Source organism: Pan paniscus, chromosome 2, assembly GCF_029289425.2.
Source record: "Pan paniscus chromosome 2, NHGRI_mPanPan1-v2.0_pri, whole genome shotgun sequence".
NCBI lineage: Eukaryota > Metazoa > Chordata > Mammalia > Primates > Hominidae > Pan > Pan paniscus.
In genome coordinates this window covers 164,782,158-164,854,246 of record NC_085926.1, presented here as the reverse complement: position 1 = coordinate 164,854,246, position 72,089 = coordinate 164,782,158, and the positions used below count along the sequence as shown (strand labels likewise).

Below are 72,089 nucleotides of genomic sequence, written 5' to 3'. Positions count from 1 at the left end.
AGTGTTTTTTTTTTTGGTTGATAGATACAGCAAAAAATACTAGGTTAAGGAGTATTTTAATAACTTATAGAAAAATGTTTCAATTTTAAGACAAAGCTAAATCAAGTTTTGTCATCTGGTCAGGTCCAGGACCAGGGAGGTGGCTTGTTCAGGAAAGAGTTAACTCAACAGGTCTGGGATATTCAAATCCCACACATTTCGAAAAAAAGTTCTCTCCTCATTGGCTCCTGGGAGAAAATCTCTACGTCTTTGGACTATTCTTCCAGGTAAGACTGTATTCATATGTCTAAGTTCCTTTGGCCATAGCAGATAACTTATGCTAACAATGAAACTTGAGAGAGTATTTGGGTCATAATGCATCAGTTTGACTTCTGGAGGGGTTGGAGACAGAATAAAGCCAACCATGTGATTGCTCCATGCCTATGTGGGCAGTTTGCAAAAAAAAAAAAAAAAAAAAACCAAAAAAACCCTGGAGAATGAAGCTCAAGTGAGCTTCTCTGTTAGGAAATATTCCATATGTATTGACACACATCATTGGTAAAAGAATTAAATGCTGTTCACACAACTTTACTAGAAGAAGACAACTGAAGCTTGGGCCTAGTATCTCCTGGACTCTGCCCTATACATCTTTTAACTTTGCTGATTTCAATGTGTATTCTTTTGTTCTAATAAACCATAATTGAGAATCTAAAAACTTTTCTGAGTTCTGAGTCCTTCTAACACAACTTAATGACTCCTGACACAGTAATAAGAGTCACACAGGGTGGTCTTGGGAACACCTGACAGAGTACTGAGAAATTTTCTATTTTACTTGTATTTGAAAAAATGCAAATGAAAACAGATGAAATGCCATGTTATTGTGGTAAAACAATAGAAATATTAATTGTAGTCAGTGTTAGGAAGTATATTGAGGATGGGATTGAGATGGCAGACAGGAGGCAGGACTAGCTTGCAGCTCCCACTTGGACAGAGCAGTGTGTGGAGACTCGTATCATAAACTTTTGCTCCAAGAACCACGACAGGAAGATAAGAGGAAAGCCGAGGGAATTCACAGACCCTTTGAAGGAACTGGATCACCACTACAAGCTCCCTGAGAGGCCATAATACTATGAGTCTGCTTGCTTTCTCAATGGGGAGACTCACGGTCTGGGGCAAGTTCTCAGCCCTGGTCACCGGCTGCCTGGAAATAGACTCATTGCTGTTTGTGGGGCATGGTGAGAGTGAGACTGGCCTTTAGGACTGTGAGTTGAGTGGGAGCAGGGTGAAGCCTGTGACTGCCAGCTCTCCCTCAGTTCCCTGGTGACTTGTATGACTCAGCAGAGGCAGCTATAATCCCCCTGGCAATATAATTCCACTGGACTGGGAACCACACCCCATCCGCCAAAGCAACCATAGCAAGCCCTGACCAAGGAGAGGCTGAGCTCCAACACACCTATCCCTGCCCCCACCTGGTGGTCTTTCTCTACCAGCCATGGTAGCGGAAGAGAAAGGTCATAATCTCTTTGGAGCTCTGTGGCCCTGCCCACTGCCTGAGAAAATTGAACAGTTAACCAGGTGTCCTTAGGGCAAGTTTGCATCCTCCCTATAGGACCACAGCTGATGTGCTCTTGAAAGTGCCACCCCCTGGCTGGAGGCCAATGAACACAAAACCAAGACGCTAAACAAAAACACAACTCCACAGACTCCGCTTCACTCCCTGCTACCTCACAGACTTCACTTCACTCCCTGCTACTACCACCAGAGCAATGCTGGTACCCGTGGCTGCAAGACCTGAAGATGGATTATATCACAGGACTCCTTGCAGACACTCCCCAGTACCAAACCAGGGCCCAGTAGCTCTTCTAGGTGGCTAGACACAGAAGAGCAAAAACAATCAATACAGTTTGGCACTCAGAAAGCCCCATTCCTAGGGGAGGGGGAAGAACACCACATCAAGGGATCACCCCACGAGACAAAAGAATCTGAATAGCAGCCATTGAATTCCAGATCTTCCCTCTGACATATTCTATCCAAATGAGAAGAAACCAGAAAGACAATTCTTGTAATATGACAAAACAAGGTTCTTTAACACCCCCAAAAGATCATACTAGCTCACCAGAAGTGGATCCAAACTGAGATGAAATCTCCAAATTCCCAGAAAAAGAATTGAGAAGTTGATTATTAAGCTAACCAGGAGGCACCAGAGAAAGGTGAAGTTTAACTTAAATAAATCAAAAACATGATACAGGATATGAAAGGAAAATTTTTCAGTGAAATAGCATAAATAAAAAACAACCACACCTTCTTGAAATGAAGGACACACTCAAAGAAATGTAAAATGCATTGGAAAGTCTCAGCAAACAAGCAGAAGAAAGAACTTCAGAGCTGAAAGGCAAGGCCTTCAAATTAATCCAATCCATAAAAGACAAAGAAAATATAATTTTAAAAAATGAACAAAGACTCCAAGAGGTTTTGGACTATGTTAAATGTCCAAGCCTAAGAAGAATTGGTATTCCCAAGGAAAAAGAGAAATCTAAAAGTTTGAAAAACATATCTGCGGGAATAGTTGGGGAAAACTTTCCCAGCCTTGCCAGAGATCTACACATCCAAACACAAGAAGCTCAAAGAACACCGGGAGAATTCATTGCAAAAAGACCATCACCTAATCAAATAGTCATCAGGTTATCTAAAGTCATGACAAAGGAAAGAATCTTAAGAATTGTGAGGTAAAAGCATCAGGTAACCTATGTAGGAAAACCTATAAGACAACTGAAGCTTGGGACTCTGCCCTATACACCTTTTAAATTTGCTGATTTCAATCTGTATTCTTTTGTTGTAATAAACCATAATCGAGAGTCTAAAAACTTTTCTGAGTTCCACGAGTCCTTCTAACACATCTTAATGCCTCCTGACACAGTAATAAGAACCACACAGGGTGGTCTTGGGAACACCTGACATAGTAGTGAGAAATTTTCTATTTCACTTGTATTTGAAAAAAATGCAAATGAAAACAGATAAAATGCCATGTTAATGTGGTAAAACAATAGAAATATTAATTGCAGCTAGTGTTAGGAAGTATATTGAGGATGGTATTAAGAGGGCAGACAGGAGGCAGGACTAGCTTGCAGCTCCCATTTGGACAGAGCAGTGTGTGGAGACTCGTATCATAAACTTTTGCTCCAAGAACTACCACAGGAATTCTGTAGATTTCTTAGCAGAAATCCTACAACCTAGAAGGGATTAGCATCCTATTTTTGGCCCCCTTAAACAAAACAATTATCAACCAAGAATTTTGTATCCAGTGAAACTGAGCTTCACAAATGAAGAAAATATAGTCTTTTCCAGACAAACAAATGCTGAGATAATTTGCCACTACCAATCCAGCACTATAAGAACTGCTAAAGGAGCTCTAAATCTTGAAACAAATCCTAGAATTACACCAAAATAGAACCTCCTTAAAGCATAAATCTCACAGGACCTATATAACAATAACAAAATTAAAAACAACAATAACAACAATAACAACAACAACGAGGTATTCAGGCAATAAAAAAGCATGATGAATGTAATAGTATCTCACATCTCAATACTAACATTGAGTGTAAATTGCCTAAATGCTCCACTTAAAAGATACAGAATGTCAGATGAATAAAAATTCACCAAGCAAGTTTCTCTTGTCTTCAGGAGACTCACCTAACACATAAAGACTCACATAAGGTAAAGGGGTGAAAAAAGATTTTCCACGCAAATGGACTTCAAAAGTGAGCAGGGGTAGCTATTCTTATATCAGACAAAACCAACTTTAAAGCAACAGCAGTTAAAAAAGACAAAGAGGGACATTATATAATGATAAAAGGAACAGTCCCAATAGGAAAATATCACAATTCTAGATATATATGCACTGAACATTGGAACTCCCAAAGTTATAAAACAATTACTACTAGACCTAAGAATTGAGATAGACAATAGTAGTGGGAGATTTTAATACTCCACTGACAGCACTAGAGAGGTTATCAAGACAGAAAGTCAACAAGGAAACAATGGAGTTAAACCTAACTCTACAACAAATGGGCTTAACAGATATTTACAGAACACTCTACCCAACAACTGCAAAATATACATTCTATTATCAGCACATGGAACATTTTCCAAGACAGACCATATCATAGGCAAAAAAAAAGACTCAGTAAATTTAAGAAAATCAAAATTATATCAAGTACTCTCTCAGACGACAGTGGAATAAAATTGGAAATCAACTCCAACAGGAACTCTCAAAACCAGGCAAATAAATAAAACATAAATAACGTGCTCCTGAATGATTACTGGGTCAACAATGAAATTAAGTTGGAATACAAAAAATTCTTTAATCCGAATGATAATAGTGACACAACCTATCAAAACCTCTGGAATATAGCAAAAGTGGTACTAAGAGGAAAGTTCATATCTTTAACTGCCTACATCAAAAAGTTTGAAAGATCACAAATAGATAATCTAACATCACACCTCACAGAAATGGAGAAACAAGAACAATCCAAACCCAAACCCAACAGACAAAAAGAAAGGATGAAGATCAGAGCAGAACTAAATAAAATTGAAAGAAAAAAATACAAAAGGTAAATAAAACAAAAAGCTGATTATTTAAAAGGATAAATAAAATTGATAGACCATTAGCAAGAATAGCCAATAAAAGAAGAGAGAAGATTCAAATAAGATCAATTAGAAACAAAACAGGAGATATTACAACTGATACCACAGAAATACCCTAGAGAAGATGGATAAATTCCTAGAAATATGCAACTCTCCTAGATTAAACCAGGATGATATAGAATCTCTGAACAGACCAATAACAAGAAGAAAGATTGACATGGTAATAAAAAAATTGCCAACAAAAAAGTCCAGGAACAGATGGACTCACAGCTAAATTATATCAGACATTCAAAGAATTATTGGTACTAATACTATTGACACTATTCCAAAAGACAGAGAAAGAGGGAATTGTCTCTAAATCATTCTATGAAGCCAGTATCATCCTAGTACCAAAACCAGGGAAGGGTATAACGAAATAGAAAGCTACAGACCAATATCCTTCATGAATATAGATGCAAAAATCCTCAACAAAATACTAGCAAACCAAATCCAATAGCATATCAAAAAGATAATATGCCATGATCAAGTTTGTTTCATACCAGGGATGCAGAGATGGCTTAACATATGTAAGTCAATAAATGTTATACATCACATAAACAGAATTAAAAGCAAAAATCACATCATCATCTCAATAGATGTGGAAAGAGTATGTGACAAAATTCAGCATCCTTTTATGTTAAAACCCTCAGCAAAATTGGCATAGAAGGGACCTAACTTAAAGTAATAAAAGTCATCTATGACAAACCCACAGCCAACATACTGAACAGGGAAAAGTTGAAAGCATTTGCTCTGAGAACTGGAAAAAGACAAGGATGCCCACTTTCACCACTTCTATTCAACATAATACTGGAAGACATTGCCAGAGCAATTTGACAAGACAAATAAATGAAGGGCAGGCATCCAAACTGGTAAAGAGGAAGTCAAATGATTGCTGTTTGCTGATGATATAATCGTATATCTAGAAAACCTTAACAACTCATCCTCAAAGCTCCTAAAACTAGTAAATAAATTCAGCAAGGTTTCAGGATACAAAGTTAATTTACACAAATCAGTAGCTCTGTTATACACCAACAATGATCAAGCTCAGAATCATATCAACGAATCAACTGCTTTCACAATAGCCACACATAAAAATAAAATACTTAGAAATATACCTAACCAAGGATGTGAAATAACTCTATAAGAAAAACTACAAAACAATGCTGAAAGAAATCATAGATGACACAAACAAATGGAAACATGTTCCCATACTCATGGATGGATAGAATCAATATTGTGAAAATGATCATACTGCCAAAAGCAATCTACAAATCCAATGCAATCCCCATCAAAATACCACCATCATTCTTCACAGAACTAGAAAAAGCAATCCTAAAATTAATATGGAATCAAAAAAGAGCCTGCATAGTCAAAGCAAGACTAAGCAAAAAGAACAAATCTGGAGGCATCACATTATCTAACTTCAAACTATACTATAAGGCCATAGTCACCAAAACAGCATGGTACTGGTATAAAAATATGCATATAGACCAATAGTAAATAATAGAAATAAAGCCAAATACTTACAGCCAACTGATCTTTGACGAAACAAACCAAAACATAAAGTGGGGAAAGGACACCCTATTCAACAAATGATCCTGGGATAATTGGTAAGCCACATGTAGAACAATGAAACTGGATCCTCATCTCTCACCTTATACAAAAATCAACTCAAGCTGAATCAAGGACTTAAACCTAAAATGTGAAATCATAAAGATTTTAGAAGATAACATCAGAAAAACCCTTCTAGACATTGGCTTAGGCAAAGACTTCATGACCAAGAGCCCAAAAGCAAGTGAAACAAATACAAAGATAAATAGATGTGACTAAAAAGCTCCTGCACAGCAAAAGAAATAATCAGCAGGGGTAACAGACAACCCACAAAGTGTGAGAAAAATCTTCACAATCTACACATTCAACAAAGGGCTAATATCCAGAATCTACAATGAACTTAAACAAATCAGCAAGAAAAAATAAATGATCCCATCAAAAAGTGGGCTAAAGACATGAATGAACAATTTCAAAAAGAAGATATACAAACGGCCAACAAGCATACGGAAAAATGCTCAACATCACTCGTTATCAGGGCAATGCAAATCAAAACCACAATGTGATGCTACCTCACTCCTGGAAGAATTGCCATAATAAAATAAATAACAAAAAAATAGATGTTGTCGTGGATGTGGTGAAAAGGGAACACTTTTACACTGTTTGTGGGAATGTAAACTAGTAAAACCACTATGGAAATCAGTGTGGAGATTCCTTAAAGAACTAAAAGAACTAAAAGTAGATCTACCGTTTGATCCAGCACTCTCATTACTAGGTATCTACCCAGAAAAATGGAACTCATTATGCAAAAGAGACACTTGCACATGCATGTTTACAGCAGCACAATTTGCAATTGCAAAATATGGAACCAACCCAAATGCCCATCAATTGATGAGTGGATAAAGAAAACGTGGCATGTATATATATGTGTGTGTGTGTGTGTGTGTGTGTGTGTATAGTATAGATTATATATCAAAAAGATAATACACCATGATCAAGTTTGTTTCATACCAGGGATGCAGGGATGGCATATATATAATCTATATATATAATGGAATACTAGTTAGTCATAAAAAGAACTTGGATTAAATTGGAGACTGTTATTCTAAGTGAAATAACTCAGAAATGGAAAACCAAACAACTTTTGTTCTTACTCATATGTGTGAGCTAAGCTATGAGGATACAAAGGCTTAAGAATAATACATTGGACTTTCAGAACTTGGAGGAAAAGGTGGAGGGTGGTGAGGGATCAAAGACTACACATAGGGTACAATGCACAATGCTCGAGTGATGGATGCACCAAAATCTGAGAAATTACCACTAAAGAACTTGTTCATGTAACCAAACACCATCTGTTCCCCAAAAACCTATTGAAGTACAAAAATAAAAAATTGAAATAAAAAAATGAAATACTTGATGGATGGTAAACAAAAAGGAAGTAGATTGATAAATATACATTCTGATAAGTCTTGGTGGAAATCTAAATTTATATAGTTTTCCTTTAAAATGTTTTTTTAACTTGAAATTTTCATATTATTTATCTGATGACTACTGTATACAGATAAATATTTGTTTCAATATTATTTTTATCATTTATTATTATTTTTAGGGTTTATTTTCGGTTCAAGGAAACATGTCCAGGTTTGTTACATAGGTAAATTATGTATCACAGAGGCATGGTGTACAGATTATTACATCACCCTGGTAATAAGCATAGCAACTGGTAGGTAGTATTTTGATGCTCTCCCTCCCACTACCCTACACCCTCAATGTTTAGATCCCACTTACAAGGATCGAAATATTTGACCATGTGTAATCAATGTTTAGATCCCACTCATAAGAGAGAACATGAGGTATTTGGTTTTTTGTTTCTACATCAGTTTGCTTAGAAAAATGACCTACAGCTGGCCGGGCACGGTGGCTCATGTTTGTAACCCCAGCACTTCGGGAGGCCGAGGCGGGTGGATCACGAGGTCAGGAGATTGAGATCATCCTGGCTAACACGGTGAAACCCTGTCTCTACTAAAAATACAAAAAAAAATTAGCTGGGCGTGGTGGTGGGCGCCTGTAGTCCCAGCTACTCGGGAGGCTGAGGCAGGAGAATGGCATGAACCCAGGAGGTGGAGCTTGCAGTGAGCTGATATCACGCCACTGCACTCCAGTCTGGGTGACAGAGAGAGACTCTGTCTCAAAAGAAAAAAAAAAGAAAAAAAGAAAACTGACCTTCAGCTTCATCCATGTTGCTGCAAAGAACACAGTTACTATTTTTTATGGCTGTGTACTGTGTACTATTCCATGGTGTATATATACTATCCCTTGTTTGCCAGTCTAATATTTATGGGCATTTAGGTCGAGTCCATATTTTTGCTATTGTGAATAGTGATATGATGAACACAGGCATGCATGTGTACTTATAATAGATCAATTTATATTCCTTTGGGTATTTACCTAATAATGGGATAGCTGGGTTGAATGGTAATTCTGTTTAAGGTTTTTAAAGAAATCTCCAGACAGCTTTCCACAGTGGTTGATTTAACTTACACTGCCAAAAGCTGTCTATTAGAGTTTCCTTTCTCTGCAACCTCACCAATATGTTTATTTTTATTTTCATTTTTTATTGATAGTCTTTCTGATTGATGTGGAGTGGTATCTCACTGCGGTTTTGAAATGCATTTCTCTAGTGATTAGTGATGCTGAACATTTTAAAATATACCTGTTTGCCACGTGTATGTCTTCTTTTGAAAAATGTCTGTTCATTTATTGTACCCACTTACTGAGTTGTTTTTTGCTTATTTATTTAATTTCTTTATAGATTCTGGATATTAGACCTTTGTGTGATGCATAGTTTGCAAACATTTTCTCTCATTCTGTAGGTTGTCTGTTTACTCTATTGATAGGGTCTTTTGCTGTGCAGGTATTTAGTTTAATTAGGTCCCATTTGTCAATTTTTGATTTTGTTACACTCACTTTTGGAGTCTTCACCATAAAATCTTTGTCAGGGCCTATGTCCAGAATGGTATTTCCTAGGTTTTCTTTTAAGATTTTTATAGTTTTTGGTTTTATATTTAAGTCTTTCATCCATCTTTAGTTGATTTTTGCAAGTGGTATAAGGAAGGGGTCTAGTTTCAATTTACTGCATATGGATATACAGTTATCCCAGCACCATTTACTAAATATGGAATCCTTTCTTCATTTCTTCTTTTCGTTGACTTTGTCAAAGATCAGAGATCAGATGGTTGTGTGTAGCTGTATTTCTGGGCTCTCTATTCTGTTCTATTGGTCTACATATCTGTTTTTTTTTTTTTAATATCAGTACCATACTGCTTAAGTTAGTTTAGCCTTGTAGTGTAGTTTGAAGTTGGGTAGTGTGATGCCTCTAGATTTGTTTTCTTTGCCTAGGATTGTTTTAGCTATTCAGGCTCTTTTTTGTTCCACACAAATTTTTTTAAAGTTTATAATTGTGTGAAGCATGTCATTGGTAGTTTGATACGAATAGCATTGAATCTGTAAAGTGCTTTGAGCAGTATGGCCATTTTAACAATATTGATTATTTTTATTCCTGAGCATGAATTTTTTTCCATTTGTTTGTGTCATATCTGAGTTATTTGAGCAGTGTTTTGTAATTCCCATTTTAGAGAATATTCACCTCTCTGGTTAGCTGTATTCCTAGGTATTCTATTTATTCTGTGGCTACTGTGAGAGGGATTATGTTCGTGACTTGACTATCTGCTTTGACATTGTTTTATAGAAATGCTACTATTTTTTACATTGATTTTGTATCCCAAAACTTGGCTGGTTTTTTTTTAGATCTAGGAACTTTTGAGAAGAGATAATGGGTTTTTCTACTATCGAATCATGTAATCTACAAGCAGAGATAATTTGACTTCCTCTCTTCCTATTTGGATGAGTTTTATTTCTTTTTCTTACCCAATTGCTCGGCTAGGAATTCAAGTACTACGTTGTATAGGAGTGGTGAGAGAGGGCATCCTTATTTTGTTCTGGTTCTCAGGGAGAATGCTTCCAGATTTTGTCCATTCAGTAGGATGTGTGCTGTGTGCTTGACATAGATGGCTTTTATTGTTATGAGCTATGTTCCTTTGATGCCCTGTCTGTTGAGAGTTTTTCACATGAAGGGATGTTGAATTTTATTGAAAGCCTTTCTGTGTCTATTGAGATGATCATATGTGGTTTTATTTAGTTATATTTATGTGATGAATAACGTTTATTGATTTAAATATGTTGAATTAACCTTGCTTCCAAGGGATAAAGACTACTTGATCCTGTGGGTTCATTTTAATATGCTGATAGATTTTGTTTAATAGTATTTTGTTGAGAATTTTTGCATCTATGTTAATCAAAGATATTGGCCTGAAGTTTTCTTTTTTTGTTTTGTCTTTGCCAGGTTTTGGTATCAGGATGATGCTGAACTCATAGAATGAGTTAGGGAGAAATTCTTTCTCATCAATTTTTTGGAATAGTTTCAGTAGGAATGATACCAGGTTTTCTTTATACACCTGCTATAATTTGACTGTGAAGTCATCAGTTCCTGGACTTTTTCTGATTGGCAGACTTTTTTTAATAATTCAATTTTGGAATTCATCATTGGTCCCTTCAGAGATTCAATTTCTTCCTGCTTTAATCTTTGGAGGTTGTATGTTTCCAGGGATTTGTCTATTTCCTCTATGTTTTCCAGTTTTTGTGTATAGAGTTGTTTATAATGATCTCTGAGTGCTTTTTATATTTCTCTGTGGTCAGTGGTAATGCCCCTGTCATCATTTCTGATTTTTATTTGGATATTCTTATTTTTCTTTGTTAGTCTAGCTAGTGGTATGTCTATCTTATTTATTCCTTCAAAGTAGCAATCCCTGGATTCATTGATCTTTTGTATGATTTTTTGCACTTCAATTTCCTTCAGTTCAACTTGGATTTAGATGATTCCCTTTGTTCTGCTGGCTTTTGGGTTTGCTTGCTCTTGTGTTTCAAGTTCCTCTAGGTGTGATGTTATGTTGTTAATTTGAAATCTTTCTAATTTTTGATGTGAGCATTTAGTACTATGCATTTGCCTCTTAACACTGCTTTGGATGTGTCCCAGAGATTCTGGTATGTTGTATGTTTATTCTTATTAGCTTCAAAGAATTTCTTGATTTCTGCATTAATTTTATTATTTAACCAAAAGTCTTTCAGGAGCAAGTTGTTTAATTTCCATGTAATTTTGTAGTTTTGAGCAATTTTCTTAGTATTAATGTATATGTTCATTGTGCTATGATCTGAATGTTTTTAATATGACTTTCTTTTTAAAAATTTGCTGAGAATAGTTTTATAACTATGTAGTTAATTTTAGAGTATATGTCATGCACAGATGAGAAGAGCACATATTCTACTGGTTTTGGGTGAAGAGTTCTGTAGATGTCTGTTAGGTTCATTTGGTCAAATGTTGAATTCAGGTTCCAAATATCTGTTAGCTTTCTGACTCAATGGTCTATCTAATACTATTAGTAAGGTGTTGAACTTTCCCACTGTTATTGTGTGGTTATCTGTCTCTTTGTAGGTCTCTAAGAACTTGCTTTATGAATCTGGGTGCTCCTGTGTTGGGTTCATATATATTTAGGATAGTTAAGTCTTCTTGTTGAATTAAACACTTTACCATTATGTAATGGCCTTCTTTGTCTTTTTTGATTACTATTGGTTTAAACACTGTAATGTCTGAAATTAGACAGACATTAAGACATGCTACTTTCAGCTTTCCATTTGCTTGATAGATTTTTTAATCCCTTTATTTTGAGCCTATGGGTGTCTTTGCATGTGAGATGGGTCTTTTGAGGATAGCATACTGTTGGGTCTTGCTTCTTTCATCTTGACACTCTGTGCCCTTGAATTGGGGGCAATTAGGCTATTTACATTCAAGGTTAATATTGATATGTATGGCTTTGATCCTATCATTGTGCTGTTAGCTGGTTATTAATGTCAGCTCGATTGTGTAGTTGCATTGTAATGTTAATGGTCTATGTACTCAACCCTTTTCACATTTTCCCTGAGAATACTTGCTGGCAGCACTTATGGCTGCAGTGTTTACCCAGAGATAATTTTGCCACAAAATATCTTGCTTTTATTATTATTATTTTATCACTCTAATATATCAACTTTGGAAACAAAAGACATTTTATTTATAGCCTTCTGTTTTTAGTAGTATTTTCATTTACAAAATATAGTAATTCTCAATCACTGAAAATGTCAAATCCTAGAAAACGTAGCATTCCTACATGTGTTAACATCATTTTTGAACAGTTATTGGCTGAAGATTTAGTTGATGAATTTGATTTTTCCAAAATAGATGATTCTGATGATTAAGACAATTCTGATATAGTTATGTTTATCTAAGAAAAGTTTTTGTATTTTATTTTCACATTGAAAATTAGTTATATTTGCTTCAGCCTCAAAGAATGTGTTTATGTAAAATTAAATGAGAGCTGGCAGTGAGCTGGCACCTTTTTTTATAAATAAGAAAAGGGTTAAGTGTGTTTTTGTAGTGGTAGATAATGATCTTTCCTTTTCATATTTAGCACCTCCTTAAGGACCTCTTGTAAGGCAGGTCTGGTGGTAACAAATTCCCTTAGCAGTTGCTTGTCTTAAAAGGATCCTATTTCTTCTTCACTTACGAAGCTTAGTTTGGGTGGATGTGAAATTTTGGGTTGGAATTTATTTTCTTTAAGGATGCTAAATATAGGCCCCTAATCTCTTCTGGCTTGTAGAGTTTCTCGTGAAACTTCTGTTGTTAGCCTGGGACAGTTACCTTTGTAAGCGACTTGTCCCTTCTCTCTAGCTGTCTTTAACATTTTTCTTTTATCTTGATCTTGGAGAATCTGATGCCTATGTGTACAGTATCTTGCAGAAGTTCTCTGCATTTCCTGAATTTGCACGTTGGCCTCTCTAGTGAAGTTGGCCAATTTTCTTGAATGATAGCCTCAAATATGTTTTCCAAGTTGCTTGCTTTCTCTTTCTGTCTTTCGGGAACACCAATGAGTCACAGATTTGGTCTCTTTACATAATTCCATATTTCTCAGAGGTTTTGTTCCTCTTTTTTTAATAATTATTTTTGTCTGATTGAGTTATTTCAGAGAACCGGTCTTTAAGCTCTGAGATTCTTTTCCCAGCTTGGTCAATTCTACTGTTAATATTTGCGATTGTATTACGAAATTCCTGAAGTTAGTTTTTCAGCTCTATCGGATTAGTTTGTTTCTTTCTTAATATGGCCATTTTATCTTTCATCTCCTGTATCATTTTATTGTACTCAGATTTCTTGGACTAGGTTTTGACTTTCTTCTGAATGTCAATGATCTTCATTCCTATCTATATTCTGAATTCTATTTCTGTCATTTTGGCCATTTGGGTCTAGTTAAGAGCCATTGCCTAGGAACTAGTGCAGCCATTTGGAGGTAAGAAGACACTCTGTCTTCATGAGTTGTGAGAGTTCTTGCCCTGGTTCTTTCTCATCTGTGTGGGCTGGTGTTCCTATTACTGTGGTGTTATTTGAGTGTAGTCATTTGGGTTACTTTCTGGATTTTTTTTTTTTTTTAGACAGAATTTCGCTCTTGTTGCCCAGGCTGGAGGGCAATGGCATGATCTCAATTCACTGCAACTTCCACCTCCTGGGTTCGAGCGATTCTCCTGCCTCAATCTCCCAAGTAGCTGGGATTACAGGCATGCGCCACCAGCAGGGTGTCAGGGGCTCACAGAGAAGGGAGATTGGGCTCCTCTCCATATGGCAACTTTGGCATGCTCGAGGCACAAGTAAAGCCCTACGCTGCTTATTTCCCAATATGAGGACAACAAGGGCAAAACAACTGTGGTGGCAATGGCAGAGAGGCTATCAGTTGCCACTGGGAGCTGCACCCCAGGGAAACAGAGCCACCACCAGTGGGAATGATCAGTTGGAGTTGGGGGTGGGGCATCTGCTTTGTGATCCTGAGCCAGGGGCCCTCCATTTTGAGCAGTAGAGGGTGGAGGTTCACAGAGAAGAGAGGCTGGGCTCCTCTCTGTATGGTGCTTGCAGCATGCTGAAGATGCCACCCACACAATCAGGCCCTTTCTTTCTTCCTTAGGCCTAGGACCATAAGGGTGGTACCACTGGAGCTGTAATAGGAGAGGGACTGTAAAGAGAGGGGTTGTCTCTGGGATTTTCTCCCCACAGAAACACAGGCCTGTCACCAACTAAAGTGTTCAGTTTGGGGCAGGGAGGCTGTGCTGGGGGGCCAGGTTGAGAGGCCCTGCTCAGTGAAGAGTAACAGGGGCAGGGAACTGCCTGAAAAACAGTCTGGCTGCTTTTCCATAAGGCAGCTGTGCTGTACTGGAGGCCTGAGTTCGTCCTTAGACTTTTTTCTTGCTCCTAATCCTGAGCACAATAGGAGTAGCAGCTGTAGAGCTGTGGGCCTTCCTGCTACAAGTGGGGGCACCAGGTGAAGGGATTTTGAAAGAGGCAATGGCAGAGGGCCTTTCACCTGGGACAGAGCTCTGTCCCAGGGAGCACAGAGGTGCTACCAGTCTTCGTTATTGTTTATCATATAAAATTTTGGAGGCAACCTAAATATCTCTCAGTAAATAGACAGTTAATAAATGATAGTAGGTAGATACTATTGCAATGTCATGTAGCTGTTAAAAAAGTAAACATATATGCAATGAATGTAAAGATGTTAAGTAAGAACAGCGAGTCTCATGATCATTTATCCATTTAAGGCAATTTATGCTGAAAATTGTATTGATACATATTTACATAAGTGAGCTCACACAGATGTGTACACATACACACAAATGATGTATAGAACATAATTAGGGATTGCAAAGTGGATATTATTAGCACTGATTGCCTCTGGGAGAGAAGTGTATTAATAGGGAATTTTGCCTTTTTTCTTTTATATTTTATATAGTTTAAAATTTATGTGTTTATTAATTTTGAATTTTTTTCTCCTTTATGTGCTGTTGGACTTGAATTAGTTTTGAAATTTATGTAAATTAAGATAAATAATTTTGGGGGGAGTGGTGGTCACTGAAATAATATAGTATCCATTGTGTTCTGACAATTTATATATGTACCCAGAATAAGTTTAGCTCTTGATGACACTGGGGCATAAGCAGTGTCTCTGCTGCTTCTCTTGAAAAGTTGACTTTGCTTTCTAAACTTCAGTTTGTTTATAAGTAAAATGAAAGGACTGGGTTATAGGACCTTACATAAACCTAGATCTTATATTCTGTGATTCTATAATCCTCACGACTGGAAGAATGCATGAGTCTTGCACTAGAACTAAATATATGTGCAACTGATCACAGTTAGGTTCTATACTCAAGATGAAGCCACAATGATCTCCTAAAAATATAAGCCTTGAGATAGAGATAAAATCTTGTAGTCTTTCTGGAAGCTGAAGCTGTTTAAACTATTTATATAAGATATTAAACTAGATGCTCTCTGCTGTCAAGTTTTCTGCCATGTGAACCACATTGTGGGTCTTCAGAGAGCATAAAACAAATGCCTAGAGAATAGGAAATGTGGAAGATGGGGAACTGGGCTTGGTATTAAATCCTAAGGCCCCGTTATATTGATTTCCTGGTAGTTTATGAGACACCTCATTACCTTTGTAAGTCATTTCCCTTTTTGCTTAAGGTATTCCAATTTTGATTTCAGTCAGTGAAAAAGAATCTCATCCAGTGCAGACCTTTTCTTTCTCTCCATTTCCACTTCCCTTGTGCTCAAGGCAACTTCATATTGATCTAAGTCACTTGTGTAAGAGCACAAAGTAATATACTAAGTTCATTTAAGTCAAAATGCTAGTGAAAATACTGTACAACATTGCAAAAGAATCTGTCATTTATAAAAGAGATGATTTTACTTTTTTCAAAGCATTTCCAGTGGTGTAATTTTAGCTATTGTGAAAACTAGAACAGGATCTTACTCTGGTAGACAGAAAGGTTTAGCCTCTCACTGAAATTGAGTAGACTCTTGATTTTTATGACCATGTACAAAGCTAAATTTGAGGGATTGGTCAAATGAGACAGATAATTGTTCATTCTCTGTAAAGTGTTGGGTTTGATCTCTCTTACTACCGCTCCAATAGTTTTCTTTTGTCTACAGGGAAAGAAGCAGAAAATTTTTTAAAATGCTTTTGAATTCAAATGTGAATGCTTTTGTGTTAGGAAGCACAATGATGCTCCTACTAGCATTAAGAAAATGATAGCTGCATTTCTTTAAATCGAGATCATTAAAATAAAATTACATTGCTAGCCTTTATATTCCATTTAAGATATTCTATAATTAAAATAATGTTCTCATTTAAAACACAAGCTTATAATTTGCAAAGCGGCATTATTGCCTATGCAAACATTGTGAAACATAAACAAATTTCCACTAGAATGCCCACACAATAAAGAGGAAATTGCCTTTATTATTTTGTATACCACTAAGCACTTAATATTACAATTTAATTGGATAATTTAAAGTTGTTAACATAATAGATGGCATAAACACTCTAGGTCAAATAAAAGAGTACATTTACTTATAAATTTCACATTGATTGAATATAATTTTAGGTGTGGCTATATTAAATAACTGAAATCATTAGATGTGTATATTTTTACTGATTAAGCAATGAAACTTTCTTATGTTTAAATACAAAAGATTTAATTTTACTACAAGTGAAAACTTATCTGGGCCTCAGTTTTCTTTTTTCTACATTGGAGGTCACAGCAATTTCCTTAAGTCATTTGTGATAAATATTAAGCTGAATCAGAAATATAAAATGTCTGAGACTGTTATATCACTCAATACAATTATTTATTTTCATAATGCTCATTAATTTAAGTGCTGCAAAGCTATTTTTTCTATTTGTTATTTTACATTTCACATTGTAATTTTGCTCAGATTACCTAAAATAGATAACTGAAGCAAACTACTTTGGCAATAAAGGTAAGGTGTGTAATTTACGTCACAATGTATATATACATGTGGTTTCTGTAGCTTAGCATTATCTTGTGTTATTTTAGAATCACTGTCAAGTGATTCTAAAACACTGAACCAAGTGTTCCTGATGAAGATCATTGGTAGAGCTCTTGATGACAGAAGAGCAGAAATAAAGCTGCACGCTTACAACCCTATGAACTTTGACTAAGTAGACAATGTCAAGCAATGAAGAAAGAACTCTCCATTCAATAAAGGGTGCTAGGATAACTGGCTAGCTACATATGCCAAAGATTAAAACTGGACCCCTACATTTTACCATATACAAAAATCAACTCAAGGTAGATTAAAGACTTAAATATAAAGCCTAAAACTATAAAAATCCTAGAAGAAAAGCTAGGAAATACCATTCTGGACATAGGCCCTGGCAAAGATTTCATGGCAAAGATCCCTAAAGCAATTGCGATAATGACAACAACAAATATTGACAAGTAGGACCTAATTAAACTAAAGACCTTCTGTATAGCAAAAAACACTATTGACAGATAAACAGACAACCTGCAGAATAAAATAAAATATTTGCAAACTTTGCACCCAGCAAAGATTTAATATTTACAATATAGAAAAAACTTAAATAAGCAAACAAAATCAAACAACCTCATTAAAAATAGGCAAGGGATGTGAACAGACACTTCTCAAAAAAAGACGTGCATTACCAACAAGCATATCAAAAGTGCTCAACATCACTAATCATTAGAGAAATAGAAATCAAAAGCATCTCATGCCAGTCAGAATGACTATTATTAAAAAGTCAAAAAATAACAGAGACTGGTGAGGATGCAGAGAGTCAGGAATACTTATACCCTGCTAGTGAGAATGTAAATTAGTTCAGAGACTGTGGAAAACCATCTGGAGATTTCTCAAAGAACCTTAAACAGAATTACCGTTCAACCCAGCCATCCTATTATTGGATATATAGCCAAAGGAATATAAATTGTTATACCATAAAGACAAATGCATGCTTATATTCATTATAGTACTATTCACAATAGCAAAAATACATAATACCAACCTAAATGCCCATCAATGGTAGACTGGATAAAGAAATTATGGTACATAAACACCATGGAATAGCATACAATCATAAAAGAATAATAATGTGTTTTTTGCAGAACATGTATGGAACTGGAGGCCATTATCCTAAGCAAATTAACACAAGAAAAGAAAATCAAATACCATATGTTCTCTCTTATAAGTTGAAGGTAAACATTGAATACACATAGATACAAAGAAGGAAATAATAGATACCAGGGTCTATTTGAAGGTGGAGGGAGGTAGCAGGGTGAGGATTAAAAAACTACCTATTAGGTAGTATACTCATTCCCTGGATGATGGAATAATCTGTACACCAAATTCTCATGACACATAATTTACCCATGTAACATATATGTACCCTGCACATATAACCCTGAACCTAAAATAAAAGTTGAAAAAGAAAAGTAGAAGAAACAACCAGAAATCAACTGAGGAGAATGTTACTGTTGGTGAATATGGTGGGTTATCTAGTTCTCTTTCGTTCTTTGTGGGCAGTGAAGCCTAGAAAATAGTTCTCACCTTGTCAAAATGATGTTTTGGAAATTAAAATGAGAAATAACTAAGATCAGAACGGAACTGAAGGAGATTGAGACATGAAAAGTCCTCCAAAAAAATTAATGAATCCAGGAGCTGATGTTTTTGAAAAAATAATAAAATAGACCTCTAGCTAGACAAAGAGAGAAGAATCAAATAGAATCAAAAATAATAAAGGGGATATTATCACTGACCCCACAGAAATACAAACTACCATCAGAGAATATTGTAAACACCTCTTGCAAATAAACTAGAAATTTAGAAGAAATGAATAAATTCCTGAACACATACACCCTCCCAGGAATAAACAAGAAAAAAGTCAAATCCTTGAATAGAACAATAACAAGCTCTGAAATTGAGGCAGTGATAAATAACCTACCAACCAAAGAAAAGCCCAGGACCAGATGATTCACAGCCAAATTCTACTAGAAGTACAAAGAGGAGCTGGTACCATTCCTTCAAAAAATAATCTAAACAATTTAAAGGGAGGGACTCCTCTCTAACTCATTTTATGAGGCCAGCATCATCCTGATACCAAAACCTGGTAGAGACACAACAAAAAAAGAAAACATCAGGCCAATATCCCTAATGAACATCAATGCTAAAGTCCTCAATAAAATACTGGGAAACCAAATATAGCAACACATCAAAAAGGTTATCCACCATGATATAAGTCAGCTTCATATCTGGGATGCAAGGCTGGTTCAACCTATGCAAATCAATAAATGTAATCTATCACATAAACAGAACCAATGACAAAAACCACATGATTATCTCCATAGATGCAGAAAATGCCTTCAATAAAATTCAACATCCCTTTATGTTAAAAACTCTCAATAAACTAAGTATTGATGGCACATATCTCAAAACAATTAGAGGTATTTATGACAAACCCACAGCCAATATCATACCGAATGGGCAAAAGCTGGAAGCATTCCTTTTGAAAACTGGCACAAGACAAAGATGTCGTCTCTCAGCACTGCTGTTCAACATAATATTGGAAGTTCTGGCCAGGGCAATCAGGTAAGAGAAAGAAATAAAGGTATTCAAATAGGAAAGGAGGAAGTCAAATTGTCACCGTTTGCAGATAACATGATTGTATATTTAGAAAGCCCCATCATCTCAGCCCAAAATCTCCTTAAGCTGATAAGCAACTTCAGCATAGTCTCAGGATACAAAATCAACATGCCAAAATCATGAGCATTCCTATACACCAACAATAGACGAGCAAAGAACCAAATAATGAATGAACTCCCATTCACAGTTGCTACAAAGAGAATAAAATGCCTAGGAATACAGCTTAACAAGGGATGTTAAGGACTTCTTAAAGTAGAACTACAAACCATTCCTTAAGGAAATAAGAGAGGACACAAACAAATGAAGAAACATTCCATCCTCACAGGTAGAAAGAATCAATATTGTGAAACGGACATACTGCCCAAAGTAATTTATAGATTCAGTCCTATTCCCATTAAACTACCACCAACATTCTTCATAGAATTAGAAAAACATACTTTCAAATTCATATGGAAACAAAAAAGAGCCTGCATAGCTGAGATAATCCTAAGCAAAAAGAACAAAGCTGGAGACATCACGCTACCTAGCTTCAAACCATCCTACAAGGCTACAGTAACCAAAACAGCATGGTACTTGTACCAAAAGAGACATATAGACCAATGGAACAGAACAGAGACGTCAGAAATAAGACTACACATCTACAAGCATCTGATCTTTGACAAACCTGACAGAAACAAGCAATGGGGAAATGATTCCCTATTTAATAAATGGTGCTGGGAAAACTGGCTAGCCATATGCAGAAAACTGAAACTGGACCCTTTCTTTATACCTTATACAAAATTAACTCAAGATGGATTAAAGACGTAAATGTGAAATCCAAAACCATAAAAACCCTAGAAGCAAAACTAGGCAGTACCATTCTGGACATAGGCATGGGCAAATATTTTATGATGATATTATCAAAAGCAATTGCAACAAAAGCTAAAATTGACAAATGGGATCTAATTATACTAAAGAGCTTCTGCACAGAAACAAACAAACAACAAAAAACAAACAACAACAACAACAAAACACTATCATCAGGGTGAACAGGCAACCTACAGATTGGGAGAAAATTTTTGCATTCTACCCATTTGCCAAAGATCTAATATCCAGAATTTACAAGGAACTTAAATGAATTTACAAGAAAAAAAACAAACAACACTATCAAAAAGTGGGCAAAGGGCTTGAACAGACATTTCTCAAAAGAAGACATTTATGTGGCTGAAAAAAGCTTAACTGATCTTTAAGAGAAATGCAAATTAAAATCACAATGAGGTACCATCTCATGTCAGTCAGAATGGTGATTATTAAAAAGTCAATAAAGGACAGCTGCTCGCATGGCTGTGGAGAAATAGTAAAGCTTTTACACTGTTGGTGGGAAAGTAAATTAGTTCAACCATTGTGGAAGACAGTGTGGCAATTACTCAATGATCTAGAATGAGAAATACCATTTGACCCAGCAATCTCTTTACTGGGTAATATACCCAAAAGAATAAAAATCATTCTATTATAAAGATATATACAGATGTATGTTTATAGCAGCACTATTCACAATAGCAAAGACATGGAACCAACTCAAATGACCATCAGTGACAGACTAGATAAAGAAAATGTGGTACATATACACCATGGAATACTATGCAACCATAAAAGGAATGAGATCATGTCCTTTGCAGGGACTTGAATGAAGCTGGAAGCCATCACCCTCAGCAAACTAACACAGGAACAGAAAGCCAAACACTGCATTTTCTCACTCATAAGTGGGTGTTGAACAATGAGAACACATGGATGCAGGTAGGGAAACAACACACACTCTGGCCTGTCTGTGGGGGGTGGTTAGGGGAGGGAGAACATAAGGATAAATAGCTAATGCATGTGCGGGTTAAAATCTAGGTTATGGGTTAATATGTGTAGCAAACCACCATGGCACACATATACCTATGTAACAAACATGCACGTTCTGCACATGTATCCCAGAACTTTAAGTTAAAAAAAAAAAAAAAAGTTATTCATGCCTTTTCATGGCTTGAGAGCTCATTTTTTAAATTGTTGAATAATATTCCATTATATGAATGTGTCAAGTTTATCTGTTCATCTATGGAAAGACATTTTGATTGTTTCCCATTTTTGATGACTATTAATAAAGTCACTATAAACATTAACATATAGGTTTTTATGTGGTCATACATTCCCAATTTGGCTGGATAAATATCTAGTAGCATGATCGCTACGTTGTATAGGAAAAGTGTTGTTTTTGTATGAAATAGCCAAGTGGTCTTCCAAAGTGGCTGTGCCATTTTATATTCTCACCAGCATGAGTGAGAATTCTTGTTCTGCATCTTTGTCAGCAATTTGAATTTAGTTTTTTTATTATATTCATTATAATATGTATGTAGTGGTATCTCGTTTTAATTTGCAATTCCCTGATGACTTACGTTGTTGAGAACATTTTCATATGCTTATTTTTAATCTATATAACATTAATTCATTTTTTAAAAAGAACATCTCTAAAGACATATTTTCTGAAACACTCTTTGGGAAATGCTGTCTTAGTTCATTATGAAAATGTAGAAATATTATTCATATATGTTTTAGTTAGGTGAAATATATGCTTTAAAAAGTTGCATAAAATATCATAAAATATTTAACAGGATTTTGTGTGATTTTATTTTGTTGATAATGTGTTGTGGTAGATTTTTTAAAATATTGGAATCAATAACTTGTAATAAATCATATATGTAAAACATTGTCTTATAAGCAACCTCCCATTAGCATGGATATATATTTTTATTCTTGTTCCCTTTTCAGTTGGCTTTCATTCTCTCTTGGCTGCTGCCATGTAAGATGTGCCTTTCACCTTCCAACATGATCGTGAGGCCTCCCCAGCCACATGGAACTGTGATTCCTTTAAACCTCTTTTTCTTTATAAATTACCCAGTCTTGGGTATGTCTTTATCAGTAGCATGAAAAAGGACTAATACAATAGTCCTTGTGTTTGTGTTTAGATATATAATGGAAAGTAATGTATGTTGCATATATTCACAGAAAAATGATTGCATATGTATATTAACAGCTAAAATATTTTAATTTAGTTAAAATAGTTTATTTGAAAGTTTTATTGAAATATATGTGTATAAGTGAATGTTTAAATTCATTAAACAATAAATGAGGATGCTTATGAGAAGCAGAATGATTCATGTGCTTTAGTGGAGGAAGGCAGAAATGCAAACAAGTAATTATGATACAATGATATACGTGTTATAAGAATAAAAATGGTAGAGGAAGCAGAGTAGGATGAATGAAATAAAGGAAAGTAGCAGAAATAGGCCAAGGGAATTTAATACTATGGTTGTCATTCCATAAAGATATAAAATGAGACTAGTCCCCTGTTAAAAAAAATGCAATACCTGTGCATTTCTCAAATATTGGTGAAATGTTAGAGCACTGTATCTTACTGACAGTCATTAATGACTCTAATAAATAGGAAACCTTAGTTCAAGCAAACACATTATTCCAAATGACAGAAGTATAAGCATGACTAATTAATGAATTTGGTAATATTTGTTCCCTATTTATGAGAACATTACCTTGAGTTAGAACTAATTACCTGTACACATAACTCAGAATATGCCAGGTACTTCATGTCATGCTTAATATGATGGTGGCCTGTCTTTTTATTTCAAATATATAATACCTAAATATTAGGTCAGAATAATAATATAAATTAAAAACATTAATTCAAAAGCTATGTTGCAAAACAATACACATTTTCCTTTTCAAATTTGAAAGTAAGATTCAAAGAGCTCTTCTAATTTGTGTACTTGCTATAATTCTCTGGAGAATTAATCATGATATGAGAAATGGAGATGATTTGGCACCTACAATCTTTTTACACAAAATTCAAGCCCAGGCCCTGGCATTCTGTTATCAGGACAGTTCTAAATGCTAGTGAGCTTTTTGCTCTATTATACTTTATTTTAAAAATTTATACATAAATTAGAAAACTCTTTGTATACTGACCTGGAACATAACCAAATTATTTTATTTTCAGAAAAGATAAAAGGAAAATTTTACCTGCCACTTCCCCAATAATTTAACAGCCCCCAAACTGATAGTAAAGGTAAAAGGATATTTGCTTTATTATGTCAAATATTGGCTATTTGTTTTAGGATACAGCATAAATTTCACTGGTAACAATATTATTCATCTGTGCTGTGGAATTGTTTAATATGCTCTTGATATATATTTAAAAACGTGCATTTCTGTATCATCCCAAATTAGCCATTGGAGATGTGAATAGTTTAAACAATTTATTAAAAAGTCTATGTGAAAAGAGAGTTGATGGGTATTTTATTCTATCTTGTGGAAAATATAGAAAACATGACAGTATTCTTGTCATTCAAAGCTTGAGTCAGAAGAAAAAATAAATATATGTCAAAATTCAGGAATCCTAGTAAGGCTTACAATGATAGAGTGAAGCCATAACGTAGATACTTTTAGAAATGTTGAAGAAGCACTACATGTGAACATCCTAAAACATATTTACAAAAAACAATTTATTAACGCTCTAATACTGTCCCTTTATTTATCCTCCCTCCCCCTAAATGGCCAAGATATTAAAAAAAAAACTTACCGGAAGGCAAAAAGAATCTGGCATCGAAGGTGTCCCTGAAAAATGAGGAATGTGACTGACCTGCTCCAGGTGCCAGTTAAGAAAACAAGAAGAGCAAAAATAAAAGTGAGATTGAGGTGTGATTAGTTAATGCCGGAAACTAGCTAAGTTGGAAAACTTTTTTTTTTTTTTTTTTTTTTTTTTTGAGACGGAGTCTCGCCCTGTCGACCAGGCTGGAGTGCAGTGGCGCGATCTGGGCTCACTGCAAGCTCCGCCTCCCAGGTTCACGCCATTCTCCTGCCTCAGCCTCAGCTGGGACTACAGGCGCCCGCCACCACGCCCCACTAAGTTTTTTGTATTTTTTTAGTAGAGACGGGGTTTTACCGCGTTAGCCAGGATGGTCTCGGTCTCCTGACCTCGTGATCCGCCCGCCTCGGCCTCCCAAAGTGTTGGAATTACAGGCATAAGCGACCGCGCCCGGCGGAACACTTTTATTATGAGTTGTTTTGAAATGAATAGAGCAGCATCTCTTTTTGAGTTCAGAATCTCGTCAAATTTCACAATGTATTTTCCTTGGTGTCATTGTATATCATCTAATTTGAACTCCACAATACCTCTGACAGTTGTATAAGATTTTATTCCCTTGTGTTGTTGTGTTGTCTCCAGGATGTACAGTTGAGATCTTGATCTCAGAGTAGCATTGTGGAGAAACTTGTCTAAGGTTGCAGACTCAGGGGTGAAGCCTCGTTTCATCCACACCTGAGGGGAGAAAATAAAACACATAGTCTCAGTAAGCCAAAGGTTCTCAAACACTTTAGTATATAAAACTCACCTGCATGGCTTGTTAAACCAGACTAGTGGGCCCTACGCTCAGAGTTTTTGATTCAGTAGGTTTGGGGAGGAGCCAGAGTACTGACAGTTCTAATGAGTTTCCAGGTGATGCTGATGTGCTGGTTCCCGCACCACACTTTGAGAACCTCGGAACTAAGTCTTTTAGCATTGGCCAATCAAATATAAAAATAAGGGCTTCTAGATTCTCTTGTTTAGAGAAAGGAGGCACCCTTACTTCTGGGTATATGATAGCTGTATTCCATACCTTCCATTATTCAATGAGATTTTATTATTCTTTGTTTTTAATCCCTTAAAGCAAGGCATTTTTTAAAAAAACTTTCTTTGAGGTGAATATAATTTGTATTTTTGTCTTTTTAGGGCATGGAAAGAGAGAGAGAGAGAATGTTTCATTCACTGTTGTAATACTGACTTAGATATTTTAAATTAAATCAGTAACATTTGATTTGCCCAGTGTGGATTATAAAGATATGGATTTTTTCCCCCTTAGTAATTATTTATTTAATAGACTGATTCTGCAACTTTCTACTTGGTAACCTTGGTCCAGTTGCCATTGCAACTTAGCCTTACTGATTAAATGAAACTAATAACAATAGACTCATGAGGCTGTGTGGATATAAAATGTAATATGTATAAAATTAACTCATGCAAATAATACATTTATACATATATAAAGGCATAGATTGTACATACAAAATAATTGTATGGATATACAAAATGTTCAAAATCGGTTTCAGGGTGACTTGCAGGATTTTTAAGGATAATTTTGTTCATACATAACATTAAAACTTGTGAAACATTTATTTGATTCTACTTAAGTACTTTTCAGTTAATATTTTATCATCGCACATTTCATGTTTTAGGAAATTTTTTACCCAAATCATGGGAAATGTCTGTCTTCTTTCCAGGCCACAAAGTAGTTAATAAATTAATTTTAAGTCAGTAAATGAAATATGTGAAATTTAAATTCATGAGCTTCAAAGAGAATACAAAGTCCTTCCATTTTTATCCAGATAATATTTTTCAAGAAATATTACAAACACTGGTTTCTTAACTTTCTGGTGGTGAAGGTTCTATCTGAATTATTTCAAATGTCTGGACAAAATTTAACAATTTTTAAGATTTAAATTTTTTTTTTTTGTCTTAAAAGTGGCAGACAAAATTGTCCATCAATCTCATTTCATGTACAAAAACCTGTCAATGTTTCTTGTCCTGAGGTTGGGCTGCCTTCCCTTTTGTTGCCCAATATGCTTATATGTGAAGAAATTAAAATATAATTTTAACTTTTTCTTTTTTATTTAGGGCACTGAAAAACAGAGCTGCTTCTATTCTCTACCATGCATATTAAGAATAATGCATGAAATACATTCTTACGTTATACTTTAAGATATAAAGACTGAAAAATATTTTGTATGTGTTCATTCCTTTGTAAGAAATTGTCTTGTAGGAATACAACAGTTTAAACACTGCAATTTTGTTTTTCTAATGAAAGTAACCGAGTCCATATGTTCACAGATGAAAGTAACATCAATGCATGATAAATGACTAGGAAGGTCCTTTGGCTTCCTCAACAGACTGTTGAAAAATCCCTGAAAAAGGACATAAGGATAATGATTGCTCAGTGCCATAGATCTAATAACTATAAAGGAGTGATCCTAAACTGGTCACCTAAATACAAACCAGAATTGTTTTTACTCTATTTTGTGTCCTTTCCAGTTTATTTTTTCTAGTGAAAGAGTAGTAGAATAACCTATTATTAGAGATCCTGACAGAAGCTAACAGAAGATGAAAACAATTAACCCTAAATGCATGTAGTTCTGTGATGGTGTAGACCTATGCCAGCTGTGGTCTATTAAAATATTATGGCTTTTGTTTTTTAGTCTAGTAATGTAATTACTAAACATCAAGTAAAATTTATTCTTTCATAAGAATTAAGACAAGCTTAAGATAAAATAATTTAAAATATCTACAAAGCAATAACTCTGTAAATTTTCCATTATACAGATGTAAATTAATGAGGTGCCTTGTGATGATTTTTAGAAGTAGATAAATATACTATGCCAGGCAATCTTTAATGTTCTATACATTTTCTATCACCCTGTGAAATGGATATACTGGATTCTATTTTTCAGATTGGAGACTGAAAAGAAGAGAAGTTAAGGAACTTGTCTAAGATTATCAAGCAAAAATTTAAAGCTGAAGTTTCAATATTTTCTTAGAAAACAAGAAAAGTTAGTGATCTCATTATAGAAGTAAGTACAATATAATAAATATAAATACATTTAATATATTTAATTTGAAATAATCAAAATTTTCTTACCATGAAAGGATTTGTATCACTTACATATCATCAATGCAAAGCCAAGATCTAAAGTGGCTCAAAGTATCAACCTTGGTTGGTAAAAATAGTCAAAACAGGCAAACTTTATGCATTAAAAATGTCACTTAAGTGTATGTAGTCTGTCTTTAATCTATTGCATTTTAGTTAGGACTGAAAAAGAGCTGCGATGTTAGTATGGTACTTGATACTTTACAGAAGAATTTCATGAGTATTTCAGTTTGGCGAGCTATAGACTTTGACAGTTAAAACATGTGTGGTGTGATCACTTGTGGACTATCCCTTTACCTCCCACTACCACCTAACGTTTTCTGCACTCCATTCGGAATTGGAACTGCTTGAAGAAAAGCATTAGCATACTTTTAGGAATTCTAGTTAAATTTCAATGTTACTTAAACAATATTCTCAAAATAGCCAGGGAGAATTATATTTAGAAATATTTAATAAAAGCATAAGTGTCCAGTAGAGAAAACCAATGTTTAAGTTAAAAAAAAAGAGGTTAATCTTTCTAATAATTATTAACACTTTTCAGATGTCATTATAAAATCTGTAAGTTAAATTGGAAAATGAATACAAGAATTCTCCCTCTCTTAAAAAAGTTGACCTAGAACGAACAGAAATGTACTCCTAAAAACTAAAATTCATTGCTTTTCATAAGGACCTGCAATAGAAACTGAAATTGCTATTCAATTGAGAAAGATTGCTGGGTCTCTTTTTTCTTCACATCCTTACCTTACTTCTTCCCTGCTCAAATTTTCTTTTCTTATTGCTGTTTTCCTTCTGAGTCCTGTGAGTCTCTTCTAGCAGGTGAAAGAGAGGGATGCAAAACTTCCCATGTACTTTTTTTTTTTTCCAGATCTGTTGCCCAGGGAAGAGGAAATGGTGCCATTTTTTTTTTTCAAGATTTTCTATTGGGCATGAAAATTGCACTAATTTTCCAGGGTGTTGGAAGAAATTACAAAATCTTGAAAACCTATTATATACAAAATAGACTTACTGTTGTTTTCATAGGACTCTTCACATTCTTTAGGACAATCAGTTTATATATTTTACACTAAACAGTGAACAAGTTAAGAGGAGAGACATGATTGTATGTATATTCGTATTACCAACATTTAGTGCAGTGTTTTATGTATGTGTATTAGATTCTTAGAAAAATACTTGAGAAAATAAATCTTGTCCCTTCCTCAATTTTTCTAAGCAGGAATGATTGGACTCTAGTACCTACAAGTAGATAAAGTAATCTGGACAGAGCAATATAAAATAACCATCTCTGCGGCATGGCTGTCCCTTGAATTACCCTGCACAAAGAAATGCCAGAATGGCATTAATCTAAATGCTAGGTGGGAAAAATGAACACACTGCCTTCTAAATCACATCAGCATAGAGGAGATTAATGACTATTATTTAAAGACTAAATCAAAAGATTGCAGTAAAGGCAGTGCTTCCATTTTGGTATAAATTTAAAATATTTGCCCATTACACACTAGCATGGCAGTCTCTTGAGTTTTAGTGAAAATTTAATTCAACAATTGAAGTAACATTTGGTGCCTTCACAAGTGATAACACTTTTTTTGTTTGGTCAATACAGGACATTATAGTTTGTAAAGTATTTTGTGATATTTTAGCCTCTTTATTCTTCACACAAAAAAAACTGAAGGTAGATATTATTGGGTTATTTTTATTTTGTGAAGGAGAAAATTAGAGAGGCTATTTAGCAGTTAGGTGGTGCTGGCTCTCTTGCACTTTGACACTTAAAAGTATGTGTTTACTATCTCTATTCCCCAAGATCCACAAACATTTCTACTTTGCTTACTTTTCTGTCTTTACTACATTGCACAATCACCAGCCCTGAGTAGGTGTAAGAAAGATATTTTAAGATAAATTAGGGATCGTTATTTTCACTATATTTCACTGCCAAGACACTGTGCTAGGTCCTGGGGTTATACAAAATTAAGACAGATTTTTATACTCAAATTCTTTGCAATATATTAGGAAGTTGTAGTGAAAATGTCATTCTAGAAGGAAGGACAGAAGAAAGGAAGAAAGGAAGGAAAGAGGAAAAGATAGTAGGATTAAGAAATAATACTCTTTTGTAATAGGCAGAATAATGGCTCCCCCAAAATATCCATGCCCTAATTCCTGAGATTTGTGAATATGGTATCTTCTGTGGCCAAAGAGACTTTACAAATCTGATTGGCATCCTGGACCTTGAGAGGAGATTATTGTGGTGGGCCAATATAATCACGTGAGTCCTTAAAAGCATAGAAACCTTCTCAGGTATGGTGAGAGAGAGAGACAGGAGTAAAAGTGATGTGATAGGAGGAGCTGACCTGCATTTGGCATCTTTGAAGATGGGGCAAAAGACCCATGAACCAGAAAGTGAGGGCAGATTCTAGCAGCTGACAAGAAAATAGATTCTCCTCTAAAACTTCCTGAAAGGAATATAGTTCTTCAGACACTTTGATTTTAGTTCAGTGAATCCCTTGGCCCTCCAACCCACAGAAATATCAGACGAATACATTTGTATCACTTAAGCAACTAAGTTTGTGGTAATTTGTTAGAGCAGCAATAGAAAACTAACGTATCTTTTTTTTCCACCTGAATGGCACAGGAAATATAAAACAGGGAAAACTGTTCATTAGAATTGAAAGCAAGGCAAAAGAACCATCTTAGTTCAGACTTCTGTGTTTTCTACTACACACAGCAGAAATAGATTGAAATTAAAGGACCCACCAGCCTACATCTCAAAACTTTCCTTTGAAATAAGAACATGTCTTTCCTCCAAATAAACCAGAAGAGAGCCTATATCCCGTGAATTGCCTTGACAGGAAAATGGCTGACAGGGACAGGCTGTGAGATTCCAAACAAGTATTTTAACTAGAATGCCTTTCGTTACTACAGATTAGCAGATGTCATAGCAATGGTGACGTCATTACTCAAGATTTCCTGACAGAAAGCTTGTAGTAGTGTACAGGTCTAGTAGTGACATCTTCCTGTTCCTAACAGAAAGCCTGTAGTAGCAGGGAGCAGTTTTTGAGAGTCTTCTTTGATGCAGGAAATGTTTAATAATCTGGATAGGACCTGAAAATTCAGATGACTGTGTAGTTGTACTTAATATACGCAGCTTTTGGTGGAGATTGTAGTAGCCCCAGAGAAAGTTTTTACTTGGCAGTAAAGTTCTTTGCTGTCTTAATGATTATTTTAGTCAACAAATGATCTTAAGAATCAAGGCTCTTCCTTCTCTGGGAAGAGGCATATTAACATTGGGTTTAGAAGTTAATTCAGTACATTTGTCCCAAATAGGACAATCTATTGAAAGATGAATTTTTCCTACCAGGATTGCCAAAGTGCTAAATCATGCAAACTCTCCTTTGCATAATATTTATTTATTTATTGTTGTCTCTTAGTTCCTATTGTCGTTCCATGCTTTCCTCTATATTTCTAAGAGACTAAAAGCCTGCAAAGTATATTTTTGTTAACTCCAAAGGACAGACTGTCAGGGCAGTTTACCAGGAGACAGCTTTTACAATGAGTGCACTGGCAAGAAGAAGGAAAAAGCCATTTTTGCTGCTTCATGTGTTGCCTACACAGTGACTGTTACAGTGGCTTCAGCATAATCAGTGGTGGTGTCAACAGCATCTGGAGCAGAGAGGGCAAGCTTAGTTCATATGAAGCAGCAATAGCAACAGAAGAAAAGGCAGTGACATCACCCTCAGCTTGTTGGAGGTAAGTGTGACCTTATGGACTAAGGCAAGTGACCATAACACTCTCCAACAGCTGCTCACCATCCCCTTCATAATCTCCAGTCACTTCTCCAGAAAACCCCTTCCTTTAACTCTCAAGAACTCTCTGCCATCAATTTATTTGTTAATATAAAGAAATAAATTTCTTAATATAAAGAAATAAAGACAGGAATATACCTGTCTGTTTGACATCACCAGAGAGGCTTTCATTTCCCAACTAAACTTTGGCTGCTTTGGTATTTGTTAAAGAAGCAAACTCAGAAATAGGCTTTCAAGGATTGGAATGTGAGTTTGTTAATCTATTTGTCATCTGAAAGTTGTGACTTTTTTGCCAGTGAATAATGGGCTATTTCTGTTTCATGTCAGCAAATGCAAAACTGTACATCAACTGGATTAAATTAAAGGCAAGTATGTGAGGCTGAAATGGGCTATTTTGCTTGATTATAATGGTAGGAATGATGAGTACATTGTGGAATACATGGGCTACTTCTGATTGCACTGGAGAGCTCAGTCAGTGTACATTGAGAAACACTGAAACCATCAGAGATATTTCAGTCTCCATCGGCCCCCTTCCAGAGGCACCACAATATGCAGAGAATAAAGGACTCCTTTCTTACTCCCACCTTCCAATTTATTATTACTTCCCCATGGCAGAAGCTAAATAATCAAGATGGTAAAGGATCAGTGGAAATAAAGTTTTTAGGCTTCCAGCTTCCTGCAAGGAAGGGAAATCACAAAAGGTTAGAGCAGAGCTAAGTGCCTATACACAAATAACCAGCTTAGTGATTACATTGTTAACAAGTTTTATAGTTGGCCCTAAAAATGGTCTGTAAACACATACCAGTTCAAAATAGAAAATTCTAAAAAAAAACCTTATTTCTGAAGTATTTATTTCTGAAATATCAGACTAAAAGAGAACTCCCAATTCTTTAATGGTAAAGAGAAAAATATAGATGCAAAAAATAAATTAAGAAAAAGGAACAAGGTGATTTTTTGTGGCACAGAGGAAGTAAGACATACATACAAAAGATAAATAATATCATCTGTTGAAACAACATATACTACACAGAAGTAAATTTTAACCAGCATCCATAAAAGTCAAAGAAACAAGTAAATTTCAAGTACTGTCTTTAAAAGTCAAGGAAACATGTATGAGGCAAAATAGTAGATTTAAGATTAGATGGAAGTGCAGTAGAAGATTGATATGGTTTGAATCTGTGTCCCCATCCAAATCTAATGTTCAGTTATAATCCCCAGTGTTGGAGGTGGGGCCTGGTGGGAGGTGATTGGATCACAGGGGCAGTTTCTCATGAATGATTTAGTACCATCCCCCTAGTGCTGTTTTTGTGATAAAATTCCCATGAGATCTTTCTTTAAAACTGTGTAGCACCTCCCTCTCTCTTTTCCTGCGGCTCCAGACAGATGTGTCTGCTTCCTCTTCACCTTTTGCTATGATTTTAAGTACTCTGAGGCCTCCCCAGAAGCTGATGCCACCATGCTTTCTGAACAGCCTACAGAACCACAATCTAATAAAGCCTCTTTCCTTATAAATTACCAAGTCTCAGATAATTATTTATAGAAAAGCAATAGTGGACTAACATACATCCTGTGCCTGGAAAAGCCACAGACACTCAATGCCAGCCTGTGAGAGCAGCTGTGGTGGCTGAACCCTGAAAAATCACAGGACTAGAGCTGCCCAAGCCTTTGGGAGCCTACCTCTTGCATCGGTGTGCCCTGGATGTGGGACATGAAGTCAAAGGTGATTATATTGTAGCTTTAGGATTTAATGACTGCCCAGCTGGATTTTGGACTTGCATGAGCCTGTAGCTTGTTCCTTTTGGCTGATTTTTCCCCTTTGGAATGAGAATATTTACCCAATGCCTATACTCCCACTGTATCTTGGAAGTAACTAGATTTTTTTTAAAGAATTTTGACTTTATAAGCTTAAGAGAGTAGCATTTTCTCAGATGAGACTTTGGAATTCGGACTTCGGACTTTTGAGTTATTGCTGTAATGAGTTAAGGCTTTGGGGGAGACTGCTAGAAAGACATGATTGTATTTTGCAATGTGAAAGGACATGAGATGTGGAAGGGGCAAGGGGAAGAAGGATGTGGTTCAGATGTGTGTGCCCACCAAAAATTTATGTTCAATTGTACGCTCCAGTGTTAAAGGTGGGGTTGGGTGGGAGGTGATTGGATCATGGGGGAAGTTCTCACGATTTAAGAGCATGCCACTTGGAGGTGTCCTCAGTGATGTTGAGTTCTCATGAGATCTGGTTGTTTAACAGTGTGTGGCACCTCCCCCGACCGGTGCTTCTGCTCTCACCGTGTGAGACACCTCACTTGCATTTACTTTCATTATAATTGTAAGTTGCCTGAGGCCTCCCCGGAAGCCAAGCAGATGCCAGCAGCACGCTTCCTGTATTGCCTGAAGAACTGTGAGTCAATTAAGCCTTTTTCTTTATAAATTACCCAGCCTCAGGTATTTCTTTAAAGGGATGCAAGAATAACCTAATATGGAGATGAAAATGTAGCTGGAGGCAGTCTAAAGTAAAAGTGGAGCTTAGGGAAATTACTGTATTAAAAATGTTTAGGTACAAAGTAGTTACTAAAACAAGTTTTAGTGTTATGTGGTGGTCAATAACAAGCTATTCTGTTGAAAGCTAAGCTAATGTTGTAATAGGTAAATTTGAAAAAGAAAAACAAAACAAAAGAAAAGCTAAGAGATGTTAAATAGAAAAGATAATTGACAAACAGTGGAAATAGCAAGATTAAGCACAAGAAATAATTTAGTTACATAAGAGCTACTATTCCAGAGTTCTTCAGAGACATTCAATAAATGCAAGAGATTATAGGATATGATTTAATTTTTCTTACTTTTATAGTTTTTTTATGCACACCACATGTTTACATGAGGCAAACCATGTATGTTAATATTTGTCAGATACTAATACAGAAAAAAAAGCATAACAGATATAGGTAATTATTCTATATTTAAAGTGAAAACATCATTAAAATATATTGTAGTGATTCATTTTTCAAAAAAGGAAAACTATAGAATACTTGCATTATACTCAACTTTCTTCAAGTGTGGCATGATACATTTTCTAATTTAATTGAATCTGTAATATTTATGATATTTTTAGAACAAAGATTTCTGAGGACAGAGTGTCAGAAAATATGATAAATAACAAAGAAAATTTAAATGGAAGTTACTATGTGACAATTAGTATTTTATTACTTTACATACACTAACTTATTAAATGCTTACGATAATGGTCTAAGATACAAATATTCTTATCTTAATTTTACACAAGAGAAAACTAAAACACAAAAAGTTCAAGTATATTACCAAAGTCACAGCAAAAGCTGTTGAGCTGACATCTGATTACAGTCAACCTGTATCAAGAGTCTGTTACCCAACTACTGTAAAATACTTTCTCTCACATTCTGACACTTGTTTATTGGCCACAGTATTTTAAATGACCAATACTGTATATTTATCACTCAAGGTATTTTAATTATTTTACCATTCAATTATTTATTTAATACTGTTCTTAATTTTTCCTCCAAGAATGTATTGTCATATCTGTATCAATATGATAAAAATTAAAACTGAACTCTTTTCCTATTTAGAAAAAACGTGCAGCTTGCTGCCTGTGTGCATTTAATTTTACATAAACATGCTCTATGAAGCTAAAGAAAATCTGACCAATTTTCAATGTGAAAATAAAATATAAAAACTGTTATTGGTGTTATTTCTAAACAGAACTAACATCAGAATTGTTTGAATCATCAGAATTGTCTAATGGATTCTGATTTTTGGAAAAATTGGATTCAAATGAATCTTTGACTAACAACTGTTCAAGAATGGTGTTAATATCACATATAGAAATGCTGCTTTATAGGATTTGACATTTTCATCAATTGAGAATTACTATATTTTGCAAACAGAAATACCACTACTCAAAAACAGAATGCTGTAAATAGAATGATGTCTTTTGTTTCTAAAGTCAATATTCGAGAGCAATCCAAAAATAATAATAAAAGTGAGATATTTTGTGGTACACTTATCTCAGGGTAAATGCTGCAGCTGCAAGTGCCACCAGTGTGTATTTTCAGGGAAAACAGGGAGAGGATTAACGTGGGAAAATGGGGAAAAGGGTAACAGGTTAAGCATTCTCATAGTGTTAAAAGAAAACTAATACAAAAAATATTTATTGAATGGAGTGATTTTTCCAGAGTTTAAGCCTCCCATGGTTTATAGTCTAAAAGTGGGAATCTGGTAAATGAACAACTATTTCTTTACAGTTATGAGTGCTAAGACCAAATTACCATAGACTAGGTACTGTTAAGGAATTAAGTAGGGCATCTTTTACAAAGACAGTGGTAATGAGGTGAAAAATGTGACCGATATGAGACATATTAAGGATGTAAAGTATAAAATAATAATAGTAATTGACATTTATGAATATTTTTAATGTACAAGTTACTGTCATAAGTGTTTCATAAGGGTTTTATTACTTAACTCTTATTATAAAAGCTATTAGTAAGCTACATTAACTTTATAGATAAAGGAAACTAGGCATCAGAGAGGCTACATAAGTAACCAATGGAATGGGATTGAAGTAATGTTATGTGACTTGTTAAGACAGATAGCAACTTCTACTTCTGTTCCTCTTAGAGTGTTGCACTGAAACTGCGAGGTAAAGAAGTCAGCTCAGACTTTTGGAGTGTGAGTGGTCATGTGGACTGTTTTAGGCCATACTTGCACTAATGTAAAGAAATACTGAAGACTCAGTAATTTATACAGAAAAGAGGTTTAATTGGCTGAAGGCTTTACAGGAAGACTCTAGGGTGGCCTCAGAAAGCTTACAATCACGGTGGAAGGTGAAGGGGGAGCAGGCATGTCACATGGCAAAAGCAGGAGCAAGCAGAAGATAATAACAACAGTAAGGGGGGAGGAACCACACACTTTTAAATAATCAGACATATCATGGATGAAAGCTGAGGTTCCTCAGACAATTGCCAACACCAGCTGACAGAAATTAGTGAAAACATCTAGTGAAGTCATCTTGAAACTTTTAGTTCAGCCAGTCCTCCAATAGGTGGTGTGCTGATAAATGTTTAACAATGCGGCTCTATGGGGAGAAAAATGCCTAATTTGTAGCATTTGGCATTTTCTGTCTAAAGACATCAATCATGGTAAATTTCAATCCATTAATGTGATGGTATCTGGTTTACAGAACTTCTGCAACCATCAGCTCTCCGTGTTGCTAAGAGTCAGCTCCAGCACAGAATTGTCTTCTGTTAAATGAAGCAGCATGAGTGAACCCAGCTGAAACCACAGCAGAAACTGCCTTGGAAAATTGCAAAATCATGAGAAATAGAAATCATTGTTTTAAGTAACTAAGTTTTGGGGTATTCAGATACACATCAAAGGACTAAAGAAAGCAATGAACAATAAAGAGACAAAATAAAAAGTATAATATTTAAAATATCATAAATGTTCAGTTGTCTCAATTATTAATAATAATGATACATTGTTTTATTTTCTTAATATTAGTTTAACTTCCTCTCTTCCTATTTGGATGTCTTTTATTGCTTTCTTTAGCCTGATTGCTCATGCTAGGGCTTTCATTAATATGTGAAATAGGAGTCATGGGAGTGGATGAATATCCTTGTTTTGTTCTGGTTCTCAAGGGGAATGGTTCCAGCATTTGTCTCTTCAGTATAATGTTGGCTGTGGATGTGATCACCCTTCAGGTACATACCTTTGATACTTAGTTTGCTGAGGGTTTTTAACATGAAGACATGTTGCATTTTATTGAGAGATTTTTTATTCTGCATCTATTGAGATAATCGTGATTTTTTTATTTCTGTTTATTGATGAATCATATTTATTGATTTCCATGTGTTGAACTGACCTTGCATTCCAGGAATAACGCTTACTTGATCATAGTGGATTTATTTTTTGATGCACATCTAGATTCTGCTTGCTAGTATTTTGTTGAAAATTTTTGCATCTATGTTCATGAAGGATATTGGCCTGAAGTTTTTTATTTTTCTTTTATCTCTGCCAGGTTTTTGTATGATGATACTGACCTCATAAAATGAGTTACAGAGAAATCCTTCCTCCTCAATTTTTTTCAGTAGTTTCAGTAGTAACGGTACCAGCTCTTCTTTATACATCTGGAAGAATTCATCTGTATATCTATCTGATCCTGAACTTTTTTTGGTTGGTTGGCTTTCTATTACTGAAACAATTTTGGAACTTGTTATTGGTCTGTTGAAGGATTAAATTTCTTGTTGGGTCTTTTGAAGACAGCCTAGAATTAGGTCTTGCTTCTTTGTACAACTTGCCATTTGGTGCCTTTTACACAGGGCATTTAACCTAAGTTCAAGGTTCATGCTGATATGTGTGAATTTGGTTCTGACATTGTGTTGTTAGCTGGTTGTTACGCAGACTTGATTGTGTATTTACTTATAGTGTCGATAGCCTATCGATTTCAGTGCCTTTTTGTGGTAGCCTGTAGCAGTTTTTCATTTCCATATGTAGCACTCTTCAAGGGCCAATGCTAAGGCACACCTAGTAATAACAAATTCCCTTAGTGTTTGCTTGTCTGAAAAGGATCTTATTTCTCATTTGTTTATGAAGCTTTGTTTGGCTGATGTGAAATTCTTGGTTGTAATTTTTTTTCTTTAAGGATGCTGAATATAGGCCCCCAATCTCTTTCAGCTTGTAGGGTTTCTGCTGAAAGGTCTGCTGTTAGCCTGATGGGGATTCCCTCTGTAGGTAACCTTTTCCTACTTTCTAGATGCATTTAATATTTTTTCTTTTACATTGGCCTTGAAGAATGTGATTACTATGTATCTTGGGAATGGTTTCTCATATAATATCTCATGTGAGTTCTCTACATTTTCTGAATTTGCATGTCTATCTCTCTAGCAAGGTTGGGACAGTCCTTATGGAAGTTATCCTCAAATATGTTTTTGAAGTTGCTTGCTTTCTTCTTCATATATGTCAGTAATTCTTTGATTTGATCTCTTTACATAATCCCATAGTTTTCGGAGGTTTTTCTCAGTCGTTAAAATCCTTTTTAAAATTTTTGTCTGCCTGAGCTAATTTGAACAGCTGGTCTTTGAGCTCTGAGATTCTTTCTTCTAATCTGCTGTTAATATTTGTGATTGTATAATAAGATTATTCTGGTGCGTTTTTTCAGCTCCATCAGCTTGGTTTCGTGCATTCTTAGAAGGGCTATTTTGTCTTTCAACCCTTAAGGCATTTTACTGGATTCCTTAAATTCCTTGGAATAGGTTTCAACTTTCTCCCGAAATTCAATGATCTTTGTTGCCCTCCAGATTCTGAATTCTGTCTGTCATTTCAGCCATTTTTTTTTTTCTGGCTAAGAACTATTACTGGGGAGCTAGTGTCATCATTTGGAGGTAAGAAGACACCCTGGCCTTTAGAGTTGCCAGAGTTCTTGCACTAATTCTTTCTCACCTGGGTAAGCTGATGTTCCCTTAATTGTTGTGTAATTTGATTGTAGTCATTTGGCTTCATTCCTGGATGTTTTTACAGGATGGAAGTTGTGTGAGGGTCTTTATTTGTGGCTGAATTCTTGTAATTGGTTTCACAGGGGGGTATATTAGTTTGGCTGCAATACAGTACCTGGCCCTTAAGTGTAATGGCTGGTAGGTGGGATCTTGCTCAGCCACATTGCTCCTGTATACTTGCTTGTATTTGCAGTTGTGCTCACTTTCAGTGTTATGAGGATGTGGGTTTCTCTCCCACTTGAATGCTAGCTGAAGATCTCTGCTTAGTACTCCCAGGCTGTGCAATGCAGCTCTGAGAGAACTCAGGGGTTTTTTTGTCTCCCAACTTGGGCACAGAAGGGGTGAGGAACATGGCAATGGCAGTAGCGGAGGGTCTTTCACTTGTTTCTTGGGATTCCATCCCAGAGAAATGCAGAGCCACTGCCAATTGGAATGGTCACCAACAGGTGGGGTAGCTGCCTTGCAGGCTCAAGCTCAATGACCCTCCCTGGTGACAAGTATTAGGGGAAGAGGGCTAGCAGCAAACAAATATTGGTCTCTTCACCTTAGAGTGGTTGCAGCATGTTGGAGGTTAAAGTAAAGCACTCAGGATGTTTGTTCCTTTCCCAGTCTGAGGGCAGCAAAGGCAGTATCACTGCAGTGGCATGGCAGAAGGGCTGCCAATTATTTCTGGGAGCCCCACCTCAGAGAATCACAGTGCTTCTGTCAATGGAAATGTTCAGCAAGCGGTGAGGTGGCTGTGCTACAGGCCCAAGACAGGGGCCAAGCTTGGTGAAGAGTAATGGGTGGGATCTCACAGGGAAGAGAGACTGCACTCCCTTCTGTATGGTGGCTGTGGCATGCTAGAGTTGCCAGTGAAGCAACCGGGCTCTTTGTTTCTTCCCTAGGCCAAGGACAGTAAGGTCGTACAGTTGCAGCTACAAGGGCAGAGGGCTGTGGGTTGTCTTTAGGGATTCCTCCCTAGAGAAATTCAAAGCTATCAACAACTGAAGTGTTTAGGCAACGTCAGGGCAGCTGTGCTGGGGGCCCTGGTTGAGAAGCCCTGCCCAGTAAGGAATAGCAGGGTTAGACATCCACGTGGTAAACAGTCTGGCCACTTTTGCATGAGTGAGTTTCAGTGTCCTGGAGGCCCATGATACTCCTAGGTTGTTCCTCTTTCCCAGCCTTAGGGGAGTAGAGGTAGGAGCTGTAGCAACAGGAAAAATGGCAGGTGTCTCTGTTACCTCTGGGAGCTTCATCCCAGAGAAATGTAGGGCTGCTACTGGCCAGAGAATTAAGGTGGGAATAGGGAGACTGTGCTGGAAACACAGTTAGGGAGGAGCTGCCCAGTGAGAAGTAGCAAAGGCAGGGACCCCTGCGGAAAACAGTCTGGCTACTTGACTACATGAAAAGATCATCCTCAAGACACATAATTATCAGATTTTCCAAGGTCAACATTAAAGAAAGAATGTTAAAGGCAGCTAGAGGAAAAGGCAGGTCACCTACAAAGGAAGCTCATCAGGCTATCAGAAGACCTCTCAGCTGAAATCCTATACCCAGAAGAGATTCAGGGGCTATATTCAACATTCTTAAAGAAAACAAAAATCTTCAACCAAGAATATCATATCCAGTCAAACTAAGCATCCTAAGTGAAGAAGAAAAAAGATCCTTTTCGGATAAGGAAATGGTGATGGACTTCATTACCACTAGACTTGACTTACAAAAGATTTTGAAAGGAGCAATAAATATAGAAAGAAAAGACCACTATCAGCTAATACAAAAACACGCTTAAACACACAGACCAGGGTCACCGGACAGCAACCAACTAAACAGGGCAACATAATAACCAGCTAACAGTACAACAACAGGATCAAATCCACACATTAATACTAACCTTGAATGTAAATGTGGTAAATGCCCCACCTAAGAGGCACAGAGTGGCAAGCTGAATGAAAAAGTAATACCCAATGGTATGCTGTCTTCAAGAGACCCATCTCACATGTCATGACACCCATAGGCAAAAAATAAAGTGATGGAGGAAAATCAACCAAGCAAATGGAAACCAGAAAAAAAGCAGGGTTGCTTACTTAATTTTAGACAAAACAAACTTCAAACCAGCAAAAATCAAAAAAGACAAAGGGCATCACATATTGGTAAATGGCTCAATTCAACAAGACCTAACTATCCTAAATATATATGCTCCCAACAGAAAAGCACCCAGATTCATAAAGCAAGTTCTTAGAGATGTACAAGGAGAAATAGACTCCCACATAATAATAGCGTGACACTGCAATACTTCACTGACAGGATTAGACAGATTATCAAGGCAGAAAATTAACAAAGATATTCAGGACCTGAACTCAACAATGGACCAAATGGATCTGATAGACCTCTGCAGAGCTCTCCACACAAAAACAACAGAATGGACATTCTTCTCATCATCACATGGCACATACTTTAAAATCAACCATGTACTTGGACATAAAAAATCCTTAGCAAATGTAAAGGAACCAAAATAATACCAAACACAACCTTAGGCCACAGTGAGATAAAAATAGAAGTCAAGACTAAGAAAATTGCTCAAAATCATGCGATTAGATGGAAACTAAACAACATTCTTCTGAACGACTTTTGAGTAAATAATGAAATAAAGGCAGAAATAAAAATGTTCTTTGAAAATAATGAGAACAAAAATACAACATACCAGAATCTCTGGGACACAGCTAAGGCAGGGTTAAGAGGGAAATTCATAACACTAACTGTCCACATCAAAAGTTAGAAAGATCTCAGTTTAACAACTTAGCATTGCAACTGAAAGAATTAATTGAAGCAAGACCAAATCAACCCCAAAGCTAGCAGAAGACAAGAAATAACAAAAATCAGAGCTGAGCTGAAGGAAGTCAAGACAAGATAAACCATTCAAAAGATCAAAGAATTCAGGAGTTAGCTTTGAAAACATTAATAAAATAGGCCACTATCCAGACCAGTAAAGAAAAGAGAGAAGATACAAATAAACACAATTAGAAATGACAAAGGGAATGTTACCACTGATCCTGAAGGAATAAAAAAATAACCATCATACACTACTATGAACACCTCTATGCACACAAACATGCACACAAACTAGAACACCTAGAAGAGACTGATAAATTGCTGGAAACATACACCTTCCCAAAACTGAACCAGGAAGAAATTGATTCCCTGAACAGACCAGTAATGAGCTCCAAAATTGAATCAGTTATAAATAGCCTACCAAAGAAAAAAAGCCCAAAACCTGATGGATTAAGAGCTGAATTATACCATATGTACAAAGAAGAGCTGGTGTCATTCCTACTAAAATTATTCCAAAAAATTGAGGAGGAGGGACTTCTCCTCTACTCATTCTATGAGACCAGCATCATCTTGATACCAAAACCTAGCAGAGACACAGCAATAAAAGAAAACTTTAGGCCAATATACTTGATAAACACTGATGTAAAATTTTCAACAAAACATTCGTAAACCAAATCCAACAGAATATCAAAAAGCTAATCCACCACGATCAAGTAGGCATCATCTCTGGGATACAAGGTTGGTTCAACATGTGCAAATCAATAAATGTGATTCATCACATAAGCAGGACTAAAGACAAAAACCACATGATTATCTCAATAGATGCAGAAAAGGCTTTTGATGAAATTCAACACTGCTTCATGTGAAAAACTCTCAGCAAACTAGGTATTGAAGGAACATACCTCAAAATAAGAGCCATCTATTAAAAAAAAAAACACAGCCAACATCATACTACATGGGCAAAAGCTGGAAGCATTCCCCTTGAAAAACAACATAAGACAAACATGTCCTCTCTCACCACTCCTATTCAGCATAGTATTGGAAGTCCTATTCAGGGCAATCAGGCAAGAGAAAGAAATAAAGGACATCCAAATAGTAGGAGAGGAAGTCAAACTATCTCTGTTTTCAGACACAATCCTCTATCTAGAAAACCGTATAGTTTTGGCCCAAATCCTCCTTTAGCTGATAAAAATTTCAACAAAGTTTTAGGATACAAAATCAATGTACAAAAATCACTAGAATTCTTATACAGCAACAACAGCTAAGCCAAGAGCCAAATCAGGAAGGCAGTCCCATTCACAGTTGCCAAAAAGGAATAAAATATTTAGGAATACAACTAACAAGGAAAGTGAAGGACCTCTTCAAGGGGAACTATTAACCACTGCTCAAGAGAATCAGAGAAGACACAAACAAAAATCCCATGCTTATAAATAGGAAGAATCAAGCATTAAAATGGCCATACTATCCAAAGCAATTTACAGATTCAATGCTATTTCCATCAAACTATCAATGACATTATTCACAGATCTAGAAAAAACTATTTTAAAATTAATATGGAACCCAAAAAGATCTGAATAGCCAAAGCAATCCTAAGCAATAAGAACAAAGCTGGAGGCATCATGTTACCCAACTTCAAACTATACCACAAGGTTATAGTAACCAAAACAACATGGTTCCAGTACAAAAACAGGCACATAAAGGAACATAATAGAGAGACCAGAAATAAGGCCTCACGCCTATAACCATGTGAACTTCAACAAAGCTGATAAAGCAATGGGGAAAAGACTCCCTCTTGAATAAATTGTTCTGGCATAACTGGCTAGTCATATTCAGAAGATTACAACTGGACCCTTCCCTTACACTGTATACAAAAATTAATACAACATTGATTAACCTAAGTAAAACACCAAAAACTATAAAAACCGTGGAAGATAACCTAGGCAATACCATCCTGGAAATAGGAATGGGCAAAGATTTCATGTCAAAGACACCAAAAGCAACAAAAGCAAAAAATTGACACATGGGATCTAATTAAACTTGAGATTCTTCACTGCAAAAGAAACTATCAACAGAGTAAACAGATAAGCTACAGAATGGGAAGTTTGCAAACTATGCATCTAGCGAAGGTCTACTGTCCTGCATCTATTAGGAACTTAAACAAATTTACAAGAGAAAAACAAACAACACCATTACAAAGCAGGTCAAAGGACATAGAAAGACAATTTTCAGAAGAAGACAATTTTCAGAAGAAGACGTACATGTGGCCAATAAGCATAGGAAAAAAAGCTCAACATCACTGATTATTAGAGTATAATCAAAACCAGAAGGAAATACTGTCTCACACCACTCAGAATGGTTATTACTAAAAAGTCAAAAACTAACAGATACTGGCAAGGTTGTGGAGAAAAGAAAACAATACACTCTTAGTGGGAGTGTAAATTAGTTCAACTATTGTAGAAAGCAGTATGGCAATTCCTCAAAGAGCTAAAAGCAGAACTACCATTCAACCCAGCAACCCCATTATTGGGTATATACTCAAAGGAATATAAGTGATTCTACCATAAAGACTTAATCACACAAATGTTTGTTGCAGCACTATTCACAATAGCAAAAACATGAAATCAACCTAAATGCCCATCAGTGACTGGATAAAGAAAATGTGGTACATATACACCATGAAACACTATACAGTTATTAAAAAATGAAGTCATGTCTTTTACACGAACATGGATGGAGCTGGAGGCTATTCTCCTTAGCAAAGTAAAACAAGAACAGAAAACCAAATACCACATGTTTTCACTTGTAAGTGGGAGCTAAATGATGAGAATTCATGAACACAAAGAAGAAAATAAGAGACACTGAGGTCTTCTTGAGGTTGGATGGGAGCAGGGAGAGGAGCGGAAAAGATAACTATTGGGTACTGGGCTTAATACCTGGGTAATAAAATAATCTATACAACAAACAGCTGTAACATGAGTTTACCTATGGAACAAACCTTCACATGTAACTTAGAACCTGAAATAAAAGTTAAGAAAAGAAAATATCAAAACACACACACACACACACAAAGAGAAAGTACCAATTGGGTAGAGGGCAGCCCTCACCATACACTGAAACTGACAGCAGCTTGATCTTGGTCTTCCCATTCTCCAGAATTGTAAGGAATACATTTCTGTTCCTATTAAATGGTCAGTTTAAGTTATTTTGTTTTAGTATCATGAACAGACTTAAGACAAAAAAAAAAGAAGAATCTAATGGTTTAACATTCAAAAATTAAACTATTCAGAAAAAATACAGGAAAAGCATATAGTAAAATTTAGCAAATAATAATTACAACAGCATTTAGCAAACTGGTAAGAGATCTTCTTCAATCTATTAAGTACAGAAAATCTACATAATTTATCATGCAGATGGGTTAAATTTAAACATATCTTCTGAGATTTGTAATATGGAACATATGAATTTAATAAAGTTGTTAATACAAGGTCAATATACAAAGATTGCTTCCAGCTTTTAAACACCAGCAATGAACAAATAGAAAATAAAAATTTTAGACACAGTGTTTTGCTATGTTGCCCAGGTTGGCCTTAAAGTCCTGTGCTTATGCAGTCCTCCCACCTCAGCCTCACAACTAGCTGAGATGACAGGAATGCACCACTGTACCTGGCCACCAGAAAATACAAAAAAAAAAAAAAAAAAAAATGGCCACCAGAAAATACAAAAAAAAAAAAAAGTACCATGGTCAAAAAAAATCAAATATCTATGAGTAAATATATCATACAACCCATACAACCTCTATGTTAAAGGTAAAAAAATAATAAAAATAATAAAATGAAATATTTAAATAAATGAAGAAATACAAAATGTTCATGGGTTGGAACACTCAAGATTATAATGATGTCGATTTTCCCCAAATTATTCTACAGATTTAGTACACCCCTAACAAAATCTCAGCAAGGTTTTTCATAGACAATAAGAGGTTTATTTAATTTTTTAATAAAAATGTAAAGGGCTGATAGCAACCAAGCTGATATTGAAGATCAACAAAGCTCTTGAACTCTAGCTATCTTATCAAGAGTTACTATAAAATAAGATGCTATGGTATCAGCATAATGAAAGATAAACTGACTGGTAGAACAGAAGAGGAAACTCAAAACAGAATTACAAATTTTATGTCATGTGTTTTATTAAAAAGAGGAACAGTAGAGAAAAGATAGTCTTCTGCGTATGTTACAGAGGCTCAATTTTGTGTCAATACGTGAAAAAAAAATACACTTGACCCTAAGTTAAACAATGAAAAACACTATTTTTCAGGTGAATTTTGAGCTAATTAAGTAAGGTAAAATAATAAGTTTTAGAAGAAAATAAAAAAATCAACTTAATGGCTGTGAGGTATACAGAGATTTCTCAAACTGAATACTAACAGCAGTAATCACAAAGGAGATAAAAACATAAATTGGATTATATATAACATACAGCATTAAGACATTTAAAAAACCATGATGTGGGAGAAATTTTTTTTATATATATTCAATACATGACTCATATCCATAATATGTAATGAAATTCTAATAAGCATGAGAAAGAGAATCCTTTGAAAATATTGGTATTTCATAAAAGAGGATATTCAAATGAAAAGTTACTGAGTTTCATTTGAAAATTTAAATTAAATCCATAATCTAAAACCACTATACATGCACAGGAATGGCAAAAGTAGAAAAAAAAAGACAAACAATATAAAATGTTTGAAAAGATGTAAAGTAACTGCAACCCTTGCTTGTATACTAATGCTGGAAATGCAAGTTTGTGTCAACAATTCTGTAAACCATTTTAGTATCAAATAGAGCAGAATCTATCTATCTATCAATCATCTCTCGATAGATAGATACATCTGTATATTTATACATATTTATATTCCATTAGTCTGCAATTTTATTTCTCTTTTCAGCATATATCTACATAAATGCACAATAAATCATATACAGGTACATGCACAGAAACTCTATTAAAATAAACCCCTCCAAAAGACAAAGATCTATTATCCATTTTATTGACAATAAATTTGTTGCATACATTGCATAGAATACTTTATAGTGACAACAATGAAAGAACTGGGACTAAAGTCAACACAAATGAAAGAATATAAATATAAAAGGGTAAATAATATATTGTATAATTTGTATAATTTAAAATACAGCAGAAATCAATCTATGGTGTTGAAAATTAGTATCATGGTACTACTCTTTTCCCATGGTCCTTGCAACCCATAGACCATGAGATTCCCTCGGGTGCCTACACCAACAGGGCCCTGGATTCCAAGCACAAAACTGGGTGGCCATTTGGGCAGACACCGAGATAGCTGCAGGAGTTTGTTTTGTACCCCAGTGGCACCTGGAACACCAGTGAGACAGAACCATTCACTCCCATGGAAAGGGGGCTGAAGCCAGGAGGGAACCAAATAGTCTAGCTCAGTGGATCCCACCCCTACAGAGCCCAGCAAGCTAAGATCTACTGGCTTGAAATTCTCACTGCCAGCACAGCAGTCTGAAGTCGACCTAGGATGCTTGAGCTTGGGAGGGGAGGGGCATCTGCCATTACTGAGGCTTCAGTAGGTGGTTTTCCCCTCACAGTGTAAGCAAAACCACTAGGAAGGTCAGACTGGGTGGAGCCCACTATAGCACCACAAATCCACTATAGCCAGACTGCTTCTCTAGATTCCATGTCTCTGGGCAGGGCATCGCTGAAAGAAAGGCAGCAGCCCCAGTCAGGGGCTTATAGATAAAACTCCATTCTCCCTGGGACAGAACACTTGGGGGAAGGGGTGGCTGTAGGCGTAGCTTCAATAGAGTTAAACATTCCTGCCTGCCAGCTCTGAAGAGAGCAGCAGATCTCCCAGCACTTCACTCAAGCTCTGCTAAGGGACAGACTGCCTCCTCAAGTGGGTCTTTGACCCCCGTGCTTCCTGACTAGGAGGCACCTCCCAGCAAGGGTCGACAGTCACCTCATACAGGAGAGCTCCAGCTGGCATCTGACAGGTGCCCCTCTGGGACAAAACTTTCAGAGGAAGGAGCAGGCAGCAATCTTTGCTATTCTGCAGCCTCTACTGGTGATACACAGGCAAATAGGTTCTGGAGTGGACCTCCAGCAAACTCCAGCAGACCTGCAGAAGAGGGGCCTGTTAGAAGGAAAACTAGCAAACAGAAAGCAATACCATCAACATCAACAAAAAGGACATCCATGCAAAAACCCCATCCGAGGGTCACCAACATCAAAGACCAAAGGTAGATAAATTCATGAAGATGAGGAAAAAACCAGTGCAAAAAGTTCGAAAATTCCAAAAACCAGAATGCCTCTTCTCCTCCAAAGGATCACAACTCCTCACTAGCAAGGGAACAAAACTGGACAGAGAATAAGTTTGACAAATTGACAGAAGTAGACTTCAGAAGGTGGATAATAACAAACTCCTCCAAGCTAAAGGAGCATGCTCTAAGCCAATGCAAGGAAGCAAAGAGCCTTGATAAAAGGTTACAGGAACGTTTAACTAGAATAACCAGTTTACAGTAGAACACAAATGACCAGATGGAGCTGAAAAACACAGCATGAGAACTTCATAATGCATGCATAAGTATCAATAGCTGAATCAATCAAGTGGAAGAAAGGATATCGGAGACTGAAGATCAACTTAATGAAATGAGGCATGAAGACAAGATTAGAGAAAAAAAATAAAAGGAATGAACAAAGTCTCCAAGAAATATGGCACTATGTGAAAAGACCAAACATATGTTTGATTGGCATACCTGAAAGTGACAGGAAGAATGGAACCAAGTTGGAAAACACAATTCAGGATATTATCCAGGATGAATTCCCCAACCTAGCAGGACAGGCCAACATTCAAATTCAGGAAATACGGAAAACACCAAAATGATACTCCTTGAGAAGAGCAATCTCAAGACACATAATAATCAGATGCACCACAGTTGAAATGAAGGAAAAAATGTTAAGGGTACCAGCAAGAAAGGTTGGGTTACCCACAAAGGGAAGACCATCAGACTGACAGCGGATCTCTCTGCAGAAATCCTACAAGCCAGAAGACAGTGAGGGCCAAAATTCAACATTCTTAAAGAAAATAATTTTCAACCCAGAATTTCATATCCAGTCAAACTAAGCCTCATAAGTGAAGGAGAAATAAAATCCTTTACAGTCAAGTAAATGCTGAGGGACTTTATCACCACCAGGCCTGTCTTACAAGAGCTCCTGAAGAAAGCACTAAATATGGAAAGGAAAAACCAGTACCAGCCACTGCAAAAACATACCAAAATGTAAAGACCGTAGACACTATGAAGAAATTGCATCAACTAACAGGCAAAATAACCCATTAGGATCATAATGACAGGATCAAAATCACACAATATTAACCTTAAATATAAATGGGCTAAATGCCTCAATTAAAAGACACAGACTGGCAAATTGGATAAAGAGTCAAGACCCATTGGTGTGCTGTATTCAGGAGACCCATCTCACATGGAAAGACACATATAGGCTCTAAACGAAGTGATGGAAGAAAATTTAAAATGGAAACCAAAAAAAAAAAAATAAAAGGGGGTTGCAATCCTAATCTCTGATAAAACAGACTTTAAAACAACAAAAATTAAAAAAAAGACAAAGAAGGGCATTACATAATGGTAAAGGCATCAATACAACAAGAAGAGCTAACTATCCTAAATATATATGCACCCAATACAGGAGCACCCAGATTCATAAAGCAAGTTTTTAGAGCCCTACAAAGAGACTTAGACTTCCACACAATAATAGCGGGAGACTTTAACACCCCACTGTCAATATTAGACAGATCAATGAGACAGAAAATTCACAAGGATATTCAGGACTTGAACTCAGCTCTGGACCAAGCAGACCTAACAGAATCTAAGAACTCTCCACCCCAAATCAACAAAATATACATTCTTCTCAGCACCACATCACACTTATTCTAAAATTGACTACATAATTGAAAGTAAAACACTCGTCAGCAAATGCAGAAGAACGGAAATCATAACAAACAGTCTCTCAGACCACAGTGCAATCAAATTAGAACTCAGGATTAAGAAATTCTCTCAAAAACCCAGAACTACATGGAAACTGAACAACCCGCCCTGAATGACTACTGGGTAAATAATGAAATTAAGGCAGAAATAAATAAGTTCTTTGAAACCAAAGAGAACAAAGACACAACATACCAGAATCTCTGGGAGATAGCTAAAGCAGTGTTTAGAGGGAAATTTTTAGCTCTAAATGCCCCCATGAGAAAGCAGGAAAGATCTGAAATTGACACCATTACATCACAGTTAAAAGAACCCTAGAAGCAACAGCAAACAAATTCAAAAACTAGCAGAAGACAATAAATAACTAAGATCAGGGCAGAATTGAAGGAGATAGAGACACAAAAAGACACTTAAAAAATCAATAAATCCAGGATCTTGTGGGTTTTTTTGAAAATATTAACAAAATAGATACAACACTAGCCAGACTAATAAAGAAGAAAAGAGAGAAGAATCAAAAAGTCACATTAAAAAATGATAAAGGCGATATCACCACTGATCCCACAGAAATACAAACTACCATCAGAGAATACTATAAACATTTCTTTGCAAATAAACTAGAAAATCTAGAAGAAATTGATAAATTCCTGGACACATACACCCCCCCAAGACTAAACCAGGAAGAAGTCGAATCCCTGAATAGACCAATAACAAGTTCTGAAATTGAGACAGTAATTAATAGCCTACCAACCAAAAAATAGTCCAGGACTAGATGGATTCACAGCCAAATTCTACCAGAGGTAAAAAGAGGAGCTGGTACCATTCCTTCTGAAACTATTCCAAACAATAGAAAAAGGGGGACTTCTCCCTAACTCATTTTATGACGCGAGCATCATCCTGATACCAAAACCTGGCAGAGACAAAACAAAACAACAAAATTTCAGGCCAATATTACTGATGAACATTGTTGTGAAAATCCTCAATAAAATGCTGGCAAACTGAATCCAGTAGCACATCAGCTTATCCACCACGTTCAAGTCAGCTTCATCCCTGGGATACAAGGCTGGATCAACATACACAAATCAATAAACATAATTCATCATGTAAACAGAACCAATGACAAAAACCACATGATTGTCTCAATAGATGCAGAAAAGGCCTTCGATAAAATTCAACACCACTTCATGCAAAAACACTCAATAAAATAAAACTCATAAACAGGCATTGATGGAACATATCTCAAAATAATAAGAGGTATTTACGATAAACCCACAGCCAATATCATATGGAATGGGCAAAAGATGGAAGCATTCTCTTTGAAAACCAGCACAAGACAAGGATGCCGTCTCTCACCACTCCTATTCAACAGAGTATTGGAAGTCCTGGCCAGGGAAATCAGGCAAGAGAAAGAAATAAAGGGTATTCAATAGGAAGAGAGGAAGTCAAATTGTCTCTGTTTGCAGATGACATGATTGTATATTTAGAAAACCCCATCGTCTTAGCCCAAAATCTCCTTAAGCTGATAAGCAACTTCAGCAAACTCTCAGGATACAAAATCAATGTGCAACAATCACAAGCATTCCTATGCACCAATAATAGCCAAATCATGAGTGAGCTCTCATTCACAATTGCTACAAAGAGAATAAAATACCTAGGAATACAACTTACAAGGGATGTGAAGGATCTCTTCAAGGAGCATTATAAGCCACTGCTCAAGGAAATAAGAGAAGACACAAACAAATGGAAAAACATTCCATGCTCATGGATAAGAAGAATTAATATTGTGAAAATGGCCACACTGCCCAAAGTAATTTATAGATTCAATGCTATCCCCATCAAGCTACCATTGACTTTCTTCGCTGAATTAGAAAAAACTACTTTAAATTTCATATGGAACTAATAGAAGAGCCTGTGTAGCAAAGACAATTCTAGGCAAAAAGAATGAAGCTGGAGGCATCACGCTACCTGACTTCAAACTATATAACAAGGCTACAGTAATTAAAATAGCATGGTACTGGTACCAAAACACACACACACACACATATATATATATATATATACACACACACCATATATATGTGTGTGTGTGTGTGTGTGTGTATATATATATATATATATATATATATATATATATATATATACCAGTGGAACAGAACAGAGACCTCAGAAATAACACCACACATCTATAAACATCTGATCTTTGACAAACCTGACAAAAACAAGCAATGGAGAAAGGATTCCCTATTTAATAAATGGCGTTGGGAAAACTGGCTAACCATATGCAGAAAACTGAAACTGGACCCTTTCTTACACCTTATACAAAAACTAACTCAAAATGGATTAAAGTCTTAAATGTAAGACCTAAAGCCATAAAATCCCTAGAAGAAAACCTAGGCAATACCATTTAGGACATAGACATGGGCAAAGACTTCATGACTAAAACACCAAGATCAATGGCAACAAAAAACCAAAACTGACAAACGGGATCTAACTAAACTAAATGGCTTCTGCACAGCAAAAGAAACTACCATCAGAGTGAACAGGCAACCTACACAATGGAAGAAAATTTTTGCAATCTATCTATCTCATAAAGGGTTAATATCCAGAATCTACAAGGAAATTAAATTTACAAGAAAAAAACAAATAACTCCATCAAGAAGTGGGTGAAGGATATGAACAGACACTTCTCAAAAGAAGACATTTATGTGGCCAAGAAACATGAAAAAAAAAGCTGATCTTTACTGGTCATTAGAGAAATGCAAATCAAAACCAAAATGCGATACCATCTCTTGCCAGTTAGAATGGCAATCATTAAAAAGTCAGGAGACAACAGATGCTGGAGAGGATGTGGAGAAATAGGAATGCTTTTACGCTGTTAGTGGGAGTGTAAATTAGTTCCACCATTGTGGAAGACAGTGCGGAGATTTCTCAAGGATCTTGAACCAGAAATACCATTTGATCCAGCAATCTCATTACTGGGTATAAATCCAAAGGATTATAAATCATTCTACTATAAAGACACATGCATAAATATGTTTATTGCAGCACTATTCACAATAGCAAAGACTTGGAACCAACCCAAATGCCCATTAATGATAGACTGGATAATGAAAATGTGGCACATATACATCATGGAATACTACTCAGCCATAGAAAAGGATGAGTTCGTGTCCTTTGCAGGAACATGGATGGAGCTAGAAACCATCATTTTCAGCAAACTAAACAGGAATAGAAAACCAAACACTGCATGTTTTCACTCATAAGTCGGAGTTGAACAATGAGAACACATGGACACAGGGAGGGGAATATTACACACCAGGGCCTGCTAGCGGGTGGAGGGCTTGGGGAGGGATAGCATTAGGTGAAATACCTAATGTAGATGACAGGTTGATAGGTGCAGCAAACCATCATGGCATATGTATATACTTATGTAACAAACCTGCACATGCTGCACATGTATCCCAGAACTTCAAGTATAATTAAAAAAAAAAAAGAAAATTAGTATCATGGTTAAACTTCTATGGAGTTTAGTTACTGAAAGTAGGCATTAACAGAGTTCTCATATATTAGCAATGTTCTTCTCCTTAAATTGCTCCTGCTTATAAACATGTATTTGGCTGGTAAAAATTCATAAAGCCGTTTAATATTTCTGTACTTTCTGCATAAAGTTTATATGTCAATAAAAATGTTAACAAGCAAAAATGAACAAAACCAAATAAAAAGAGTGATCAGATAAGAAGGGTTTTGGTAGCATGAGTATGACTCTGGTTTTTGGTTTGAATGACTTGGATTGATACTACTACTCACAGAGAGGGAAAAATCAGAAATCGAAGTAGATGCAAAAGTAAAATGATTGGTTTCATTTTGGACATATATTATTTTTCAGGAGCCTATGGGCCAGCTAATGAAAAATACAGGAGTCTGAATAGCAGGGCAAAGCTCTGGGTAAGCTTGAGGATGTTGACAACATTTTAAAAGTAATAGAAACAGTGGGAAAAGTATGTGTTAACAGATAATGTAATTTATGTTGTTTTAAAATTTTACATTTCAGGTGTCAGCAATATATTCAAGTAGAAATAAATAGAAGAAGATGTGAAGAAGTCAATGATAGGGTGGTAGGTATGGTTATCTTATTGCATTACATGAAATCATTGTCTCTTGGGGGTAATATAATATGGAGAACATGGTTCAGTAGAACAAAAGTGTTCTTGGTTCTTGGTTTTTGGAAAATAACTATTATTAATCATATAGGAAAAAAAGACGTACAAAGTATTAAGCCATTTTTTGGGAAATAACAGCCTAAACATTTTGGGGGGAGACAGAAATAATCATCATTATTTCACATTCTATATAGTGATTAAGCTTGAAAATTGAGGGGAAACTGTGGTGTTTGATAAAGAATTCAATATTATATTAATATTATTGTCTTTTAAATAACCATAACGTAAACTTAAAGCAAATAATATGTGAAGTGAATTAAGTGCACTAAATAATTTGAATAACTCAACATAAGTAATAAAATGTTGAGTTTAAGAGTGGCAAATAAAGGAGTGACATAAAAAAGAAAAAGCTATGTTTACAAAAATGCTCATTATAGAATTACAACACTGAGTATTTGGAGCTTAAATTATTAATAAAAAGGTATAAGAAATGTTATGCTGTATCCACTAGATGGAGTGTGATGCAACCATTTTAAAAAGTTATGAATTAGTATAGAAATTATATATAATATGTTAGCTTAAAGTATAAATTTAGTAAAAAATGCACACACGCAAGAAATAAAACATGCAAGTATTGGAATTATAGGTAAATTCTTCCCTATCCTGAATTTTTCTCTATTTTACCAAAATGTTTTTGTGTGAAAAAAATTAATTTATAATTGCAAATATAATTATATATAAATAACCAATAATTTGTCACAACAGCTATTTGTTTTTAAATAAAATGCTTCTGAAACTAGACATTAGCTAAACAAATGCCAAAGACTATATTAATGGTATTACTGCTTGTATATTACTTAGTGTAAGTTAAATTCTGTACTAAAACTCAAAATGTAAAATGACTAAAATATACTTTTTATTTCTTGCAGTTCTGAACTTACCTGGTGACTATGCCAAATGGACAATCATTCAGAAATCAGGCTCTGGGAGGTTTTGCTATCTTCAGTAATGCCTTCTAAGGTTTTTCGGGAATCATCTCCATTCCAGCTAATGAGAAAAGGAAGAGAGTATTTTGGATCAGTTCTGGAAATGGTACAATTATTTTTGGAAATGTCACTTTCTGTATCTATTTCTGTGTAAAGGATCACTCCAACACTCCATGTCCTAAAACAACTACAATGTTTCCCCTGATACACACAATTTCGTGATTTGATTGAGTTGATCTGCTAGTCTTGTTTTGGCTAAGTCATTGGCTGCATTCAGCTGATGGATCAGTTGGGACCTGGTCAAGTAGTCTTTCATTTTAGGCTTCTCCAAAGCATAGGCATAGAAAAGCAATGCCTATGCTTTGTAGAAGCCTAAAATGAAAGACTAAAATGCAAGTGGACGGTGGAGGATGCAAACAGAAGCTGCAAGATCCGTAAGACCTACCTCAGAGATCACAACATTATTCCTGCCATATTTTGTTGCTCAAAAGAAGTCCCAAGGCCAGTCTGAATTAAAAGAGGTTGGAAATGAACTCCATCCTTTGATATGAAGAGTTGTGAAGTCAGCTTGTAAAGCAATGGAGATGTACAGAGATATAATTCACTAGGAGGCATTGTTGTAACAAGGTAGCACACATCATTTAGAACTTAGGTATATGGCTATACTTATGTAGAAGTGAGAGTAAGAAATGGAGTCTGGCTCTGTGCCCAGGAAGACATTACCCATTTTAATGAGTCACAGACACTATCTTTTACAGTATCATAGATAAACATGTTTTTGTTTGTTTGTTTTTACTTGTGAACTGTGTTAAGACTTTAACAAAATCTAATGAATAACTACATTGAAGGTTAGTATTAAGTTCTATTATTACATGCAAGCTTTCACTTGTAGCAAAGCCTCTTGATATTATAATTCTCTCCATTGGACTATAGTATGCTTGTTTTGTTTGCCAACCTAGTCTGGGCTTGATAATTTTAAGTTCCACCGCACCTGGTATACCACAATAGTGGCCAGAAACTCTAGGCAAATACACGGGTGAGATATAGGGAAATAGAAACCAAAGAAGTACAGTCAACCTTAAGTCATAGTTAGGGTAGTACCTTAAAACCTCTTCTATGTCATGCTGAGGGATTTGTAGGTTATCACCTTGAAGGTGTTGATATCGTTTGGTTGTGTCCCCACCTAAATCTCATCTTGAATTGTAGTTCCCATAATCCCCACAAGTCCTGGGAGGGACCCACTGGAAAGTAATTGGATCATGAGGACTATTTCCCACATGCTGTTCTCATGATAGTAAGAGAATCTCATGAGATCTGATGGTTTTATAGGTGTCTGGGATTTCCTGTCTGGCACTCATTCTCCTGTCACCCTGTGAAGAGGTGCCTTCTGCCATGATTAGAAGTTTCCTGAGAACTCCCCAGCCATGCTGAACTGTGAGTCAATTAAACCTCTTTCCTTTATATAAATTACCCAGTCTTGGGAACTTCTTCACAGTAACGTGAGAATGGACTCATAACGGTGTGTACTCTTCATACATTTTTAAGGAGAGGAAGAAGATAAGTAGAGTTATGTTTTAGAAGGGTAAATATGGTTGCAATAAAGAAAATATTTTTCTGGGGTAAGTGATTGAAGATAAGTAATTAGATTACATGCAATTAATGTCTGAATGAGTCAAGGAGGAAAGAGAAGATAGATTAAAGAGAATATTTGAATTATATTTGACATAACTTGATTGCTCTTGATGAGCAGGAAGGTGGAGAAGGGATAGGCCTCACTTTTTGCAGGTTGTGCCTTTTAAAGACATTTGAGTAAAAGGAAAGTGGAGACTGAAATGCAGCTCTTGTTTAATTTGCCAGTCCTTGAGTCCTGTTAGAACTATATATTCCAACAGAAGCTGTGTTGTCTCCTAAAATATCCAACCAAGTGGGGCATCTATTTTTAATTTATTCACCAATAGAATATCTTTTTCAAGTTTCAACATCTAGAGAAGTACCATTTTTCAAAAATGCAGAAAACTGCTGCTTAACCTGGAAGTAGTTTTGGCTGAGGAAGTTAAGAATGATACTTGGGTTTATGACTTGAGTTATTGGGTCAAGTTTTAGAGTTTTGTGTCTCAATATGCAGTCCTTGGAACACGAGCATCAGCATTGTTAGGTAACTTATTAGAAATATAAAATATTCAATCAGAATACTCAATTAGACTATGCATTTTAACAAGATCAATAGGTAATTTATATTAATATACATGTTACAGTTTGGGAAGCACTGCTTTAAAGATAATGAATGAATGCCTCAGAATTTGGTTATTAGGGAGTATTCCTCCATGGGCCTGGCCAGAAGATACTCCAGTTATAGGAGAAAGCCATGGGTCACCTCATCCAATGGGTTCTTGCTGTATCTGTAGAAAGCTCAGAGGAAGCAGGGACCTTTCCAAAGCTGTGAAATAAGTAAAATAAAAGGAGGAGGGATTTTGTAAGCTGATGGGAATAAAAATTTTTAAAAATTGCATTTTTCTATTTCTATGTTGGCATAGTTCAGTGAGGCATAAAGAAAACACAAGACATACAAGGATATACTAATTTCCTAGGGAAAGATCATAAGAAAATATCAAAAACTAGGTGGCTTAAGACAACATGCATTTATTCTTTCACAGCTGTGGAGGCTAGAAATCCAAAATCAAGGTATTGGCAGGGCCATGCTTTCTTTGAAGCCTCTGGAGGAGTATCTTGCCCTGAATTTTCTTGCTTTTGGTGGTTTATTGGCAATCCTTGGCTTGTGGGAACACCCCTCCTGTCACATGGTCACCTTCTCCCTGTATGTCTTCACATTGTCTTCCCTCTATTCATGTCTGTCTCTGTCTCCAAATTTACCCCTTTAATAAAGACAACAGTCATGTTGAATTAGGACTCACTCTAATGACCTCATTGTAACTGACTACATTAGAAACAATCCTATTTCTAAATCTGACCCATTTCTCAGGTACTGGGGATTGGGACTTCAACATCTCTTTTTAAGGGACACAATTCAACCTATAACAGAGAATAAATAATTATCACAAATTTGTTTAAATAATATTTTGGAAACTCTCTGATAATGTATCAGAAAGTTTCCATAGTCAGTAATACAGAAAATCATATTGTAACTGGAAAAAAAGTATCAATCTAAATCTAGTATTAAAATAATGTAAGAGTAGAAAAACATGACACCTATAACTAAAGGATCAATTAAATTATGAAGTAAAAAAAGGGTTAAGAATACTAGGTTTATAAAATTCTAGGACAGAACACACATAAACATACCCTAAAGGTAGAGTAGAACCAAACTCTTGAGTTCCATGTACATTAGACTCCTAAGGTGTAGGCCCTCAACAGTTGTTTCCATGGCTACCTCTGCTTCTTTCCAGTCGCTGCTCAACTTTTAATCTACTACTGAGGTTTTTCTTGCTTTCCCTATATAAAACAGCAATCCTAATCAATCTCCAGGGCTTCCCTATCACACTTACCATGCTTAATTTTTCTCTAAGTAGCTTTCTGAAGTGCAACTTAGTTAACTGTTTATTTCTTTATATATCTCTTCTCCCATTAATATAAAATCCTTGAATGTTAAAACTTTTTCTTTGCTGTTCACCATTACATTCCACGTTAGTCTGTATCTTTATCTAGGTACAAACAAGCACTAAATGAATGTTTGTTTCACTGGCACACAGCTTTCCCAAAAACATGGTTTACAAAATAATTATCAAAAATCTTCTCATTTAACATAGCCCCTGGCAAGCTCTCCTTGATGTATTTTATTCTGTTGTGAGGACAGTAAAGAGAACAATTACAGTTGACATGAAGACTGCAAAAATAAACCTTTTGCAAGAATCTAGAAATTTAATGAAACTGTTGGTAAGTGCACCCAGCAAGCATGAGGTTAAAACATGAGTTCTGTTTTTCTTCACTGTGAAGCCCTAACATAGAAATAGAGGGCAGCCTGTTATTAAACAGCGAATTCTCTACTATGATGGCATTGCTTATAAAGGGAATCAGAGTCTTTAAAAACAGAAAAACCTACTTTCTTCAGGAAATATGACTGTATCTACAACTATGCTGTCAGAGCAAAGGAAAAGCAAATCATAAACAAAAAATATTCACAAGAAAAAAATTCCAAGGAAAAAAGTGAAAACCAAAATTAAATATTTTTCTATAAATTTTATAAAAACATAACAAGATGATTGTAGTTGAGAAACAAATCCACATTGTAGAAATACACAAAGTTAGGAAAGAAATGCAAAGACAAGAGGATATACTGAAATCTGAGGAAGGAAAACAAAAAAAAAAGTTATAAAAATTAAATCATCACAGAAATGAAGACATGTTGGAGGAGATACAAAGAGTAGCATCCTGCCCCAAATATCATACAGATATTCACTAGGATGTACACTAGGGCAGTTTGAAAACAGACAATTTAACTGAGAAGCAATCTACACTTAAATTTTGGGCAAGTACTGGTGATCCGGAATCATGCTTGAAGATTTGGGATCATTTGGGCTTTAAGTACTTTGAAAATTGGCCAGGCACAGTGGCTCATGCCTGTAATCCCAGCACTTTGGGAGGCTGAGGTGGGCGGATCACGAGGTCAGGAGATCGAGACCATCCTGGCTAACACGGTGAAACCCCGTCTGTACTAAAAAAAAAAAAAAAAAAAATTAGCCAGGCGTGGTGGCGGGCACCTGTAGTCCCAGCTACTCGGGAGGCTGAGGCAGGAGAATGGCGTGAACCCGGAGGCGGAACTTGCAGTGAGCCGAGATTGCGCCACTGCACTCCAGCCTGGGTGACAGAGCGAGAGCGAGACTCCGTCTACAAAAAAAAAAAAAAAAAAAAGAACTTTGAAAATTAACTAGCTGAACCATGAAAGAGTCTCACACTAAGGAGAAACTGCTAGTGATATTTTCCTAACTAATCAGGACAGATGCAATAGGGACAAAGGAACAAGACCACATTAGAGCTGAATATGTAATAAAGTTGGGAGATGTCAGAAAATAGGAGTTTTTTTTTTTAAATCACTTTACAAAAACAACAGAAATTTCTGGAGAAATGAAACTATAAAAGCTTCCCTGGCCAATTTATCTTATTTAAAAGGTCAAGAAAATAAACCTAGCTTAATAATGAGTAACAGAAAATAATTGAGATCAAGAATTCCATTCAGAAGTATTTTTTTCAAAGTATAAAAACAGAATGACATCTGTACAGACAATGAAAAGATGTCAGAAAGTCATGACCACATATATTAAAATTATCTTTAAAGTAACAACAGATAAAAATATAAACACACAACAAAGTCAGAAATATAAAAACTCAGAAAATAGACATGAGACTTCAAGAAATATTTATCAAATAGTAAAAGGAAATATTCCAGAAATGAAGAATAAATGAGAAATAAAATATTTTTTAAAAGATCAAGAAAAATGACATAAGATGCTAGAAGGTGAAAGAATGAAACTTTTTTAAAAAGGAATAAAAGTTATAATAAGAAATGAGAAAAAATAGAGAAGTTAGGTAAGCAAAAGCCAATTCATGTATACCAAAGGTCTACATGTATATATAAGAAATATATATATATACACACATTATATATATAAGAAAACCGAGTGAAACAGCCCAAATACTAGCAACCTAAAAACTACATTTCAAAATATTTGACTTTTTTTTTGTAAAGAATTAAAACATTTGAAAGTTTGTATCAAAAGGGCATTCTACAATAAACTTAAAGCAAATACAATTGAAACTAATCTGCTAAAATAGCTAGACATAAAAAACAAATGAGCAAGCAAACCGCAAAGGTCATATTATTTGTAAGAAAATGAAAGATAGATGAATTTTTTGACAATGTTTTATGCAGGAAAATATTGAATAGCATATTAAAATATGAAAAGGAAGAAAAGCCCAGCCAACAATTTTATTTCCATCTCTTGAACAGAAATGTTCAAACTTACTAAGAGTAATAAAAATATAAATAAATACCATACAAATTATTACATTTCACATATGTTCTCAAATATCTAAAAGTTTAGTAACAGAAAGTGTTTGTGATAACAGAAATTTTTGCATATTTCTGGAGGAAGTGTAAATTAAGACAATCCCGTATAGAAGACTAGCAATTTCTATAAAAATTGTGAGTACTAAAATCCTTGATAAAACAATTCTCCTTTTAGAAGTTTATACTACAGATATATTTTCAAAGTAGGAAATGATACATATACAATTTTTGCAGTCTAACAAATTTTTAGTAGCAAAATACTGAAAATAAAATTTTATTATTGGAGGAATGGCTAAATAAATTTTGATGACTTTATAAGCCACTTAAAAATTAATGAGAAATCTCAGGAGGTTGAGGCAGGAGAATGGCATGAACCCAGGAGGCAGAGCTTGCAGTGAGCTGAGATTATGCCACTGCATTCCAGCCTGGGTGACAGAGCAAAACTCAGTCTCAAAAAAAAAAATTAATGAGAAATCTCCTTTTTTTTTTAACAGTTATAAATGGTGGCTAATTAATACAGTTTAATAAAAAACAATGTGAATGGCAGTATAGGTAGTGTGTTGTATCATTTATAAAAAATAAATGAAAAGATATGAATGTGTATGTGTTTACTTATACATGCAACAAATATTTCTAGAAGAACTCTAAAATTAATAAAATTGCTGCCTCTATGTAAATGAATTAGGGGACTAGGAGGTGGAGTGTGGAGAGTTTATATTGCATGTTGCGTTAGTTTTCTAAGACTGCCAAAGCGAAATACCACAGAGTAGATTAAAAAAGAGAAATTTATTTTCTCACAGTTCTGGAGGCTGGAATTTCAAGATCAAGATGGTAGTAGGGTTAGTTTCTGGTGAGGACTCTGTCTTCAGTTTGCAAATGGCCACCTTCTCACTGTGTCCTCACATGACCTTTCTTCTGTGAGCATGTGCAGAGAAATAAGAGATCTTCAGTGTCTCTAACTCTTCTTGTAAAGACACTAGTCCTATAAGATTTAGAGGCCCACTTTTATGACATTATTTAACCTTAATTACTTTCTTAAAGTCCTTATCTCCAAATCCAGCACATTGTGAATTAAGCCTTCAACATATGAATTTCGAAATGGTACAATTCTGCTCATTACATATGTATTCTCAAATATTTTGATTTTTGAATTATATGAATGAATGCATAGATAGATGAATGAATGAATGAATGAATGAAACAAAACCCAAACTGTAATCCAGTAAGTACTTTAAAGGAAGAAAGACATGAGTTGAGGATGAAGATTTAATCAGTGATTTTAAAGACTGATATTTGGGTTGCCTTTATTTGAATAGACAGTGAGAAATGATAGTTAAAATGATGGAGAGGAGTCTTTGTTATGAATTAAAGAGGAATGTGATTTAAAATAAGAATAATTGGGGTTCCTGAAAAATAGTTTCAAATGACTATCACTGGAAAATTAAGCAATTTAGATGGACCAAAAATGCACTTGACATTCAAGGAAACATTTAAAAGACATATATTTAGCTATTAAAAAACTTGTATTATATAAGAATAACAATCTATAAGAAAGTAATTAATATGTTGTTCAAATTACTGTAAGTTGTCCAAAAGTAATATGAATTAATGATGGGAAAAGTGTAATGCATGGAAGTCTTCTATCCTATACCACTGAGATTGCATTTGTATATGGCCTAACCCTATCTGTAAAGATATTTGACAATTTGTACATGAATCTTTGTCATAATTTTTAAAATTACATTGCTAGAATTTTTTTTTCAGGAGAAATAATGCACAATACAGATAAAATGTTATAAATAAACATTTATAGACACACACATATGTATATAATGGATGATTTACAATAGTGGAACTGGAAATGGGCTAAACGTTACCCACGTGATAGAATAAATTTTGATACACTTTTATAAAATAGTGTAATATGAACTCCTTAATAGTTATAGAAGTTTTATTAACAATATCTTTAGTAAAACACGTATGTTATATAATTATATACATATTATATTTTTGAAGTATACAAATTTTCATAGCTGGAGAACTGTTTTTACTTCATTTAAGTAAACTACTCTTATGGCTCTATCCAGAATTTACTATTGTCTGAAATTTATAAACTTAAAAAATCTCTTTGAAAAGAACATTTCATGAGCCTTGCTCATTTATTCCAATAATTTAGCTACATTGTCTTGAATTATTATTCTTCCTATTCTCTTTATTTCTTAAGTCTTAAATTTCCAAATTTAGAAAAAAATATTTTTCTTCACTTTCTTTTTATGGTTAGATGGTAAAATCCTATGCCGTATAAATCACACCATTTTCTATTCTCAGATTTTCTTCCTCTCTTTGTCTTTATGTTTCTCTGTCTCTCTTCTTTTATTCATTTATTTATTCCGATATGTTTATATATGTATATGTATATCTGAATTAATAGATAATTTATTGTCAAAACTTTCTTTTATTGCATAAACTTTTAGCCCTCATTTTACAGAAGAGAAAAACAAGACTAAATATGATTCATTAACTTGTTCAACACTTAAGGATAGTGTTGAATCCAGGTCAGCCTGACCTCCCAAAATCTACTTTTCCAAATATATATTATCTATGCCCCATTAATTCTATATTATCAATTATGACAGAATGCAACTGTTAATATGGGAGGAAATACATAATGCTATGGTGGGGATGCATTGAAAAACTTCTAATCCAGAGTGTCCCATGGAAAATAATATTTGAGAAAAGGTAATGCCTGAGATAAGTTTTGGAGAATGATTGGGAGTTAGCCACATATAGAAGAAACAACTTTCCAGGAAGATGAATAAAAGCACAAAAGTAAGAGAAAATATTTCTTCTGAAACCAGACATACTGGAGTGGCTTTTATTCAAGGTTTTTATAGAGGAGTAGCTAGAAATGAGCATGAAAAAAATGAACCAATAAACAATAATGAAGGTCTCTGAATGATATACTAAAAATTATAAATTTTATCTTGAATAACTGAAGGTAGGACCCCTAAACATTATTGGTGCAAAAAATGATTGTGGTTGAAAGAGGAAGGGCAATTTAAATAATTGTCAGCTACATTTTCTCCAATTCCAGGAAGTCTCGACCAAGACACTAGGAGTTTCCATCTTATTTTGACATGGGCTTCTGTGATTTTTCCCCAAGTAAGAGTGCCAACTAGAATAGATCAGACAAACAAGGTTGTATATGTGCCTCTGTGCTTATTAATTATATTGTTGTAATCGAATTAAACTAGAGAAGTAATAAGGATGTAGCAACCTAAAATTCTTAATTGCTGACTCTGATGATATAATTTGGACCTGTTTACCTATTCAGTCTTGGGATGACAGTCTGCATGGGTTTATGAAATGCTTTTATTGCTGGAAAGATGGCTATATTTCCTGAAGTATTTCTATAAATCTTAATGCTTAAATGTAACAATTATATAATATACCTTAATAGAAGGTATTTAGATATTCCTAAATATAAGAATTATCTGATAAATAGTTGCTCATATTTTGGTATATGCAAGTGAAGGTCACAACAGTTTAAATATTTATTTTATGTTATTTTTTGAAATGCAGCAATAATGCTTGAGTCATAATTAATTTAATTAAATTCATTGTTAGTGTTTCTAAGTCAAAATAAATAAGAATTATGAATAAACCGAAAACTCTAGGTTGCTTTAGGAGATAAAGATGTGACAGGAGAAATAATAATTTCACAACACGCATTGTCATTTCAAATCTGTTTCCAGTGTCACCTGCCACAATTTTATTCATTCTTTTCACTCTGAATTATATTTTCTTATTGAAGATCTAAGTGTTAGTAATTCTGTTAAAGGGGTTATGTGAAGGTTAAATAATCCTTAAATGATAGGAATTGTGTGAAGGAATTTGTTCCCACAGACTGTTAATTGAAGAATTTTTTATTGGCATTAATTTGACAGCCTGAAAATTAAAAGAAAATATGAGAGGATTAAAACTTTTAGCCACATATATCATTTTCAACAGTGACTTGCTACAAAAGCAAATTTTCTCTTTAGTTCCAAATATTGGAAGAACTGAAAATAAAATATTAATTGCTTTTCATATATACTAGTATGTGTATAATAAATATAAATATAATATATACATATACACATTTAAACAAAGATTTTTAGAAAATAATTTGGTTAATTTACTTGAAGCATATAATATTCTAAATAATTGGAGGGTTTGGGCTGTGGTAACTTGAATAATAAGGAGTCCTCTGAGAAAGATTACTTTTATCCAGTTGAGAAATGAATTTATTAAACACGGTAAATATTACTTTGCCTGTTTTAATTGATATTCAGTCACATATACAGTTATTTACTTGAAAAATTCAGACAGAATGTTTAAGGCCTAGAATGTGTTCTCCAGAATAGAATTTGACATTCCTAAGAAACAACTTCAGGCCCTTCACCACTTACCCTATTTTACTGATCAACCTGCTACTATATCACTTTCTACTCTCATTCTATAGTTTCTCTAAAAACGTTAGCACTCATCACAGTCTTTTTTTAAGGGATTTTACTCTTTCTTATTTATTGTCTCTTTTTCACAAGAATATATATTCTGTGCCAGCAGGGTCCCCTTTGTCAGTTTTGTTCACTGCTATGACTTCAGAACCTACAACAGTACCTGACACATAATAGATGTTCAATAAATATTTTGTGAACAAATATATGCTGCAATTTACATTTGGTAAGAAGAAACTGATCCAGAGGGATTATGTGGGTTGGTTAAGGTCAGATGTCTATCTTGCAAAAATTTTAGAAACAAACCAGGTTTTGTAGCACATAGAAAAATACATTTTCTGATTCCTGAATTCTTTCATATGTAATCCTTGGTATATACACACACACATGCACACATACACATATGTATATACACAATGTATTATACCCATATACAAATTTATTAACCAAAACTTTTTGTCTGAGTTTTTTATTTCAAATATTAAAAAAAATTTTCTAATAATATCATCATCTAAAATCACTAAAGACAATTTGCTATAACAAAAAGTAAAATCCACTGTTCAGAAACCTTATATTAAATCAAAGCTGCTATCATGTATTATGAATATATTGGATGTTCAGGAGCATAATAAAAATAGATATGATAAATGGCATCAAAAATTGACATAACTATTTAATTTTGTTTATATTTAGATATATGAAGATGTAGACATTTGGATATAATAAGTAGGTATATGTACTATATCTACTTTTATATACGCATATGCACTATATATACATACTGTATATACAATATAGACATATAGATATAGAGATTTGCAAGTGTATAGATGTAGTATACATATGTGTGTGTGTATGTATACGTATATAGGCACACATAATACACATGTAGTACCAAAGTTATTTTAATGTTAATTTGAATAAGAAATGAATAAAAAATTTTATTAGAAAAGACATCTTTAAAGTAACTTTTTATTACGTATTTTCATTTTATCTCTGGTTAGGTTTCATGGTGACTGAGAAAAAGCAAAACAAATACACAAATATGAACCCTCAATACCTTATTGGATAATCCATTAAATTTATCTATTTTTTGGCAGCAGATACTCACTGTGTTTGTCTTTAGTTCAAAGTTATTCAGTATGAGAGAAAACAAACGATCCTTTTGGAGAAAAAGTGCAAACCAAGTCAGTATTCTGCCTCTGCAGTCCTTCCAGAGTGTGCTGATTTGGCTGCCTGGCATTACTCTGCTTACCTCCAGCAAGTTTTTGATTATTATTTGGAAATCAGCTAAATTATACTCTCAGCCTAGTTTGTGCTATTGAGGTTCCACACTCAAGACCACTGGAGCAGTGCATCAGATTATCCAAGCCATTGTTCTGCATTGTGGTAAACAATATATCTCAAGACTTGTGAAGTGACTGGAAAAGATGCTTTGCATTTTCTGTTAGATGGGACTCAGAAAAGACAAATTTTTATAACATGTAGCACTCATTCTTCAGCCATAAGATTAGAAAAATCGAAAATGAGAAGAAAATCAAGTTGAACAGAGGTGTCGCAAATCTGGGTCCTGCTAGGATTTTTTTCTACCTAGTATTCACATTTCAGATTAAAACTGGAACGTATCTGTGATGGTTAATACTGAGTGTCAACTTGATTGGATTGAAGAATAGAAAGTATTGATCCTGGGTGTCTTACTCCAGCCCATTTATCGAGTGACCCAAAAGGCTGCCAGTTTTGAGTGGGGTACAGAACTGGAGAAGACTCTGCAACAGGTCCAGGCTGCTGTGCAAGCTGCTCTGCCACTTGGGCCATATGACCCAGCAGATCCAATCGTGCTCGAAGTGTCAGTGGCAGATAGGGATACTATATGGAGCCTTTGGCAGGCCCCCATAGGAGAATCATAGGTGAGACCTCGAGGATTTTAGAGCAAGGCCCTGCCATCTTCTGCATATAACTACTCTCTTTTTGAGAGACAGCTGTTACTGGGCTTTGGTGGAAACTGAACTTTTGACTATGGGTCATCAAGTCACCATGTGATCTGCACTGCCTATCATGAACTGGGTGCTGCCTGACCCATCTAGTCATAAAGTGAGTCATGCACAGCAGCATTCCATCATCAAATAGAAGTGGTCTATACGTGTTTGGGCTCAAACAGGTCCTAAAAGCACACGTAAGTTACATGAGGAAGTGACTCAAATGCCCATGGTTTTCACTCTTGCCACCCTGCACCTCTCCCCCAGCCTGCACCAGCCTTATGGGGAGTTCCGTATTATCAGCTGACAGAAGAAGAGAGACTAAGCCTGGTTCACAGATGGTCCCACACAACATGCAGGCACCATTCGAAAGTGGACAGCTGCAGCATTACAGCTCCTTTCTAGAACATCCCTGAAGGAGGACTGTGCTAGGGGGAAATCTTCCCACTGGGCAGAACTTCCAGCAGTGCACTTGGTTTTACACTTCACATGGAAGGAAAAATGGCCAGATATGCGATTATATACTGATTCATGGCCTGTAGCCAATGCTTCGGCTGGATGGTCAGGGACTGGAAAGATGCATGATTGGAAAATTGGTGACAAAGAAATTTGGGTAAGAGGTATGTGGATGGACCTCTCTGAGTGGTCAAAAACTGAAGATATTTGTATCCCATGTGAGTGCTCACCAAAGGATGACCTCAGCAGAAGAGGATTTTAATAACCAAGTGAATAGGATAACTCGTTCTGTGGATACCCCTCAGCCTCTGTCCCCAGCCATCCCTATCATTGCCCAATGGGCCTATGAACAAAGTGAACATTGTAGCAGGGATGGAGGTTACACATTGGCTTAGCAACATGGACTTCCACCACCAAGGCTGACCTGGCTATGGCCACTGCTGAGTGCCCAATTTGCCAGCAGCAGAGACCAACATTGAGCCCTCGATATGGCACCATTCCTCAGGGTGATCAGCCAGCTACCTGGTGGCAGGTTGATTATATTGGACCTCTTCCATCATGGAAAGGGCAGATGTTTGTCCTCACTAGAATAGATACTGACTCCGGATATGGGTTTGCCTATCCTGTGCACAATGCTTTTGCCAATGCTACCATCCATGGAATCACAGAATGCCTTATCCACCGTCATGGTATTCCACACAGCATTGTCTCTGACCAAGACACTGACTTTATAGCTAAAGAAGTATAGCAGTGGCCTCATGTTCATGGAATTCACCGGTCTTACTATGTTCCTCATCATCTTGAAGCAGCTGGATTGATAGGAAGGTAGAATGGCCTTTTGGAGCCACAGTACAATACCAACTAGGTGACAATACTTTGCAGGGCTGGGGCAAAGTTCTCCAGAAGGTGGTGTATGCTCTGAATCAGTGTCCAATATATGGGTACTGTTTCTCCTGTAGCCAGGATTCACGGGTCAAGAAATCAAGGTGTAGAAATGGAAGTGGCACCACTCACCATTACCCCTAGTGATCCACTAGTAATAATTTTTTGCTTTCTGTTCCCACAACATTACGTACTGCGGGCCTAGAGGTCTTAATTCCAGAGGGAGGAATGCTGCTACTAGGAGACACAACGATTCCAGTAACTGGAAGTTAAGATTGTCATCTGGATACTTTGGGCTCCTCCTACCATTAAGTCAACAGGCTAAGAAAGGAGTTACAGTGTTAGCTTGGGTGATTGGCTGGGACTGTCGAGATGAAATTAGTCTAGTACTCCACAACGGAGGTAAGAAAGAGTATGCATGGAATACAGAAGATCCATTAGGGCATCTCTTAGTATTACCATGCCCTGTGATTAAGGTCAGTGGGAAACTAAAACAGCCCAATCCAGGCAGGACTGCACATGACCCAGACGCTTCAGGAATGAAGGTTTGGGTCACTCCACCAGGAAGAGATCCACTACCTGCTGAGGTGCTTGCTGAAGGCAAAGGGAATATAGAATGGATAGTAGAAGAATGTAGTCATCAATACCCGTTATGACCACATGATCAGCTGCAGAAATGAGGACTGTAATTGTTATGAATATTTCCTTCTTGTTTTGTTTAAAACATATTTTTGCACATATAGACTTGTACTAAGAAAATATCTTCATTTTATTTGCTTTCTCCTTTAACATGTGACATAAGATTTATTGACTTCACATCAACGTCTAAGTATTGTTAACTTTATGTAGTAGTATTTGGGTGGGTAATTGGTGCATTTCTGGTTGTAGGAAGCATAGTTGTATTATGTTAGGCACAATTATGACCTTATTATTGGCTTTATTGGCTTTATTTGAAGATTTTTTATGATCTCAGGACATGTGTATGGGTTCAAGTTTGACAAGGGGTGGACTTGTGATGGTTAATACTGAGTGTCAACTTGATAGGATTGAAGAATACAAAGTATTGATCCTGGGTGTTTCTGTGAGGGTCTTTCCAAAGGAAATTAACATTTGAGTCAGTGGGCTGCGAAAGGCAGACCCACCCTTAATCTGGGTGGGCACAATCTAAACAGCTGCCAGCGTGTCTAGAATATAAGCAAGCAGAAAAATGTGGAAAGAGAGACTGGCCTAGTCTCCCAGCCTCCATCTTTCTCCCATGCTGTATGCTTCCTGCCCTTGAACATCGGACTCCAGGTTCTTCAGTTTTGGAGCTCAAACTGGCTCTCCTTGCTCCTTAGACTGCAGATGGCCTATTGTGGGACCTTGTGATCAAGTGAGGTAAAATTTAATAAACTCCCCTTTATACATTCCATTAGTTCTGTCCCTCTAGAGAACTCTGACTAATACAGTGTCATTATACAGAATTCATTATAGTACTTTTTTGTTTTTGTTTTTAGCTAGTTTGGGTAGGAATTGCTGTCAGTTACAATCAAAACAACGCTGATATAATACAATAGTCTTGATATTAATTGTAAGTTAAATGCACAAACTTGCAAAAAATGTACTGCATCTAGCTTTACAATGACTTTAATGAAGCATATGTTTTCAGAGAATCTATTTTTTAATTTTTAATCTTTAATTTTTGTGGGTACATAGAAGGTATATATATTGATGGAACACATGAGATATTTAGATACAGACATACAATATGTGATAACCACATTAGAGTAAATGGGGTATCCTTCACCTCAAGCATTTATTCTTTCTTTGTATTACAAACAATCCAATTATATACTTTACTTATTTTTAAAATGAACAACAAATTATTGTTGGCTGTACTTACCCTGTTGTAATTTCAAATACTAGATCTTATTTACTCTATCTAACTACATTTTTGTACCCATGAGCCATCCCCATATCCCTCTCTCCCCACTACCCTTCCCAGCCTCTAGTAACCATTGTTCTACTCTCAATCTTTGTGAGTTCAAGTGTTTTAATTTTTAGGTCCCACAAATAAGTGAGAACATGTATAGTTTGTGTTTCTGTGCCTGGCTTATTTCACTTAACATAATTACCTCCAGTTCTATCAATGTTGTTACAAATGACAGGATCTCATTGTTTTTTAACTGGATAAATAGTAATCCATTGTGTATATGCACCACATTTCCTTTTTATTATTATTTTTAAATTTCAATAGCTTTTGGGGTACAAGTGGTTTTTGGTTACATGAATGAATTATATGGTGGCAAATTCTGAGATTTTAAGGCATCCATCACTCAAGTAGTGTATGTTGTACCCAAAATGTAGTTTTTTATCCCACATTCCACCCTACCCATTGTGAGCTTCCAAAATCCATTATATTACTCTGTGTGCCTTTGCATATTTATAGTTTAACTCTCTAAGTGAGAACATATGATGTTTGATTTTCCGTTCCTGAGTTACTTCACTTGGAATAATAGCCTCCAGCTCCATCCAAGTTGCTGAAAAATACATTATTTCATTTCTGTTTATGGATGAGAAGCATTGTGTAGTGCATATATATCACATTTTAAAAATCCACTTATTGGTTTATGGGTTTTCAGATTAGTTCCAATCTTTGCAATTGTGAACTGGGCTGCAATAAACATACACGTGCATGTGTCTTTTTCATATAACTCCTTTTATTTTGGGTAGATACCCAGTAGTGGGATTGCTGAATCAAATGGTAGGTCTACTTTTAGTTTTTTAAGGAATTGCCATACTGTTTTCCATAGAAGTTGTACTAATTTACATTCCCTCCAGCAGTGTGTAAGCATTCTCCTTTCACCACATCCACAAAAACATCTATTTTGTTTTTACCTTTTAATAATGGACATTCCTACAGGAGTAAGGTGGTATCTCATTGTGGTTTTGATTTGCATTTCCCTGATGATTAATAATGGTGAACTTTTAAAACATATTTATTGGCCATTTGTACATCTTTTGGGAAATGTCTATTCATGTCATTCTCCAAGTTTTTGATGGGATTATTATTTTTTTTCTTGCAGATTTGTCTGAATTCCTTGTAGATTCTTTATACTAGCCCTTTGTTGAATGCATTTCTCCCATTCTGTGCATCCTTGTCTTGTTCCAGTTCTCAGGGGCAATGCTTTCAACTCTTTCCATTCAGTATGATTTTGGTTGAGGGTTTTTCATATTTTGAGGTAAGTTCCTTCTATGACTAGTTTGTTGAGGGTTTTTGTCATTAAATGATGCTGGATTTTATTGAATGCATTTTCTGCATCTATTGAAATGATCAT

The 72,089-nt window shown here is 35.5% G+C and overlaps 1 long non-coding RNA gene across 1 annotated transcript; it reads right to left on the bottom strand.

Annotated features, from left to right (window-relative positions):
- Positions 1-25,167: 25,167 nt before the first annotated feature.
- On the bottom strand, positions 25,168-60,193 carry LOC130541375 (uncharacterized). The gene is made up of 3 exons (XR_008955421.1): positions 58,238-60,193; positions 54,893-54,998; positions 25,168-25,214 (listed from the first exon to the last, which is right to left on the bottom strand). It is a non-coding gene; the product is annotated as an uncharacterized LOC130541375 (long non-coding RNA).
- Between the last annotated feature and the right edge of the window lie 11,896 nt (positions 60,194-72,089).